Raw genomic sequence first — 72,089 nt, 5'->3', positions numbered from 1 at the left:
TTGTGGCCTAATGTGTGTGTTGTCAGCAGTGCTTGACTGTGTCACTGAGGCTCTGCTAACCAGAACCTCAGTGCTTATGCTCTCTCTGCTCTTAAATTTGTCACTATAGGCTAGTGACGTCATTTACCAATTTCAATTGGCACACTGGATCCCCCTTATAAGTCCCTAGTATATGGTACCCAGGTACCCAGGGCAATGGGGTTCCAGGAGACTCTTATGAGCTGCAACATTTCTTTTGCCCCCATTTTCACTGCACTTAAGTAACTTATAAGACACCTATAGGTCTAATCTTGACTTGCTGAAGGTTAGGTGCAAAGTTACTAAGTGTGATGGCACCCTTGCACTAGCAAAGGTGCCTCCACATAGTTCAGGGCCATTTCCCGGGACTTTGTGAGTGCGGGGATGCCATTACATGCGTGCACTACATATAGGTCAATACCTATACTCAGCTTCACAATGGTAACTCCGAGTATGGCCATGTAAGGTGTCTAAGATCATGGAATTGTCCCCCTAATCCAAATTTGGTATTGGGGAGCCAATTTCATGCATCCTGGGGGCTCCACTATGGACCCCCAGTACTGCCAAGCCAGCACTCTGAGACTTGCACCGCAGCTACAGCTGCTGCCACCCCACAAACAGTGTTCTGCCCTTCTGGGATCTGAGCAGCTCAGTCCCAGGAAGGCAGAACAAAGCATTTCCTTTGGGAGCAGGGTGTTACACCCTCTCCTTTTTTAAATAGGTGTTACAGGCTGGGGAGGGATAGCCTCCCCCAGCCGCTGGAAATGATTTGAAGGGCACAGATGTTGCCCTCCTTGCATAAGCCAGTCTACATCAGTTCAGGGACCCCTTGTCCCCTGCTCTGGCACGAAACTGGACAAAGGAAAGGGGAGTGACCACTCCCCAGTCCATCACCACCATAGGGGTAGTGCCCAGAGCTCCTCCAGTGTGTCCAGACTTCAGCCATCTTGCTTTGCAAAGTGTGGGGGCACTCTGGAGGGCTCTGAGTGGCCAGTGCCAGCAGGTGACGTCAGAGACCCCTCCTGATAGGTCCTTACCTGATAAGGTAGCCAATCCCCCTCTCAGGGCTATTTAGGGTCTCTCCTGTGGGTTCGCTTCAGATTCTACTTACAGGTTTCCAGCAGGAATCCTCTGCAACTACTACTTTATCCTCTGACCTCGGATCCACCACAGACTGCTCCAGAAACCGCTGTAACAGCAACAAAGTATCCACAAGGGATACTTTTCTTCTGCAACTTCAGCTCCAGCCAGCAACTGCAACAGTTTCTAAAAAGAACCAATTTCTTGAGTTTTTGGAGCTGTTTTTTGGGGTTTTCTTTCAATGCTTTTTAAACAAACTACAATGATAAAAGATGAATTGGAAAAAGGCAGAGGAATTGTGCAAACAGTCTTTTAAAAAAACAATAAAATAACATTTGTGGTTGATGATTGCCTGCACAAATGCTGGCATGGACTGTTCTCCCACACTAATAATTTTATTGCATACTGTGCAATAAAATGCAATTTTCAGCATCTTGGGTACCATCACAGGTAGGTTAGCAGCTATGGCAGAAGGAACCTGGTCTTTGGGAGCAAGTTGAGCTGGAGCAGTCCATGTTGATGCATGTGGTGCATCCCTTTGGATCTCCGCTCTTATCAGTTGTTGAGGTGGATTAAACGCAGGTGTTTAAACATGCTGCTCATCCCATGCGGGTATTTTTTGTTGACCCTCTGGAAAGTTCTTTATTACAAAGGTTACTACCATCTTTTTTACTCCAGATGGTATGGAGAAAGTTTCATACAATGGGTTATTTTTTGTGGCTGTTCTTCACAAGAAAAAAAGAAAGAGTTCCACCTGAGCTGCAGAGATTTCAAGACTAAGGAGATACACCCGAAGCTGAAGAAATGAGAAGGAACTTTCTGTATTACAGATTGGCAGGTGTTCCATCCAACCAAATGCATTTGTTGCTGTGTCCATGTGATTTGCAGGTCTGTCGCAGTGGTGCCACAATGCCACAGTGAATCAAAAAAATATGTATTACTACAACCTTGTAAGCTTGAATTACTAAGTGGAATATAAGTTTCAATGTTATTTTACTAAATCACTTACCTCAAACATCAATTTAATAATGTCCATTTATGTTTTTAAATGTTGTTAACTATCACACTGGATCTGTTGTTCCCCGGTGGAACCCATAAAATGATGTATGCATGGGCTGGGCTTGCGGCAGATCCATGAATGCCAAAAACAACATAAAAGAAATAAAGTTATGTATTTTAATATCTTTATAAAGTTTTTTTTTTATGTAAAACTTTAGTAGATTAAAATCACTTGAAAAACCTAAGGTTAAAATAATATTATAGTTAGGCTTGCTTAATAAATTTATGTTTTTTTGTTAAAAAAAAGAAATCACTGATAAAACCAAAGGTTACAGGGATATGATACCTGGAAAAGACAATTTAAAAACAGTAGAAATTCACAGAAAAAAAACAAAATATTACATGGATTTTATAGTTATGTTCAGATTTTACACACAAAAATTCATAGAAATTCAGCAGTTTTAGTTACTTAAGCTAACTATAAGTTACACTCCCTGCAATGCACAGCTTATGACCTGAGGCTCATTGTTAATTTGAACTAGGCTACAAGTGAAGTGCAGGGTATAGGGTCAATGTTGCACATTACACATGCTAACTACACCTAAGGGATTTGTATCTGTGACGATTCTTTATAATATTCTGAGCTGTGTTTTAAAAAAAAAATTAAATAATATTTTATTACCATAAGTAAAGCCAAGTTCCTGCCGGGGGAGGTTATCCGCAGACAGCAACTCCAAATGGCCTTTGGCCATGCACAGCAAGCGGTTGGCAACAGGCTAGGCCCTTTGGGCAACCCACCTGGAGGCAGTGCCATTTCTTACTACTAATGTGGATGGAGCGGGGCCAAAAGGACGGAGCTTGTAGGTGAATCGGTGCCTTTGAACACTCGGCTGCAATTAAAAGGGAGAACCATGGACTCTGCTCTCAGACCAGGAGACAACAAGAAAGAACCCACTCAGCTTGGACAGTCACTACAGAAGAGATTGCACACCAATAAATCAATGATGCATTCACCTCCATGAAGGACTTAAGGGGCCAGATGTATCAAACATTTTTGCATTCGCAAACGGAGCGAATCACAGAAATTGGCCGTTTGCGAATGCAAAAACTTGTTTTGCGATGTATGAAAGGCATTCACAGGCCAAAAACAAGGAATCACAAAAATTGTGTTTTTATGCGAAGCGTCATGGTTTTGCAATTTGCGACATGAAAAACCAAATCGCTATTTGCATCCCGCAAATTGCGAGCCCGAAATAGCGAATCGCAAATACAGAATCGGTATTTCTTGTTACAAATTGCAATACGCAGAATGTGACACGCAAAAGCATGTCGCAATGCGATGCATCAAAAAATCACAAATTGCGAATATTTGCAGAATAGCCTTTTGCACATGCAATTTACCACGGATTGAAAGCAGGTGGTAACCAGGTGCAAACTATATAAAGAGGCCCAGAATGCCTCAGCCTCTTATCCACAATGGCTGCACTCTACGTCATGGTGAGGAGAACGAGGATCTTGACAGGTGTGAGGAGAGGGAGGAGGAGAGAGGAGCGCATTTTCAGAGTGCGCATTACCCTTTTTGACCAGACTGAGGAGGACATTTTTGATAAGTACAGGTTGAGCTCAGCCATGAAACTTGACCTGATAGCTGAGCTACAACCCATACTGCAGCGCACAACACACAGGACCAATAGCATACCCACCCATGTGCAGGTATTATGCTCCCTGCACCTACTTGCCTCAGGGAGCTATCAAGGGGTCATAGCAGCAGATGGAGGGGTATCACAGTGCCCTCTCTAGATTTTTAAATGCATTTCTAAATGCCATGCTGAGCAGGATACACCAGTACATAAGATTCCCCCACACCCCACAGGAAATACAGCAGACAAAAATCGATTTCTACCAGATATCACAGTTCCCCCATGTCCTAGGTGCCATAGATGGGACACATGTTGCAATCTGTCCACCATCGACCACAGAGTATGTGTACCGCAACCGTAAATACCAACATTCAATGAACATACAGGTGATATGGAATGCCTTCTACATCATAACTGATCTCGTGTCCAGGTACCCAGGGAGCACACATGATTTGTACATCTTTCGCCACAGCGGGATTCACACAAGACTGCTAGCTGGGGAATTTGGTGAAGGATATCTACTAGGTAATTTCCAGCGTTACAATGTTGCATTGATGGCAGTGTGACGTCAGATGGCACAGCTACTCATTATACCCTCTGTTCCTTCCAGGAGACAGTACCTACGCAGTGCGCACCTACATGATGACGCCCTACCAAAATCCTGCAACACCAGCAGAGCGGAGATACAATTCAGCACACAGGGCAACCCGCAATGTGGTGGAGCACACCTTTGGCCTGCTGAATCGTCGCTTCCGGTGCATCCACAAAAGTGGAGGGGCACTACAGTACAGCCCGGACACGACCTGTAGAATAGTGGCCACATGTGCGATCTTGCACAATATAGCTACCACCAGGGGCATACCTGTGGAAATATCGAAGCCAGACTCAGATGAGGATGATGATCCCATACCACCCCTACAGCCAGTAGACAGGACCAGTGCAGCAGAGGGCAGGCAAAGGCGTGCTGACATCACGCACAACCATTTCAGATGTAAGTAATGACAACACCACCTCACTGACATGTATTCCGGTAGTTAGCACCTTTATTACCTTGACTTCAGGTAACATAAGTGTCACTAGGACAAAGCAATACACATGAGGCAGACATGAGCCATTAACAGTGTCACACTATTATCATCATAGTTTTACTGTATTGCTACATGTGAAGGTTGTCCCCTGTAGCCCTCAATGTCACTTCTTACAACCACGCATTCCACTTGAGTGCGCAGTGGCCTTGCCAGCACCTCTTGAATCAGGCTCACAGGCAGTACTGTGCCTGGCATTGCGATGCCTAGGATCCATCACAGGGACTGCAAGACTGCTGAGGCTAGATGACTCCTCAGTATCCCCAACACCTAGTTTGCTGGGAGTAGCACTGTGTGCTGTCAGCATAGCATCCAGAACATTGGTTATTTGCACCAATCCCTGGGCAACGTCCTGACTGCTATGTGCTGCCTCCACATGTGCGGCCACAGGATGCCGTGATATCAGGGCAGTTGATGTAGCAAGACGATTTACAGATCTGCAAAGGCCATTGAACATTCCCATGAATTGCCGTTCATGCCTGCGGTGGCTAACACACTCATTCCTGATCTCAGTACAGAGTTCCTTAATGGCAGTTGTTAGTTCCTTGGTGTTATCTGCTGCTGTTTGCTGTCCCTCATGCAGCTTGCAGATGTTTGCATTCAGAAACTCAAACTGCTTGTGCAGTCCCCCATATTGGCATTGTGTGATGGCACCTGCCTGTGCATTGCCCTCATGTTTTTGCATTGCAGGCGCTGCACTTTGAGCATGGACGTTTCAAGGCCACCAAGAATGATGGGCCCTCACCTTCATCTGTGTGCTGTGTGCTTGCGGGGAGTTGAGTGACGCTGGGGCAGGGACTTCTGCCCTCCTGTGAATCTAGCTTCTGGGGGTGGTGTGTGGCCTTCATCCGGCATTTCATCGGAGTCCAGGTTCAACTCTTGGAGAGGTAACACCCTTGCCCTGCGTCTGATTGGTGCTATACACAATGACTCGCTGGTGTTTGAGTCGGACAGAGGCTGTGTTTCTGCATCCCCCACGTTGGCACATTCTGCTGCTGCTGGGTCTGAGCCATCTGCAATGACAATGTGCAGCATGTCATTTATGTATGTTTCACCAAATGCGGCACAATGGTAATAAATGTACACTTACATCGTATCACTATGAACTGTGTGTTTAATTGGTATCTATGTGCTATTTTCAGCTCAGGGTTGTGGACTACCACTCCCATAAGGCATTGTTGTGCCACATGTAAGATGTGGAGTGGACTACTTATCACAATGATTTGCACTAATTGCTATTTCCTAAGGGGCATTTGTACATGCACATATGAGGATCCACATCATTATTGGACTTACCTTTGCTGGTGCTGGGTGTGCCGGAAGTGTCAATGTCAGTGACCCCACTGACAGCTTCTGGAAGCAGTGTGGACTCCACCAGGTCTTCCATGGGGGTGGAGGGCGTCTGGTCCACCTCCTGTGCTCCTTGCCTCCTTTAGCCTGCTGGACACCCTCTCCTTGGCACGGGAACGCAGGTCGTACCACCTCTTGCGTATCTCTTCCACTGAGCACTAACAGTTAAGTTAAGCTTGACTGCTCAGTGCCAAGCTACCAGAGGGTGGGTACAGGATAATTTGGATTGTGTGTGACTTATCCTGACTAGGTTTGTGGCCCCTATTTGGACAAGGGTCACCTAGGGACCACAAACCTGTTTTTCTTTTGCCATGTAAAATAAATTTGATTTGAAGGCAGCTGTGATCAAGGCATTTTCTTTTTTGTTAAAAGGAACGGTGTGTGTATATATATATACATCCAGGGCACCCAGTGTGTTGGGTGTTGAAGGATGCTGGGGGAACTTTAATGCCCCTGCAGTCTCTGCTGTCTCCCCGCCTCCAGGGTGAGCAGGCATTGCTCTGCACGCAAGGAGCAGCAAATAATTATGCTCATAGTGTGTGGGAGTAATTTCTTCATCTGTTTTACATGACAGCATGCAGGGGAAACAGATAATTAGTCCTCTCCCAGCGGGCGGCAGCAGTTTTCCTGGGAGTGGACTTGCTGTTTGATCCTGCTTGCGGGATCTGTCAAAGCTTACACCAAGCGAACACAAACATCTATGTTCAAGGGTTGCTACTTCGGGACTTAGGGAGCCGGCCCTGGGGGTAGTGGTTCCCAGGTCATTATGGGCTCAAGGAGGGAGACCCCATGGCACCCTCCTTTCTATGTGCATGGGCTGGCCCAGGGGAGGTGGGGGTCGTCTGGGCCAAAAATAGCCCATAAGAGGAGGGCCACACAACCCCCCTCCTCTTAAGTTAACTCTGGTCTGGACCATGGGAGGTGGCTGTCCCTGGGCCTGTAAATGGCCTGGGGAGGGGTGCTGTATGGCGCCCTCCTCCCTTATTTATCATTCGCCATAAAAGGCCCGGGAGGGGGATCTGCTCCGCCCCCTCCCCTTTGATAGATTGGCCTTGCCCGGGGAGTCAAAATCAGACATAGGTAGAGGTGCCTCGTGTACCCCCATCCTCATGTTATAATTGTTTTTTGCCTCGGGGACCTGGCCCACCCAGGGGTTAAACTATAAACAAGCCTGGGCGACGCCTGTTGTTGTTTAAAACATTTTTGCTGAGATTCACAGATCCTCCACAATTTTTGCCAGAAATGTTTTTTTTATATATATATATACACACACCGTTCCTTTTAACAAAAAAGAAAATGCCTTGATCACAGCTGCCTTCAAATCAAATTTATTTCACATGGCAAAAGGAAAACATCCCCCCGAAGCATTTTGGGCACCATTGTTCCCTTGTTCACGGGCATTACATTGTCATACTTTCATTTTTATTTATTTACATGCATAAACAGCATAAAAGCTAACAACATAAATGACGGGCCTCAAATGCTATTTTCTATATATCGACTCCTGCGGCCATCTTTAAATATGTTTTTAAGCACATTTTTAATATAGGTTACAATTATTTGTTTTATTTCTAAATTATTTTCTTAGATTTTCTACATTTCACAGCTTCATATCAAGATTCTTTCACATACTGAAAGTTATAAACAATCTACCTCAATTGCACAAAATAACATAATTTATAATATATTATATTTCAGTTTCTTTACTTTTTCATTCCCAGTGGGTGTAGATTTGTATATTCATTATCTTTACATCCTAAATTCATAATATCTATTTCACAAACAAATCTCCTAAATACATTTTTTCAAAACATCTTCGACATATATAATGTAGTCAATATTCCCTTTCTGACCTTCAAAAACCCAGGTGGGCTTTTCTCATTAGATGAAAGTATTGAGGCAATCCCTGACCCTGTTCTAAATTTAATACAAATGGGAACTGATATAGAAGAACGATGCCCTAGTGGTTTTAGACTGAAATCAACCTTCTCTCCCCCAGTCATTTGTGATGCTAATAATATTTTTGAGAAAGGTGTGATTGAAGAAATGAAAAAATTAAGATATGAGAAAAGTCTAATTTTGACAATTCGAAAATGAAACATAGTGAAGCGATTAAATCTTTACACAATAATAAGGCTATCATAATAAAAAAATCTGATAAGGGTGGAAATGTAATGGTATTATCTAGAGACAAGTATATAAAAGAAGGATTGAGACAATTACAGGATGAGAGTAACTTTGATTAAAAGTAGAGAGGAAATATTGGAGGCAAAAAGAAATGTGTTTGAAAAACTTGATGGGTGGGGAGATATGGGACTTATTGAATGGTAGGAATATCAATTCCTTAAGGTTGAATTCCCCAGAACAAAATAAAGGTTACTGGTTCGTAATAGTTAGGTTCAAATTCTACACACACAAAAGCATAGAAATTCAACAGTTATAGTTATACTTATCTGCAGAAACTATAACTCATGTCCTAAGTTTACTATAACTTATGCCCCCGCCATTCATAGTTTTCTCATCATTAAAGATGTCATTACTGATGTAATGTCATGCACTCACCTGGTTCCAACCGCAAGGATGACATTGGAGCGGATGCTTGGCCCCCACTCCCAAGTCTAGAAGAAGTCTGGTCTAGGGATGGTACTCCTAGTAACCAACAACTTCTCGAAGGGGGAAGAGGCAAAATAATAAACAAGAACCTAATATTGGTTCTGCTCCGCGAATATGCTACTCTGCTTAACATGGTTGTCACTTTGTGACCTTCTGATTAAATCGAAGATGGGGTTTGCAAGTCAGCACTTGTGGTTTTCATGAAAGCACAATGCACTGGATACAACAAGAAGAAGCAATTACCATCACTGCATGAAGTTGATAAACAGTATACAATACAATACTTTTGATTTCCTTACACTTATAGGTTTTTTTAAATAATCATAACACAGGAGCAGCTGAATCAGAAGGAATCTTCTGAAACTCTTGAAGAAGCACCTGAGGAACTAAGTACAGTCAAGCCACTCCATGGAACCCACAGAACGTATGACCTGATTACGACCTAGCGGATGTGATACTCTGTCACAAATGTGACGGATATTTCGTCCGCCGTATTACAAGCTCCATTAAATCCTATGGAACCTGTATTACAGCGAGCAGGATATCCGTCACATTTGTGATGGAGTATCCCTTCTGCCAAGGTCGTAATGAGGCCCACAGTTTGGAGTTACTCACACTCCGAATCAGCACTCTATACATAGTTTGGAAACAGAGACTTTCGCAAGGAAATAGAAAACCAGGTTACACTGGGCACATGGGCTGGAAGTTAAACAACTATCAAGGTATGTTTCAGACAAGGTTACTCTTGGAATTGGATTATATTCAGAATTGCATGAACTCGAAACAAGACTTGACTGGACACAAGGTTGGGATACCAGCTTTCCCAAGGTTGTGCACTACACAAAGCTCAGGACTCGAGTATGTACATTCACATTAAACAGAATTATTCTTGATACAGATGGGGGAACAGACAAAATAATAAACAAGAACTTGGTACTAGTATGTACATTCACATGAAACAGAAGTGTTCTTGATACAGACGGGGGAACTGACAAAATAACAAACAAGAACTTGGTACTAGTTCTGCTCCGCAACGATCCTACCCTGCTTAACAAGGTCATCAATTCTTGATCTTCTGATCAAAGCACAATGTACTGGAAACAACAAGAAGAAGCAATTAACATCAGTGCATGAATTTGCTAAACAGTTTACAGTACAATGCTTTCGATTTTCTTGAACGTACAGGTTTTTCAAATAATCAAAACACTGGAGCAGATGAATCAGACACTCTGGAAGAATCTTCTGGAATTGTCACAGAAGAACCAGAGATGCTAGGTAGAGTTATGTCACTCCACAGAACCCTCAGAAGATAGATTGGAGATACTGGTATTCTCAAATCACCACTCAGTACATAATTTGGAAATAGTGACTTTCACAAGAAAATAAAAACCAGTTTGCTCTGGGCACATAGGTTGGAAGTTAAACAACTCTCAAAGTATGTTTGAGACCAGGTTACTCTCAGAACTGGATTAAATTCAGAACTACATGAACTTGAAAATAAGGCTTAATGGGACACAAGGTTGGGACATCAGCTTTCCCACAATTATGCTCTTCACATAGGTCAGGGCTTGATTATGTACATTCATATGAAATAGAATTGTTCTTGACACAAGGTAGGCGTTATCAACACTCCCAGTATTACACTCTGTACTTTGACTTATATTTGAAAACATAAGAATATAAGTAACAAGATTACTTCATGACATTTGGTTGGAATCACTGATATTTTCAAGGTTGTGTTGGGATAATAGATTGAAGTAGAGACACTCTCCCAAGGCAATCTAGAAACATGGTTACTGTGGATACACAGGTTGGAGTCATCAGCACTTCCAAGATATACTAGAAAACACGATAAAACTCAGTTCAATGTCTTAGTCGTAAACACTCCCAAGGTATTCCAGAAAACATGATTGCATTCAGTACATAAGTTAGAGGTACAGGTCGATTCAGGAGACAGTCTCAAGTCCATGGGCAACAAGCTTGGAAAACCAAGATTTGGAGAAAGAGTCCAAAGTCAGAAGCAAGGAGATAACAGACAGGCCTGCAATGACTATTTAAGATTAGTGGGCACTAACCAGGTGGCACAAGTACTTAATCTTGAAGTACCTTACAGGATTTTCAAAGACAGCAGGCAGGTTGTTGCTAGAAGTTAGGGAAGAGATGGAATGGTAGCTCTTGGAGGAGATACACTAAGGGGTCTAGGGAATCAGGATCTCAGATCCATTGGAAAGGACCTGGAAGACTGGAACGTCCTGTGGTTTCCAGAAGACTTGGCAGATGGTGCAGAAACAAGGTTGTGCATGAACAAAGCAAGGAAGTTCTGGGCGACTCAGGAGGTGTGTGCAGGGACAAAGCTTGCGGTGAGCTGGAGCACAGGAGTTCCAGGTAACTTGGGAGGTTAGTGTAGGGAAGCTGCTTGCGCAAGAATTGATGGAGGCTCACGTGGGTCTGGATACAGGTACGAGGCCAAGCCCCAAAGCAAGTTCAGAGGGGTTATTTATACAGGAAGCCAAGAGTGTTCAGGAGGGGCATGTGTCTTACGTGGAAGATTCCAAAAGAACCTGGGAAGAGTCACGTGTTACATGCAAACGGGCATGGCTTAACAGGCAGCAGGTGCATACAGTAATTGACAATAACAAGTACAATGGAACCCAAGTGCATGGTGGAATAGCCTAATGGGTTACAGTGGAAGTATCTTAAAAAGCAAAAACAACAAGTGATGGACGGAATGCTGAACATTGTCAAGCACTCACCCCCAGTCATAGATCTGGGTTTAATCCATCGTTCTTTTGCTCACCATGCCACCCCAGTTTGGACCCAGCCATATGCAAATCAGTCTTGACCCTGTTCCTCATGGGAACAGTCCAGACCGAACTGCCAAGCCAGGTCCTCACTGGACCGGAAACAAGCATCCTGGGACCGGTTTCGGGGTTTCACCCCTCATCAGCCAGGCTAGCTTGAACCCAGTGGCATGGGAAGCACGGGACCCACGTCTGGGCATACCCTTCCCACTTAGGGCGACAAAGCAAAAACAACAAGTGATGGACGGAATGCTGAACATTGTCAAGCACTCACCCCCAGTCATAGATCTGGGTTTAATCCATCGTTCTTTTGCTCACCATGCCACCCCAGTTTGGACCCAGCCATATGCAAATCCGTCTTGACCATGTTCCTCATGGGAACAGTCCAGACCGAACTGCCAAGCCAGGTCCTCACTGGACCGGAAACAAACATCCTGGGACCGGTTTCGGGGTTTCACCCCTCATCAGCCAGGCTAGCTTGAATCCAGTGGCATTGGAAGCATGGTCCAAACTGGAATGGCATGGGCAGCAAAAAAACGATGGCTTAAACCCAGATCTGTGACTGGGGGTGAATGTTTGACAATGTTCAGCATTCCGTCCATCACTTGTTGTTTTTGCATTTGTCGCCCTAAGTGGGAAGGGTATGCCCAGACGTGGGTCCCGTGCTTCCCATGCCACTGGATTCAAGCTAGCCTGGCTGATGAGGGGTGAAACCCCGAAACCGGTCCCAGGATGCTTATTTCCAGTCCAGGGAAGACCTGGCCTAGCAGTTCGGGCTGGACTGTTCCCATGGGGAACAGGGTCAAGACTGATTTGCATATGGCTGGGTCCAAACTGGAATGGCATGGGCAGCAAAAAAACGATGGCTTAAACCCAGATCTGTGACTGGGGGTGAATGTTTGACAATGTTCAGCATTCCGTCCATCACTTGTTGTTTTTGCATTTGTCGCCCTAAGTGGGAAGGGTATGCCCAGACGTGGGTCCCGTGCTTCCCATGCCACTGGATTCAAGCTAGCCTGGCTGATGAGGGGTGAAACCCCGAAACTGGTCCCAGGATGCTTGTTTCCAGTCCAGGGAAGACCTGGCCTAGCAGTTCGGGCTGGACTGTTCCCATGGGGAACAGGGTCAAGACTGATTTGCATATGGCTGGGTCCAAACTGGAATGGCATGGGCAGCAAAAAAACGATGGCTTAAACCCAGATCTGTGACTGGGGGTGAATGTTTGACAATGTTCAGCATTCCGTCCATCACTTGTTGTTTTTGCATTTGTCGCCCTAAGTGGGAAGGGTATGCCCAGACGTGGGTCCCGTGCTTCCCATGCCACTGGATTCAAGCTAGCCTGGCTGATGAGGGGTGAAACCCCGAAACCGGTCCCAGGATGCTTGTTTCCAGTCCAGGGAAGACCTGGCCTAGCAGTTCGGGCTGGACTGTTCCCATGGGGAACAGGGTCAAGACTGATTTGCATATGGCTGGGTCCAAACTGGAATGGCATGGGCAGCAAAAAAACGATGGCTTAAACCCAGATCTGTGACTGGGGGTGAATGTTTGACAATGTTCAGCATTCCGTCCATCACTTGTTGTTTTTCCATTTGTCGCCCTAAGTGGGAAGGGTATGCCCAGACGTGGGTCCCGTGCTTCCCATGCCACTGGATTCAAGCTAGCCTGGCTGATGAGGGGTGAAACCCCGAAACCGGTCCCAGGATGCTTGTTTCCAGTCCAGGGAAGACCTGGCCTAGCAGTTCGGGCTGGACTGTTCCCATAGGGAACAGGGTCAAGACTGATTTGCATATGGCTGGGTCCAAACTGGAATGGCATGGGCAGCAAAAAAACGATGGCTTAAACCCAGATCTGTGACTGGGGGTGAATGTTTGACAATGTTCAGCATTCCGTCCATCACTTGTTGTTTTTGCAGTATCTTAAAAAGACATGTATTATATGCATTTGCAAACCTGATGAAATTTGCACAGTAACACAAATAGGCGGAGAAATGGTTCAGACCTATCAGGAGGGGTGGTCATGAAGCTTTCGAGATGGAAAGGCACCACAGTGGAAGGAATGACTTTAGACCAGCGAATAATACCCATCATGCATAAGGCACAAGATTGAGTCATTACATGTAATATGTGGGGTGAGCAGCAGTGCATGGCGAAAGCATGAGTTAAAAGTTACCTTAGGGAATGAGTCATAGTTTCTTGAGATAAGTATACCTATAACAGTTGAATTTCTATAGCTTTGTGCATGTAAAATCTTAACTGTTCTGTATCCTTTATTTTTTTCTGCGAATTTCTAAGGCTTTTTTAACTCTATTTCCTAATGATAACGTCCCTGTAACCTTTGAATTTTACAGTGAATTTCCTGGGTTTTTACAATGTTAAGTAATATTTAATTACACTATGTTAATCCAATTCCTGCCTGTGGCCAACTCCTCCATAGGCACCTAACCCAGCTCTGGGTCAGCCGCAGTCACCTACCCCCAGGCCTTGCATGGCCTTCACCTGTGCTCAGTGGAGGGTCAGCTGCAGGGCCTGGCCTGCCACTAGGCCCTGTTGCTCACCCCCAAATTGCAGGCAACCCAGGAAGGGGGCACACAACCCCCATTTGTGGCCAATTACAGCCCTAGTGTCCCCAACCCCCGGGGCCCACCCAATTAGGGCAAGGGAAGGAGTGCTGCATAGCCTCCTTCCCTGGGCCTATTTTTGCCCTGGGGTCCCCATCCCCTGGGGCTCAGCCAATCCCCTGGGGCTCAGCCAAAAGGAGGGGGCTGTACAGACCCCCTTCCCAGCTGATTTCCACCCCGGGGACCCCAGCTCCAAGGGACCCCAGCCCCCGGTGCCCAGCCACTTTATCCTGCATGCCCTGGCCACATCCAGGACACCCAGTGTGTTGGGTGTTGAAGGATGCTGGGGGAACTTTAATGCCCCGCAGTCTCTGCTGTCTCCCCACCTCCAAGGTGAGCAGGCATTGCTCTGCACGCAAGGAGAAGCAAATAATTATGCTCATTGTGTGTGGGAGAAATTTCTTCATCTGTTTTACTGCCTGCATGACAGCATGCAGGGGAAACAGATGAATAGTCCTCTCCCAGCGGGTGGCAGCAGTTTTCCTGGGAGTGGACTTGCTGTTTGATCCTGCTTGCGGGATCTGTCAAAGCTTACACCAAGCGAACACAAACATCTATGTTCGAGGGATGCTACTTCGGGACTTAGGGAGACGGCCCTGGGGGTAGTGGTTCCCAGGTCATTATGGGCTCAAGGAGGGAGACCCCATGGCACCCTCCTTTCTATGTGCATGGGCTGGCCCGGGGGAGGTGGCGGTCACCTGGGCCAAAAATAGCCCATAAGAGGAGGGCCACACAACCCCCCTCCTCTTAAATTAACTCTGGTCTGTGTGGCCGCCTCCTCCCTTATTTATCATTCGCCATAAAAGGCCCAGTAGGGGGATTTGCTCCGCCCCCTTCCCTTTGATAGATTGGCCTTGCCCGGGGAAACAAAATCATACATAGGGAGAGGTGCCTCGTGTACCCCCATCCTCATGTTATAATTGTTTTTTGCCTCGGGGACCTGGCCCACCCAGGGGTTAAACTATAAACAAGCCTGGGCAACGCCTGTTGTTGTTTAAAACATTTTTGCTGAGATTCACAGATCCTCCACAATTTTTGCCAGAAATGTTTTAAAAAAATGCTTTTTGGTCCCGGCAGGATCCTTTGGGTACCACACCACCAGGCCTAAGGGGTCAAAATGGATGCCAACCCTTCCTAATGAAAGAATTGGCAGCCAATCAGGTCGCAGCAAGAAATCTGTCAGAATCACGAAGGATCCACATCCCTAGATATACCAATTTATTTTTCCTTAAATATTTCAAAAACTACTGAATGGATTTACACTAACTCACAAAAAGAAATATTTGTGCACCAAGATCTACCTTTCTGCCAAATTTAGTGTGATTCCATTCAGTGGTTCAGGCTGTAGTCGTGTTCAAAATCCACATGGAAAATTGCATTGGGAAAATGCTTTTTCAGACCCCCGCCTTTTCTTGGCCCCCTCTTGACCGATCACCCCAAAACTTTCAAGACAGCAGCTGAAGTAATTAGCAGACAAGTTTTGAAAATTTTGTAAAGATTCATCAAATGGCGTGTAGGAGGCTGGACTGGCTTGTAGTGAGTACCAAGGGGTACTTACACCTTGCACCAGGCCCAGTTATCCCTTATTAGTGTATAGGGTGTCTAGCAGCATAGGCTGATAGATAATGGTAGCTTAGCAGAGCAGCTTAGGCTGAACTAGGAGACGAGTGAAGCTCCTACAGTACCACTAATGTCACTTGCACAATATCATAAGAAAACACAATACACAGTTATACTAAAAATAAAGGTACTTTATTTTTATGACAATATGCCAAAAGTATCTCAGTGAGTACCCTCAGTATGAGGATAGCAAATATACACAAGATATATGTACACAATACCAAAAGTATGCAGTATAGTCTTAGAAAACAGTGCAAACAATGAATAGTTACAATAGGATGCAATGGGAGCACATAGGGATAGGGGCAACACAAACCATATACTCCAAAAGTGGAATGCGAACCACGAGTGGACCCCAAACCTATGTGACCTTGTAGAGGGTCGCTGGGACTATTAGAAAATAGTGAGGGTTAGAAAAATAGCCCACCCCAAGACCCTGAAAAGTGAGTGCAAAGTGCACTAAAGTTCCCCAAAGGACAAAGAAGTCGTGATAGGGGAATTCTGCAGGAAAGACACACACCAGCAATGCAACAATGATGGATTTCCAGTCGAGGGTACCTGTGGAACAAGGGGACCAAGTCCAAAAGTCACAAGCAAGTCGGAGATGGGCAGATGCCCAGGAAATGCCAGCTGTGGGTGCAAAGAAGCTTCTACTGGACAGAAGAAGCTGAGGATTCTGCAGGAACGACAAGGGCTAGAGACGTCCCCTTTGGAGGATGGATCCCCCACGCCGTGGAGAGTCGTGCAGAAGTATTTTCCCGCCGAAAGGATGCCAACAAGCCTTGCTAGCTGCAAGTCGTGTGGTTAGCGTTTTTGGATGCTACTGTGGCCCAGAAAGGACCAGGATGTCTCCAATTGCGTCTGGGGACAGAGGGGGCGTCGATCAAGACAAGGAGCCATCTCAGAAGCAGGCAGCACCCGCAGAAGTGCCGGAACAGGCACTTCAAAGAAGAGTGAAACGGTGCTCACCCGAAGTTGCACAAAGGAGTCCCATGTCGCCGGAGACCAACTTAGAAAGTCGTGCAATGCAGGTTAGAGTGCCGTGGACCCAGGCTTGGGTGTGCACAAAGGATTTCCGCCGGAAGTGCACGGAAGCCGGAGTAGCTGCAAAAGACGTGGTTCCCAGCAATGCAGTCTGGCGTGGGGAGGCAAGGACTTACCTCCACCAAACTTGGACTGAAGAGTCACTGGACTGTGGGAGTCACTTGGACAGAGTTGCTGGAATCAAGGGACCTCGCTCGTCGTGCTGAGAGGAGACCCAGTGTACCGGTAATGCAGTTCTTTGGTGCCTGCGGTTGCAGGGGGAAGATTCCGTCGACCCACGGGAGATTTCTTCGGAGCTTCTAGTGCAGAGAGGAGGCAGACTACCCCCACAGCATGCACCACCAGGAAAACAGTCGAGAAGGCGGCAGGATCAGCGTTACAGAGTTGCAGTAGTCGTCTTAGCTACTTTGTTGCAGTTTTGCAGGCTTCCAGCGCGGTTTATCAGTCGATTCCTTGGCAGAAGGTGAAGAGAGAGATGCAGAGGAACTCATATGAGCTCTTGCATTCGTTATCTCAAGAATCCCCAGAGACAGAGACCCTAAATAGCCAGAAAAGAGGGTTTGGCTACCTAGGAGAGAGGATAGGCTAGCAACACCTGAAGGAGCCTATCAGAAGGAGTCTCTGACATCACCTGGTGGCACTGGCCACTCAGAGCAGTCCAGTGTGCCAGCAGCACCTCTGTTTCCAAGATGGCAGAGGTCTGGAGCACACTGGAGGAGCTCTGGACACCTCCCAGGGGAGGTGCAGGTCAGGGGAGTGGTCACTCCCCTTTCCTTTGTCCAGTTTCGCGCCAGAGCAGGGCTAAGGGGTCCCTGAACCGGTGAAGACTGGCTTATGCAGAAATGGGCACCAAATGTGCCCATGAAAGCATTTCCAGAGGCTGGGGGAGGCTACTCCTTTCCTGCCTTAACACCATTTTCCAAAGGGAGAGGGTGTAACACCCTCTCTCAGAGGAAGTCCTTTGTTCTGCCATCCTGGGACAAGCCTGGCTGGACCCCAGGAGGGCAGAAACCTGTCTGAGGGGTTGGCAGCAGCAGCAGCTGCAGTGAAACCCCTGAAAAGGCAGTTTGGCAGTACCAGGGTCTGTGCTACAGACCACTGGGATCATGGGATTGTGCCAACTATGCCAGGATGGCATAGAGGGGGCAATTCCATGATCATAGACATGTTACATGGCCATATTCGGAGTTACCATTGTGAAGCTACATATAGGTAGTGACCTATATGTAGTGCACGCGTGTAATGGTGTCCCCGCACTCACAAAGTCCGGGGAATTGGCCCTGAACAATGTGGGGGCACCTTGGCTAGTGCCAGGGTGCCCTCACACTAAGTAACTTTGCACCTAACCTTTACCAGGTAAAGGTTAGACATATAGGTGACTTATAAGTTACTTAAGTGCAGTGTAAAATGGCTGTGAAATAACGTGGACGTTATTTCACTCAGGCTGCAGTGGCAGGCCTGTGTAAGAATTGTCAGAGCTCCCTATGGGTGGCAAAAGAAATGCTGCAGCCCATAGGGATCTCCTGGAACCCCAATACCCTGGGTACCTCAGTACCATATACTAGGGAATTATAGGGTGTTCCAGTAAGCCAATGTAAATTGGTAAAATTGGTCACTAGCCTGTTAGTGACAATTTGAAAGAAATGAGAGAGCATAACCACTGAGGTTCTGGATAGCAGAGCCTCAGTGAGACAGTTAGTCACTACACAGGTAACACATTCAGGCACACTTATGAGCACTGGGGCCCTGGCTGGCAGGGTCCCAGTGACACATACAACTAAAACAACATATATACAGTTAAAAATGGGGGTAACATGCCAGGCAAGATGGTACTTTCCTACACAACCCTCCCTCCCCCCAAACGAAGGACAATAAGACTAGCCATGACCTGATGAGTCTTCATTGTCTAAGTGGAAATATCTGGAGAGTCCATCTGCATTGGAGTGGCTACTCCCAGGTCTATGTTCCACTGTATAGTCCATTCCCTGTAAGGATATGGACCACCTCAACAATTTTGGATTTTCACCTTTCATTTGTTTTAGCCAAAGTAGAGGTTTGTGGTCTGACCTGTTTTAGGTCCTGAGCTCGCCCCCCACGACCGCAGCACCAACCTGCTGCCTCCTGCCTCTGTCCCACGACCACGCTGCCGTTTGCGTGTTCGAGGCCCTCCTCCAACCGCAGGCATCCTCCTGCGCCTCATCCCTGGTGGCTAGTGGGCTCACTTGACCCGTGTGCCGCTTCCGCCATCCCGTAAGTTGTTTTTCGTTTTTTCTGCGCCTCGCCGCCGGCGCTTCTGCCCCCTTTGTGCCCCCCTGATTGCTGTCTCCCCGATCGTGTATTGTGCCAGTATTGTATTTCTTATTGTGTGGTTTTTCTTATTGTGACTGCCTTTAGTTTTGCTTGTTTTCTGTGTTTTTTGCCCCTTGTGCGCTCCCCGATCCCTGCCGCTGCCTCCCTGCGGCCCCGCCCCCCTCGCGCCCCCATTTGCCGCTCCCTCCCGCCTCCCAGCTGCTCCTCCCTCCCCCCTCCCTTCTTAATGGCTGGCGCTGCACGTCCGCGCAGCGGGCGTGCCGCTGGCGCGCCGGAGGCGCGCCAGAGGCAAGCCCGTCTGCGCCCGTCTGCGCCCGTCTGCGCCCGTCCGCACCTGGACCGCGCCCAGCGCCACCCCCCCTGGTCCTCGCGCCCCCCGCGTCCGCTACTCAGCCAACGAACTCCCCGCTTTCAACACCGGCTCCTCCACGGAGTGCTTCCTGGCGTCCCCGAAGCACACTAAAGGACCTTTTTCCTGCCGCTCCTGCAACTTCTCCTGCATCAGAACGACAAAACCAACAATAGAATCACTCAACCCCAACCACCTGAACTGCATCCTCATCAACACCCGCTTCGCACGAAAACACGCCATCGAGCTCTGGGATTTGCTCGACTCCACTGCACCCGACGTGGCCTTCCTGACCGAAACCTGGTGGAACGACTCCTCGGCTCCAGACATCGCCATCGCCATACCGGACGGTTACAAAATCACCAGAAGAGACCGAACCAACGGAATCGGCGGCGGAATAGCCATCGCTCACAAAGCTTCCCTCAAAATCCACACCCACACTGACGACACCCTCAAGACAGCCGAACACCTCCACTTCCAGATCCACACAGACCCCAACACGACCCTCAGAGGAACCCTCATATACCGCCCTCCAGGACCAAGAGCCCCCTTCAGTGACACCATCGCCGACCTCGCAAGCACCCACGCCCTCGCTTCCCCGGATTACATCCTCCTGGGAGACCTAAACTACCATATGGAAAATATCAACGACGTCAACACCGCAGCACTGACCTCCAACCTCCTCAACCTCGGACTCCGCCAGCTGGTCAACACTCCCACCCACATCGCTGGACACACCCTCGACCCCCTCTTCACCTCAAGCAACCACATCTCATTCAGCCACACCTCCGAACTCTACTGGACCGACCATCACTGCGTCCATTTCTCCTATAAGAAAATTACCGAGCAGCACCGCATCCATCTACCCCCCTACCGCCGCTGGGGCAAAGTCACCCAAGACCAACTGACCAGCACCCTCGTAAAAAAAACCTCCACCCGACGCGACCGACCCGAGCACAGCCGCCATCAACCTCCATCAATGGATCCTCGACTGCGCCAACACCTTAGCCCCACTCAAGAAGCCCACCGCCAACCAAGGAAAGAAAAAAACAGCCTGGTTCACAGACGAACTAACCACCTCCAAAAGCCGTTGTCAGAAGCTCAAAAAGAAATGGATCCTAGAACGCACGCCCGACAACCTCGCCTCCCTCAAAGACGCAAACCGTGAACACCACCAACGGATCCGCGTCGCCAAGCGCGCCCACTTCACCGAACGCATCAACAACAACGCCCACGACTGCAAAGAACTCTTCGGTATCGTGAAAGAACTCTCAAATCCAAAAGCCAACGCCAACGACATCCCGCCCTCCCAGAAACTCTGCGACGACCTCTCCACCTTCTTCCACCAGAAAATCGCTACCATCCACAACAGCTTCAACACCGGCCCACCGCCAGATCCCCCCCCCCGACGTCTCCAACCGCGACTGCCGCCTCACCGCCTGGACCCACGTGGACGACGCAGAAACCATGGCAACCATGAACACCATCCACTCAGGCTCCCCCACGGACCCATGCCCTCATCATGTTTTCAACACAGCCAACGCCACCATCGCCCCCAAACTCCGCAAGATCATCAACCTCTCCTTCACTTCCGCCACCTTCCCGGACAGCTGGAAACACGCTGAAATCCAACCCCTCCTCAAGAAACCCAAGGCCGACCCCAACGATCTCAAAAACTTCCGCCCGATCTCTCTCCTCCCTTTTCCAGCAAAAGTCATCGAGAAGATCATCAACACACAACTCACCCACTTCCTCGAAGACAACTCCATCCTGGACCCCTCACAATCCGGATTCAGACGAAACCACAGCACGGAGACTGCTCTCCTCGCCACCACAGATGACATCAGACATCAAATGGACAACGGCGAAACCTCGGCCCTCATCCTTCTCGACCTATCAGCCGCTTTTGACACAGTCTGCCACCGCACCCTACTGACCCGCCTCCAGGAAGCCGGCATCCAAGACAAAGCCCTCCACTGGATCTCATCCTTTCTCTCCGACAGAACTCAGAGAGTCCGACTCTCCCCCTTTCGCTCCAAAGCCACCAACCTCATCTGCGGCGTCCCCCAAGGATCCTCCCTCAGCCCTACTTTGTTCAATGTCTACATGGCCCCCCTCGCAAAACTGGCCCGCCAGCATCACCTCAGCATCATCTCCTACGCTGACGACACCCAGCTCGTCCTCTCCCTGACCAAAGACCCACTCACCGCCAAAACAAACCTCCATGAAGGACTAAAATCCATCGCCGAATGGATGAACAACAGTCGCCTGAAACTCAACTCCGACAAGACGGAAATCCTCATCCTCGGGCGCTCTCCTTCGGCCTGGAACGACTCATGGTGGCCCGCCGACCTCGGACCCCCACCCACCCCTGCCAGCCATGCAAGAAACCTCGGCTTCATCCTGGACTCTGCACTCACCATGTCCAAACAGGTCAGCACCGTCTCCTCCTCCTGTTTCAACACCCTCCGCATGCTCCGCAGAATCTTCAAGTGGATTCCAACAGAGACCAGAAAGATGGTGACCCGAGCACTCGTCAGCAGCAGACTTGACTACGGCAACGCACTCTACACAGGCATCCCAACCAAAGACATCAAACGACTCCAGCGTATCCAAAATGCCTCCGCCCGACTGATCCTCGACATACCCCGCCGATGTCACATCTCCCCTCACCTGAGGGAACTCCACTGGCTCCCGGTGGAGAAGAGGATCACCTTTAAACTCCTCACCCACGCTCACAAGGCACTTCACAACGCCGGACCCTCCTACCTCAACTCCAGACTCAATTTCTACGCTCCCACACGTCAACTTCGATCCGCCAACCTCGCCCTCGCCGTCGTCCCCCGAATCCAGCGCAAGACCTGCGGCGGCAGATCCTTCTCCTTCCTCGACGCCAATTCCTGGAACTCTCTCCCCACATCTCTACGCCAGACCCAGGACCTCCTCACCTTCAGGAGACTCCTCAAAACCTGGCTCTTCGACCGCTAACTGCAGCACACCTCCACCCCCCCCCCCCCTTCCCCCCAGCACCTCGAAACCCTGACGGGTACATAGCGCGCTTTATAAATATCGTGATTGATTGATTGATTGATTGATTGTGGTCTGTCTGAACAATGAAGTGGGTGCCAAACAGGTATGGCCTCAACTTCTTCAGTGCCCAGACCACAGCAAAGGCCTCCCTCTCTATGGCAGACCAACGCTTTTCTCTAGGGGTCAACCTCCTACTAATAAAAGCAACAGGTTGATCCTGGCCCTCAGAATTAAGTTGTGATAGGACTGCCCCTACTCCTAGTTCAGATGCATCAGTTTGGACATAGAATTTTTTTGAGTAACAAGGGCTTTTCAGGACAGGTGCAGAGCACATGGCCTGCTTCAGCTCCTCAAAAGCTTTCTGACAGTTTGCTATCCATAATACCTTTTTAGGCATTTTCTTGGATGTGAGGTCATTAAGAGGGGCTGCAATGGAGCCATAGTTCTTAATGAACCTCCTGTAATACCCAGTGAGGCCTAGGAAGGCTCTCACCTGAGTCTGAGTGGTAGGGGGAACCCAATCGATAATTGTTTGGATTTTCCCCTGTAGTGGTGCAATCTGATCCCCACCAACAAGGTGTCCCAGATAAACCACCTTACCCTGCCCTATCTGGCACTTTGAAGCCTTGATAGTGAGGCCTGCCTTTTGCAGGGCCTCCAAAACTTTCCATAGGTGGACCAGGTGATCATCCCAGCTGGAGCTAAAGACAGCTATATCGTCCAAATATGCTGCACTGAAAGCTTCCAGCCCTTGCAGGACTGTGTTCACCAACCTCTGAAAAGTGGCAGGTGCATTTTTCAATCCAAAAGGCATTACTGTGAACTGGTAATGGCCTCCAATGGTTGAAAATGCAGTTTTAGGTTTAGCATCTTCTGATAATTTGATCTGCCAATACCCTGCAGTCAAATCAAAAGTGCTTAGATACTTGGCAGATGCCAGTGTATCTAGGAGCTCATCTGCCCTGGGTATAGGGTGAGCATCAGCTTTGGTTACCTGGTTGAGACCTCTGTTGTCTACACAAAACCACATTTCCTTATTTCCATCTTTGGAATGGGGTTTTGGTACAAGTACCACAGGAGAAGCCCATGGACTTTCAGAGTGCTCAACCACTCCCAGTTCTAACATTTTCTGCACCTCTTGCTTTATGCAGTCTCTGACATGGTCAGGCTGCCTATAGATCTTACTTTTGACAGGCAATCTGTCTCCAGTATCTATAGTGTGCTCACACCAAGAAGTGGTACCTGGCACAGTAGAGAAGAGTTCAGAAAACTGACCCAGGAGATTTATGCAATGGTCTTTCTGCTCAGCAGTAAGACAATCAGCCAAAACTACACCTTCCACTAGAGCATCTTGTTCTGTGGAAGAGAAGAGATCAGGAAGAGGATCACTGTCTTCTTCCTGTCCCTCATCAGTTGCCGTGAGCAGGGTGAGATCAGCCCTGTCATAGTAGGGTTTCAGGCGATTGACATGGATCACCCTAAGGGGACTCCTGGCAGTGCCTAAGTCAACTAAATAGGTGACTTCACCCTTTTTCTCAACAATTGTGTGGGGTCCACTCCATTTATCTTGGAGTGCTCTTGGGGCCACAGGCTCCAAGACCCACACTTTCTGCCCTGGTTTGTACTGAACCAAAACAGCCTTCTGGTCATGCCATTGCTTTTGGAGCTCTTGGCTGGCCTGAAGGTTTTTACTGGCCTTTTTCATATACTCAGCCATCCTTGATCTGAGGCCAAGTACATAATCCACAATATCTTGTTTTGGAGCTTTTAAAGGTTGTTCCCAACCCTCCTTGACAAGTGTTAGTGGACCCCTAACAGGGTGACCAAAGAGGAGTTCAAAGGGGCTGAAGCCCACTCCTTTCTGGGGTACCTCCCTGTAGGCAAAAAGGAGGCATGGTAACAGGATATCCCATCTCCTGCGGGGTTTTTCAGGGAGACCCATAATCATGCCTTTGAGAGTTTTGTTAAATCTCTCCACCAGTCCATTTGTTTGTGGATGATAGGGTGTAGTGAACTTGTAAGTCACACCACACTCCTTCCACATGGCCTTTAAGTAAGCAGACATGAAATTGCTTCCCCTGTCTGATACTACTTCCTTTGGGAAGCCCACCCTGGAAAATATCCCCGAGGGCCTATGCCACTGCAGGAGCTGTAGTGGTCCTTAAAGGAATTGCCTCAGGATATCTTGTGGCTTGGTCCACTACCACCAAGATAAACCTATTGCCTGAAGCAGTAGGAGGGTCAAGGGGGCCAACTATGCCAACCCCTACCCTTTCAAAGGGAACCCCAACCACAGGCAGTGGAATAAGGGGGGCCTTTGGGGTGCCACCTGTCTTGCCACTGGCTTGACAGGTTTCACAGGACTTACAAAACTCTTTTCTGTCCTCAGACATTCTAGGCCAATGAAACAAGGGAACAAGTCTGTCCCAAGTTTTCATTTGTCCCAGATGTCCAGCTAGGGGAATGTTGTGAGCAAGAGTTAGGAGGAACTTTCTGTACTCCTGAGGAATCACTAATCTCCTGGCAGCTCCAGGTTTAGGATCCCTTGCCTCAGTGTACAAGAGGTTGTCCTCCCAGTAAACTCTGTGAGAGTCACTGACATCCCCATAAGCCTGTTTGACAGCTTGCTGTCTTAGACCCTCTAGTGTGGGACAGGTTTGCTGTGCCACACTCAGCTCCTCCCTGGCAGGCCCCCCTTCATCCAAAAGATCAGCAGTGTCTGCTTCCAGCTCCTCTGGTGTAGGTTCTGCACAGGGTGGAAATTCTTCTTCCTCAGAAGTAGAATCCACTGTAGAGGGAGGGATAGTAGGAAGTGGTTTACTTCTACTAGCCCTAGCTTTAGGGAGCACTTGGTCCATTGTTCCAGGATCCAAGTTTCCCTGTCCTTTTTGCTTTTTGGCCTGAGCCCTGGTTAAAGCAAAAATATGCCCTGGGATGCCCAGCATTGCTGCATGGGCCTCCAACTCCACATCTGACCAAGCTGATGTCTCCAAATCATTTCCTAGTAGACAGTCTACAGGTAAATCTGAGGCTACCACAACTTTCTTTGGACCAGTAACCACCCCCCCCCAGTTGAGATTTACAACAGCCATGGGGTGGCTAAGTGTGTTGTTGTGAGCATCGGTTACTTGGTACTGGTGACCAAGTAGGTGTTGTTCAGGGTGGACCAGTTTCTCTATCACTATTGTGACACTGGCACCTGTGTCCCTGCAGGCCTGAACCTCAACACCATTTATTAGGGGTAGTTGCTTGTACTTATCCATGTTAAGGGGACAAGCAACCAAGGTGGCTAAATCAATAGCCCCCTCAGAGACTAACACAGCCTCTGTGGTCTCCCTAATCAGACCAACCCCAACTAAGTTACCAATAGTGAGCCCAGCTACTTCCTTGGATTGGCTATTAGTAGGTTTGCTCCCACCACCACTGCTATTAGTAGGGACACTAGGTGTAGCAGTAGGGGTTGTAGTGGTAGGAGGCTTGGTGCTTTTCTTTGGACAACTGGGATCTGTTGTCCAATGGCCTTTTATTTTACATAAATAGCACCATGGTTTCTTTTCTTTGTTTTGATTAGAAGAGGATTTGGGCCCACCACCCCCACCAGAGTGTTTTTGTGGGCCTGATGAAGACTCATTTTTAGATTTGTCCCCACCCTTGTCAGAAGACTTACCATCCTTCTTCTTGTTGCCATCTTTGTCACCCCCTGTATGAACTTTTCTGTTCACCCTTGTTCTGACCCATTTGTCTGCCTTCTTTCCCAATTCTTGGGGAGAGGTCAGATCAGAGTCCACCAAGTACTGGTGCAACAAATCAGACACACAATTATTAAGAATATGCTCTCTTAGGATCAAGTTATACATCCTTTCAAAATCAGTAACTTTACTGCCATGTAACCACCCCTCCAAGGCCTTCACTGAATGGTCAATGAAATCAACCCAGTCTTGTGAAACCTCCTTTTTGGTATCTCTGAACTTTATCCTGTATTGTTCAGTGGTTAAGCCATAACCATCCAGGAGTGCATTCTTAAGAACTTTGTAATCATTGGCTTCATTTTCTTTCACAGTAAGGAGCCTATCCCTACCTTTTCCACTAAATGATAGCCATAGGATAGCAGCCCACTGCCTTTGAGGGACATCCTGGACAGCACAGGCCCTCTCAAGTGCAGCAAACCACGTGTTAATGTCATCCCCCTCCTTATAAGGGGGAACTATCTTGTGCAGATTCCTAGAATCATGCTCTTTTGCAGGATGACTATTGGGAATACTGCTGCTGCCACCATGGGTTTCTAAACCCAGTTTCTGTCTCTCCTTCTCTACTTCTATGGCCTGTCTATCCAAATCCAGCTGTTGCTTCTTGAGCTTCAGTCTGGTTTGTTCCACTCTCAATCTATTGAGCTCCCTTTCTAACAATCTGTCATCAGGGTGTGTGGGAGGGACATTTCTAGACACAGAAGTATGGTGAGAATGGACAGAAGGAGACCTGTCCCTTACAGAAGGCACCCTAACAGCTTGGCTAACAGAAACATCAGTTCTACTGTGGTGAGAAGCAATGCTCTTGCTATGATGTGAGATAACACTATTTGTATGGTGTACCTCCACATCAGTACCAACTATGCTAGACTGTCTAGTAATGGGCAGGCTGGGAAGTTTCTTTCCTGAATCTTTTCCTGGGGGAGTCCCTGGATCAGATTGGGAACCATTAGCTACTTTTTCAACAGATGTGGCCACTTTGGCCTTATCTTGTTCTCTAAGCATGTTAAGTAACAATTCCAAAGAAGGATTCTTACCTACACTCAAACCTCTTTCTATACAGAGACTCCTTGCTCCTTTCCAGCTAAGGTGGTCATATGCAAGTTTGGACAGGTCAACATTTTGGCCTGTGCCAGACATTTTTAGAAAGAGTTAAAGTGATAGAAAAAGATAAAAAAAAATTCAGAACTTTTAGAAAGACAGAAAAAAACACTTTTTAAACTTTTTAAGAACTTTTACAAAGTTTAGATGTACTTTTCAGCACTTAGAAAAGAGTGAAAAGAGGAAATGCAAAACTTTTTAGTTATGTGTACATACACTGAACTTGTTTTGTATATTTTTCTCTTATGAAAAGTACAATGACAAGAGTGGTAAGTAGTCTCAAAGCACTTATCCCACCGCTGCACAACCAATGTAGGAGGCTGGACTGGCTTGTAGTGAGTACCAAGGGGTACTTACACCTTGCACCAGGCCCAGTTATCCCTTATTAGTGTATAGGGTGTCTAGCAGCATAGGCTGATAGATAATGGTAGCTTAGCAGAGCAGCTTAGGCTGAACTAGGAGACGAGTGAAGCTCCTATAGTACCACTAATGTCACTTGCACAATATCATAAGAAAACACAATACACAGTTATACTAAAAATAAAGGTACTTTATTTTTATGACAATATGCCAAAAGTATCTCAGTGAGTACCCTCAGTATGAGGATAGCAAATATACACAAGATATATGTACACAATACCAAAAATATGCAGTATAGTCTTAGAAAACAGTGCAAACAATGTATAGTTACAATAGGATGCAATGGGAGCACATAGGGATAGGGGCAACACAAACCATATACTCCAAAAGTGGAATGCGAACCACGAGTGGACCCCAAACCTATGTGACCTTGTAGAGGGTCGCTGGGACTATTAGAAAATAGTGAGGGTTAGAAAAATAGCCCACCCCAAGACCCTGAAAAGTGAGTGCAAAGTGCACTAAAGTTCCCCAAAGGACAAAGAAGTTGTGATAGGGGAATTCTGCAGGAAAGACACACACCAGCAATGCAACAACAATGGATTTCCAGTCGAGGGTACCTGTGGAACAAGGGGACCAAGTCCAAAAGTCACAAGCAAGTCGGAGATGGGCAGATGCCCAGGAAATGCCAGCTGTGGGTGCAAAGAAGCTTCTACTGGACAGAAGAAGCTGAGGATTCTGCAGGAACGACAAGGGCTAGAGACTTCCCCTTTGGAGGATGGATCCCCCACGCTGTGAGAGTCGTGCAGAAGTGTTTTCCCGCCAAAAGGACGCCAACAAGCTTTGCTAGCTGCAAGTCGTGCGGTTAGCATTTTTGGATGCTGCTGTGGCCCAGGAAGGACCAGGATGTCGCCAATTGCGTCTGAGGACAGAGGGGGCATCGAGCAAGACAAGGAGCCCTCTCAGAAGCAGGCAGCACCCTCAGAAGTTCCAGAACAGGCACTACGAAGAAGAGTGAAACAGTGCTCACCGGAAGTTGCACAAAGGAGTCCCACGTCGCCGGAGACCAACTTAGAAAGTCGTGCAATGCAGGTTAGAGTGCTGTGGACCCAGGCTTGGCTGTGCACAAAGGATTACCGCCGGAAGTGCACGGAAGCCGGAGTAGCTGCAAAAGACGCGGTTCCCAGCAATGCAGTCTGGCTTGGGGAGGCAAGGACTTACCTACACCAAACTTGGACTGAAGAGTCACTGGACTGTGGGAGTCACTTGGACAGAGTTGCTGGAATCAAGGGACCTCGCTCGTCGTGCTGAGAGGAGACCCAGAGTACCGGTAATGCAGTTCTTTGGTGCCTGCGGTTGCAGGGGGAAGATTCCGTCGACCCACAGGAGATTTCTTCGGAGCTTCTAGTGCAGAGAGGAGGCAGACTACCCCCACAGCATGCACCACCAGGAAAACAGTCGAGAAGGCTGCAGGATCAGCGTTACAGAGTTGCAGTAGTCGTCTTAGCTACTTTGTTGCAGTTTTGCAGGCTTCCAGCGCGGTCATCAGTCGATTCCTTGGCAGAAGGTGAAGAGAGAGATGCAGAGGAACTCGGATGAGCTCTTGCATTCGTTATCTCAAGAATCCCCAGAGACAGAGACCCTAAATAGCCAGAAAAGAGGGTTTGGCTACCTAGGAGAGAGGATAGGCTAGCAACACCTGAAGGAGCCTATCAGAAGGTGTCTCTGACATCACCTGGTGGCACTGGCCACTCAGAACAGCCCAGTGTGCCAGCAGCACCTCTGTTTCCAAGATGGCAGAGGTCTGGAGCACACTGGAGGAGCTCTGGACACCTCCCAGGGGAGGTGCAGGTCAGGGGAGTGGTCACTCCCCTTTCCTTTGTCCAGTTTCGTGCCAGAGCAGGGCTAAGGGGTCCCTGAACCGGTGAAGACTGGATTATGCAGAAATGGGCACCAAATGTGCCCATGAAAGCATTTCCAGAGGCTGGGGGAGGCTACTCCCCCCCTGCCTTCACACCATTTTCCAAAGGGAGAGGGTGTAACACCCTTTCTCAGAGGAAGTCCTTTGTTCTGCCATCCTGGGACAAGCCTGGCTGGACCTCAGGAGGGCAGAAACCTGTCTGAGGGGTTGGCAGCAGCAGCTGCAGTGAAATCCCTGAAAAGGCAGTTTGGCAGTACCAGGGTCTGTGCTACAGACCACTGGGATCATGGGATTGTGCCAACTATGCCAGGATGGCATAGAGGGGGCAATTCCATGATCATAGACATGTTACATGGCCATATTCGGAGTTACCATTGTGAAGCTACATATAGGTAGTGGCCTATATGTAGTGTACGCGTGTAATGGTGTCCCCGCACTCACAAAGTCCGGGGAATTGGCCCTGAACAATGTGGGGGCACCTTGGCTAGTCCCAGGGTGCCCTCACACTAAGTAACATTGCACCTAACCTTTACCAGGTAAAGGTTAGACATATAGGTGACTTATAAGTTACTTAAGTGCAGTGTAAAATGGCTGTGAAATAACGTGGACGTTATTTCACTCAGGCTGCAGTGGCAGGCCTGTGTAAGAATTGTCAGAGCTCCCTATGGGTGGCAAAAGAAATGCTGCAGCCCATAGGGATCTCCTGGAACCCCAATACCCTGGGTACCTCAGTACCATATACTAGGGAATTATAAGGGTGTTCCAGTAAGCCAATGTAAATTGGTAAAATTGGTCACTAGCCTGTTAGTGACAATTTGAAAGAAATGAGAGAGCATAACCACTGAGGTTCTGGATAGCAGAGCCTCAGTGAGACAGTTAGTCACTACACAGGTAACACATTCAGGTACACTTATGAGCACTGGGGCCCTGGCTGGCAGGGTCCCAGTGACACATACAACTAAAACAACATATATACAGTGAAAAATGGGGGTAACATGCCAGGCAATATGGTACTTTCCTACATGGCGCCAAAGTTATTAGTAAAACAAAAAAAAAGCTTAATCTATGGGAATTAGGTCCTAACTATAACTACCTAATTGTATATATAAAAGATATATAAAACACAGTGATGGTGGACATATTGCATAGTTGTAGTTATGTTAACTTTTCCATTGGAAATGCATTTTTTGTTTTGCTTACAACTTTCTTTGACACAATTTGACGAATCTTAACAAAAGTTTTTTTATTTTTTTAACGAAAAGTGCCTTTTTTGCCGAGTTTGTGCATGGGAAATTTTGGAGTGATCTGTGAAGCGGGGCCATGAAAAACGATGGGTCACAAAAAACACAAAATCCCCTTGTGTTTTTATATTGACTTCCATAGGCGCCCTGCTGAATGGAATTACACTAGATTTGGCAGGAAGCTAGATCTTGCCTGCAGATTGTGCTTTTTGTGATTTGTCGTAAGTCTTTTCAACCCTCCCCTGGGTCACAGTAGTTTTCATATCCGCACTAGACTGGGCAGGGAAATGTGTTTGCTCCTGTTAGGCTGGAGCATTTTTTAAATCTCCTGCCTAACAGGACCAAACACTAAGCAGACTTCTAGCCGGTGGGAGATTTAAAAATGCTCCCTCCAGCTGGGAGGATACTGTATTCTATTTCCTTGCATGTGTTGATGTAGAGGGAAAACTGAACACATATTGCTCCCACCAGGAGGAAGCAGCGTAAATAGCTGCTCCCTGTGGGCTGAGCAATGCCGACTCCCACTCCATACGGGCGGCTGCTAAGACCATGGGGCCCTGGGGCCCCCCTGTGGCCCCTAACATGCACTAGGTGGGAGCCCTGGGTGGGCACTGGGGCACCTACCCGTTTATAATGCATGCTCCAGGAGATAGGGTGCCTGAGGTAAAAATAGGATTAGGAGGGGGGCACCCTCCCCATTTAAAAATCAGCTAGCCCCAGGGGATGAAGTCCCTGAGACCTAAAAAGGGTCAGAGGGATGGGGTGTGTGGCCTGCTCCCCTCTTAAAAGAAAGTCCAGCCCTGGGGAATGGGGTCCCTGGGGCCTAATAAGACTCAGGAGTAGAGCCGTGGAGTCCCTTCCTCTGTTATATTGTATTTGGCCCTGGGAAATGGTGCCCCAGGGCCCATTAGGGCTTGCAGAAGAGGATTGCACCCCTCCACCCCCTTAGATTTTGACCCCAGGGTATGATTTTCCTGGGGCCTAAGAAGGCTTGTGAATGGGGCAGCATGATGCCTATTAAGGCTAGCGAGGTGGCCTGTTTAATTGTATTTGGCCCCAGGGGATAGGGTCTCTGGAGCCTTTTAAGGCTCATGGAGAGGGTCTACAGGACCACCTCCCCTTCATATATATGTTTTGACCCTGCAGGTTGGGGTCCTCAAGCCCGAAGGTCAACCCTAGACTGAACACATGAGAGGCAGTGCCCGGCATGGGGAGGCAGCCTGCTGAGGGTTTGGCCTAAGGGTCTGGCAGCAAGTCAAGCCAGGTGGCCAACCCACCTTTACGGACAGCCAAAGGGTAGGTGTTGGCTGCACCTCTGAGTGGATTTGTCCTGCTCCCAACTACTTGCAGTGCATGGTGAAATACCTTGTGTGGCGGGTTTTGGCTTTACATATGGTAATAAAATATTTCTTTATGATAAAAAAAACCCTTGAAATCCACTGAGAAAAACAAATGCTAAAGTAATGTTAGAGCTTTGTTTGATAAAAATATGTTTTTATGTTTTTTAAAAACCTTAGAAATTCACTGACAAAAACAAAGGTTAAAGTGGCATTACAGTTAGGAGAATATGTAATTGAGAGCATTGACGTTTTGAACTAAAAAAAAAAAAAAAAAAAATTCATCAGTTAGCAGAAATAAATATAACCGTGCTCACCGGCCATGCACTGCTTGTGAACTCACATATTACATCACTCACGGCATGTTCTATTACATCATTTATGACATCACTGATAACATCTCAAATGTCAACATTGAAGACTCACAGATGCATCACTGGTCGAGGGGGTGCTACAGAACCTGTGCTACCCTTTATCCACTGCACTGCTTTACTGTAGCTGTAGTGTGAGAAAACAGGGCTGATTGCAGAGGCCCCCTGACTTTTTGCCACCATTTTTCACTTTTGCTGGTGTTTTCCTGACTCTAATGGTACTCTGGGTACTGCTAACCAGTCCCAGGGTCTGTGTCTGGGTGAAATCATTAGGCAAATTAAGCTAATTATAATTGGCTAAGTCAACCTACCTGTAAGTCCCTAGTATATGGTAGGGCATGTAGGGTTAGGGACCCCAGCATAGGTGGTGCCCCCATAGGTGCACTGCTGAGGTGCCCAGTGTAATTTTAAAGGCAGGCCTGCCTTGCTGGCTGCTTTTAAATTAAAGTTACATACAAATTAGACTTTGGAATTAAAAGTAGTTCCAAAGTCTTAAATTACCTTATTTTTACATATAAGTCACCCCTAAGGTGTTCCCTATGTGCCCCTAGGGCTGGGTGCTGTGTAACTATAAGCAGGGACCTTATAAAAATAGTTGTATAAGCCCTGGTGAAGTAAAACAGCCAAATTCGTTTTTCCCTCATTGTAGTGAATGGCATTCATAGGCTAGATTAGGGAGATTTTATTTTAATTTTAAAAGTCCCCTTAAGTAACAGATACCACAAGTTTGGTATCAAAGTAATTGTTATAATAAATCCCACAACTTCCAGTTGTGTGATTTAATATAACCTGTTCAGGTAAGGAGTTTTAAACTTTACCTGAAAAGTTGCCAACTTCAGCCCTGCAGTGTTTTTGCTGCTTTGCTCTGATTGGCCAGCCTCTGGCAGCCATGCCAGGTTGCCTGGATGAGGTGTGAAGTGACCTGGCTCAACACAAAGAGATGTGCCTGGGGGAGGAGATTTCCACTCAGCAGATGGGGAAGCAGGAAGGGCAGGGCTACCAAACTGGTCTTCAAAGGCAGGGAAGGACATTTGGAGCAACCCAACAACACCCTCACATCCTGCAAACCCAGACAATTAGATGCCCCTTGATTAGATTAGGAGAGTGGTGTGTTTGGGATTTTTAGACCACACCAGTCCGTGGGCTCAGCCAGATGTAACCTCCAAAAAACACTTTCAGCCATGATGGATTTTTGAGGAATGTTGCTCCCTGGGATTGATTTTTGCCACAATACCCGGGAAGTGATCTTCACAAGGGGAAGGGCCCTGCCCCTATTTGGAAAACCAGGACCCCCCTGTTTTTCACCCAGGAGCAAGGATAAAACTGGCAGACCTGCACCCACACCTCAGATCCCTATCAGATTCCAACAAGGAAGAACTACAGAAGAAGAAGGACTGCCCTGCTGGACCCCTGACCTGCACCTGGACACTGCCATCTGGAGGACTGCACCAGCTGCACACTTGGGCTTCACCACAAGAAGGACTTTGCCTGGCTTCAACTGGTTCCAGGAGGGACTCCCTGTTTGCTACAGGTGAAAACTTGCTAACCAGACTCCCCTGTACCAACTCCTGAAGAAACCAGCCAGCTGACCGCCCAGTGGCCAAAAAGGAGTTTGCACCAGGTGCATTCTGAGAGTTATAGTCTGCACCCTCAAGGAGAATCTCAGAGCTTCTGGAACCTTGGGGTGAGCTGTGGACCTCAAAAGACCCTTAAAGGAACATCTAGAAGAAGATCCAGAAGTTTGGAGAAGTTTGGAGAACTTTTTGAAAAAAGCTCCATAAAGGGACCGACCGTCCGTGGCATCTCTAGTCGGCTTGCCTCAACTGCGACCTGGCCTGACTTGCAGTTTCTCCCCGGTGAAGAAAATCTCCGAAAAAGTGACTAAGTCCGAACGTAGGAAGTTGACCAGGGCCTCCCAGGCAGTGTATCCGGAAAGGGCTCCAAGAACATCAGATCAAAATCCAGGTTTGCCGCGATCGAAGTATTTTCACCTCGAAAAAAATGACTAAGTCTGAAGGTAAAAATCTCCACCAAGGGCTCCCGCGACGTGTATCCGAGGAAGAGTTCCAGGAGGTCAGATTGGACTGGCGACTTGGTCCCGCTGAAGAAAATCTCCAGAAAAATGACTAAGTCCTAAGGTAAACTTTTGACCGAGGCCTTCCGCGGGCTGTAGCTGAGCCGGGATCCATCGCGGTCGGCCTGAAACTTTGACTTTGCCCCGGTCGAGGTGAGACCATATGACCAGATTGGCGCTTTTTGTTTCTATGCGCTAGAAAGCATTAATTCTTTTAAAATCCATATCTCCAGTTCCCCTTATCTGATTTGATTTGTTTTGGTGTCATTTTAAAGATAAGAATATAATCTATTTTTAGAATATTGGTATTGGATTTTTATTGTGTTTTGTGTTTTACTTATTTACTGTTTTGTGATTTTTAAATGCTTTACACATATGTCTCATAAGTTAAGCCTTGTCGCTCGTTGCCAAGCTACGAAGGGTTGAGCTGGGTTTAATTTATTGAGACCTAACTGGACCTAAGTGGAGGTTAGTGGACTATTGCTAAGTGTAGGTACTTACCTGCCCTTACCAATAACCCATTGTCCAACATGTAGGCAGTGCAGTTGTAAAAAAAACAAACGCTCTGACTTCATGTCTGCACAGAATGGCCCTGTGTATGCCATATACTATTACTATTCGAACTGCATAGAGCTATTTATAATAACGTTGACACATTTGCACAGTCATATTCTCACACTGAGTCACACAAATGAAGGACTACTTACTTTGTAAAGCACTAAAGTATGGGCGTGTTCCAATGGAACAGCTTCCACTGGTATATTGATTTAAAGTGAGCTAAATCGGGGATGTGAGTCATATGCTCCTGACGTCATCATTTGCGTAATGTCCCAGATTTAGGAGTTCAATGAAGGTGCGCGAAAGGCCACCAAACCAAAGAGATCAGGAAGTATTTTTTTCTATAATCCTGTGCATTTATCCTGTGCTGTTTGCCCTGTTTGAAAAACGAAGGTGCTGGCAGTTTTATTGAGAGCATTACCAATCCACTTTCTGAAGTACAAATGAGTTTGGCAATTTATTTGCGTTGTTGGCGAGGTATTTTCTAATCATTGAAAATCTCTCTGAGTAAACTATTTCTTCCGTTTTCAGTATGCAACATCATTCCTGTGAATACATTCTTCCAGTGCTTCTTTTGTAATAGAATCCGTGCTTAATTTTTAAATAAAAATGTGCCGTACCCAAGGCTCTCATCTGAAACATGCTGATGCTGCAGTTAAATAGGCGAGCACAGAATGCAGAGGCAGGGTGACCCTGAAGCCATCTCGGCCCGCTTAAATTCATTTACAGCCACTTCTTTCTCCATTGGCTCACTCTTGCAGCTTTCTGCTTCCTCCATTTGTGACGCTGTTACGTGTTTCTCTTTCTCTGTCTTTCCCATGTATCTTTTGCTCGTAGCAAATGCTTGAGGCAGAAAAATAAGTGCCGGGCCTCAAAAATAAGTGCCGGTGGCCCGCACCGGAAACCGCCGGCTCAAATTAAGCACTGAATAGAATGTCCTCAAACATCAACCGACCTCATGGCTCCAATATCAGACGCTCCCTGGCCCTTTCTGACACTTTTAGGTTCCTGCTGTCCCTCTTTACGACAGCGTGTCAGTCTTTCTCTTCCTACTTCTTTCCCATTCGTGTGGTTGTCCAGCTCTTCCTCTCAGTCAAAGTCTGATGATGAAAAATAAGTGCTAGTCCCCAACAATGAGTCCCGGTGGACCCCAGGGTTACTACATTCTTCTTAAATATAAATTAGTATATCTCCCGTAGCATAAAAAGAGAAACTGTGTCGTATTTTCCTGCAATTCACATCTATTTTCCAGGAGCAAATCGCACTAGGAGTATGAGGAAAGTGCACTCGAGCCCATGGTTCCTGGGAAGAGGGAAAACACCTGCAAACTTTACAATCTGTTGCTATTCTCTCCACCCTGTTAAGGATTTAGGAAACAGCCAGACATACCCATGATAGGGCAGAAGTAAATCTATTTCGGACAGAGAAGGGAAACGTAACACACCAAAACTGGAAGTGTGCATAGGAAAAGTCATCTCCAGTTTTGGTGTGATACAAATGGGGACACCTTTTTACCCCATAGAGAAAGGAACAAGTAGAAAAACGTAGGGCACTGCACGATGACATTCACCAGGAACAATGTATGTGCAGAAATTCCTCCACTCAAGCGAAAAGGGGTATTCATAAACTATTTTCTGGGCTTTTACGTAAATAAAAACCAGTTTTTCTAAGGCTTAGAGCAATCCATATAGACTAAGCAATCATTTCATAACAATACATAGTTCATAACATTGTTAATTTTAAATAACTTGCAACGAGAATCCAATAAAATTGTAATAAGACAAAGTCTCTCTAGTCTTCCAGCAGAGAGCAATGAGCACCCAAAGAAGCCAAACCTTAACAATGTTACACAACAACTGTCAGGTCCTCTCACAGTGCTCCACAAAAATGACACATGCAACTTGCTTGTGATAAACACTGCCATCTCCCCGGATGTAGCAAGCTTGTGAATCAATCTTATGCATATCAATTTCTTCTCAGAACCAGTAGGAAGAGGACGAGGAAAAGGGAGCCAGAACCATCATAAAAAGTTGTGGTAACAGAAGTTGAGAGGATGGGTGGAAAGATGAGAGGAAAGGAGTAGAGCGTTCAGGGGATAGGTGGATGTCAGAGAGGCAGAATCAGAAAGAGAGGCTAAGGTGCTTGTAGAGATTTGAGAGATGAAGAGGATATAATGCAAGGGTAAAACGAATATTACAGGGAGCCGAACCAGCAAGAGTAGGTAATATGTGAGGAATAGATAAGGTGAAAGTAAAGCATGGTGGTGAGAGGTGGATAAAAGTGGGGAGAATCAGCAAAAAAGTGAGAGTCTGGAGAAGAGGTAAAAATGTCATTGATCCAGGGTGTGTTGCTAAGTCCAGTGAGCCTTCTGCATTGTAAAAAATGTAAACAAATTGTTTTTGTTTTGAGAGGGATGTCATGCTTCACAAAGGGTTGTGCTTTTGAACCATCCTCAATGTGTCTGCTGAATGTCAGCCTTCTCTCCATGTATTCTATTACTACCCTCTTGCCCTTTCTATTAAATCTCACTTCCAGTGGGATTGGTTCTTCCACATGTCCTGTCCAGAGATCTAGAGCTCATAGCTACTGCCCTGAACTCCTTTTGCAATATCTTGCTTGCCTCGTGATACGGTCTGACAAATGTAAAAACTAAAACAACTGTGGTTGTTTCTCTGCTCAAAAACCCTTCAGCAGGCTCAAAACTTCTCTGCATCTTCTGACATCTCTTTGCTACGATTTTCTTGATTGTTATAAGGAAATGCCTCCTTGGCATGGTTACCCCCTGACTTTTTGCCTTTGCTGATGCCAAGTTATGATTTGAAAGTGTGCTGGGACCCTGCTAACCAGGCCCCAGCACCAGTGTCCTTTCACCAAACTGTACCTTTGTCTACACAAATGGCACAACCCTGGCACCCAGGTAAGTCCCTTGTAACTGGTACCCCTGGTACCAAGGGCCCTGATGCCAGGGAAGGTCTCTAAGGGCTGCAGCATGTCTTATGACACCCTAGGGGCCCCTCACTCAGCACATACACACTGCTTGCCAGCTTGTGTGTGCTGGTGGGGAGAAAATGACTATGTCGACATGGCACTCCCCTCAGAGTGCCATGCCAACCTCACACTGCCTGTGGCATAGGTAAGTCACCCCTCTAGCAGGCCTTACAGCCCTAAGGCAGGGTGCACTATACCCCAGGTGAGGGCATATGTGCATGAGCACTATGCCCCTACAGTGTCTAAGCAACACCTTAGACATTGTAAGTGCAGGGTAGCCATAAGAGTATATGGTCTGGCAGTCTGTCAAACACGAACTCCACGGCACTATAATGGCTACACTGAAAACTGGGAAGTTTGGTATCAAACTTCTCAACACAATAAATGCACACTGATACCAGTGTGCACTTTATTGTAAAAATACACCAAGAGGGCATCTTAGAGATGTCCCCTGAAAACATACACGACTTCCAGTGTGGGCTGACTAGTTTTTGCCAGCCTGCCACACACCAGACATGTTGCTGGCCACATGGGGAAAGTGCCTTTGTCACTCTGTGGCCAGGAACAAAGCCTGTACTGGGTGGAGGTGCTTCTCACCTCCCTCTGCAGGAACTGTAACACCTGGCGGTGAGCCTCAAAGGCTCAGCCCCTTTGTTACAGCGCCACAGGGCATCCCAGCCAGTGGAGATGCCCGACCCTCCGACCACAAGGAGGAATCACCCCCCAGTCAGGACAGCCCCTAAGGTGTCCTGAGCTGAGGTGACTCTTACTTTTAGAAATCCTTGATCTTGTAGAAGGAGGATTCCCCCAATAGGATTAGGGATGTGCCCCCCTCCCCACAGGGAGGAGGCACAAAGAGGGTATAGCCACCCTCAGGGCCAGTAGTCATTGGCTACTGCCCTCCCAGACCTAAACACACCCCTAAATTGAGTATTTAGGGGCTCCCAGAACCAAGGAAGATAGATTCCTGCAACCTAAAGAAGAAGAAGGACTGCTGACCTGAAGCCCTGCAGTGAAGACGGAGACGACAACTGATTTGGCCCCAGCCCCACCGGCCTGTCTCCCTACTTCAAAGAAAACTGCAACAGCAACGCATCCAACAGGGTCCAGCGACCTCTGAAGCCTCAGAGGACTACCCTGCATCTAAAGGACCAAGAAACTCCTGAGAACAGCGGCCCTGTTCAAGAAACTGCAACTCATTACAACAAAAAAGCAACTTTTAAAGACCACACCGCCGGAAGCGTGAGACTTTCCACTCTGTACCCAAGGCCTCCGGCTCAACCTGCGGAAAACTAACACTACAGGGAGGACTCCCCGACGACTGCGAGCCCGTGAGTAGCCAGAGTTGACCCCCCTGAGCCACCACAGCGACGCCTGCAGAGGAAATCCAGAGGTTCCCCCTGAACGCGACTGCCTGCTTCAAGGAACCTGACGCCTGGAAACCACACTGCCCTCACATCCCCCAGGACCTGAAGGAACCGAACTCTATTGCAGGAGTGACCCCCAGGTGACCCTCCGCCTAGCCCAGGTGGTGGCTACCCCGAGGAGGCCCCCCCTGTGCCTGCCTGCATCGTTGAAGAGACCCCCAGGTCTCCCTATTGATTCCTATGAGAAACCTGACGCCTGTTTGCACTCTGCACCCGGCCTCCCTCCCCTGTGCCGCTGAGGGTGTAACTTCTGTGCCTGCGTGTGGGTCCCCCCGGTGCCCTACAAAACCCCCCTGGTCTGCCCTCCGAAGACGCAGGTACTTACCTGCTGGCAGACTGGAACCGGGGCACCCCTATTTCCATTGAAGCCTATGTGTTTTGGGAACCACTTTGACCTCTGCACCTGACCAGCCCTGAGCTGCTGGTGTGGTAACTTTGGGGTTGCCTTGAACCCCCAACGGTGGGCTACCTTGGACCCAACTTTGAACCCTATAAGTATTTTACTTACCTGTGAACTTAACATTTACTTACCTCCACCAGGAACGGTTGATTTTTGCACTATGTCCACTTTTAAAATAGCTTGTTGCCATTTTTGTCAAAACTGTACATGCTATTGTGATTATTCAAAGTTCCTAGAATACCTGAGTGAAATACCTTTCATTTAAAGTATTGTTTGTAAATCTTGAACCTGTGGTTATCAAAATAAACTAAGAAAATATATTTGTTTATATAAAAACCTATTGGCCTGGAATTTGTCTTTGAGTGTGTGTTCCTCATTTATTGCCTGTGTGTGTACAACAAATGCTTAACACTACCCTCTGATAAGCCTACTGCTCGACCACACTACCATAAAATAGAGCAATAGAATTATCTCTTATTGCCACTTGTCCCACAATATTTTTCTGTAAAAGGGAAAAAAAGAGAAATATATTGTGAGACATTTTCTTTGGATCAGGGTCGATGGTTGATAATTTCTGTTGAGCATACCATTGTTTATCATTGTTGTTTCAGAACTGACTATTTCATTTAATTTGGATAAGAGTTATTCTTGTTAGAAACTTGTTTCTCCAAAGAGGTGGTAACAGTGAGCAGTCAAAGATTACTTAAGGAGATGATAAAGGTATTGACACTCAAACACAGTCTATTTTATTAATCATACCAGATTAGCACCTTATTCTTTCAGCCTAGCTAAGTCTTTTGAAACAGACTCATTTAGACAAATAAATATCCAACTAATATTTTACAATATCTCAGTGTATGCAAAGTGTCCTGCAAAGTGATAACAGATAGTAGTCCACCCTGAAAAACATAAATGCTGTGAGGCCCAAGGAAGTGTATAGATTCAGGTAGAAAAGGTAGAAAATCCACAGTTGACTGATGGGCCGATGGGCGTGTGGCTTGGTGAATTTTTGTTTTTATTAATGTGGATAAACTGGGCTCCTTGACTGGGCTGGCTTGGCCGCTGGTGCTCAACCTAAACGGATGCTGCCGCCTTAAGGCTGGGGTGCACAGAGTTAGGCTGACTGTGCATGCAACACCAGCTGGCTCATTGCCATGTGCAGAACATGGTCCAGCCTTTGTTGCTTCTGCCTGCCAATATATTAGCCACAGCACCTTTGTATGACATTTGTGCTGTCACCTCTTCTAAAATGTTGGAATCTGTGCCTTCTTTTGTTGACTGCAGATCTTGCAGGTCACTCACCTGATCTACCATGTACCCTTTGTTTTAATCCCCCATGCCTGCTGAAAACTAAATGCCTCATCTTCAAGTGACTCTCCAGCCCTCCCTTTTTGCTAGTGAAGTTGAAGTCCCACTGTATAGATCTGGGACAATCTGGCTTGAAATTTTAATCATGCCCTATTCTAGAAGCAGTTACTGAACATCATAGTAATCACATCAGTTTTGGAGAGATCTAGGTCTAGCCTTTTCAGCCATATAAGAGAGCTTTAACATATATAAACTTATTTTATTAGGAGTATTATTGATATGTTTAGTCATTGTAGTGGTTTCAACCCTAGCTAAGTAGTTTCTTGCAAAGCTGCTTCAACAATGCCAAGAAATTAATGTTCAATTGATGTCATATCCTGTGATGTCACACTTTAGAGGAGCCTGACAGGTTCCTATTTTCCCCGGGCTCACAAACCCTAGAACCAGCCCTCCCGATACAAACATACAAATCAGTCAAAAGCAAACGTTAAAAGATTTTGATGGACTCAGAATTGAGAGATGATAATCATTTGCATGGGCCAAATCTACACACTTTTTGTGAAAAGGAAGGAGTTGACAACCTTTTAACTAATTGTTATTGCTCCTGTTGTCAATGTAGAGTGATAACAGAAGCTTAAACACAGTCCCCACCAAAATGGATCTTTCTTATTGCACAAATAATGTGAATTCTAGCTTGTGAGGTCTTAATGTTAGGTTTGTCAGTGCACTGAAAAGTTTGATAAAGGCAAGGAGCCCTTAGTCTTTTAAATGTTGGCCAATAGTTGGAAAACATGTAATATCTATTGAATTTGCTCAGTGTTTGTTACTAGATTTCACATAAGCCTAAAAGAAAATGCTATCTACTGCTGCATCCCACCTGTTTGCTCACTCCTGGGTTAGGACTTTATCCTTAGATTACTGCTGCTCTGATAGGAGTGGCCTTCTAGAAATATTGTGCTTAAAGTGCCTTAAGGCCCTTGCAGCATGGAACGCTATCTATTGCCGCATCTCACCTGTTTTCTAGCTCATGGGGTGGCACATCATCCCCAGGATACAGCTGTGCTGAGAGGAGGGACCTTCCAGAGATGTCATGCTTAAAGCACCTTAAGCCGCCCTCCAACGGCGCGGGGCACTATCTACTGCCGCATCTCACCTGTTTGCTCACTCCTGGGGTGGGACTTCATTGCCCAGTACATCGCTGTTCGGAGAGGAGGGACTTTCCAGAGACATCACGCTTAAGGTGCCTTAAGCCCCCCTCGGCACAGGACGCTATCTACTGCCGCATCTAACTTGTTTGTTCACTCCCCCAGGATACCGTTGCCCTGAAAGAAGGACCTTGCAGAGATATTGCACTTAAAGCACCTTAAGCCCCCCAGAGCACAGGGGGTGCACAGGATGTGCCAGAGCGCATGCTCAGGCCGAGACCAGGCCTGTCTGTGCCCATCTGCAGCTGGCCAAGTCTAGTCTGGGACACCCCTCTTGGTTTTAGGTTTTCTGAACACAGGACATATTGGTGAGTGAATCCTTCTCTTTCTGTGAAGTGAAGCACTAGTGGGGGAAGCCAAGGGGTCATCATCTGAGTCCCTTGTACACTTAGCAACATTCTGGGTTGAGAGAGATTCTCATTGGGGACAATCTTCCCTCTACGTAGTGGTATACTAGTGGCTTTCAGCCTCTAGGTTGAAAAGAAAAAGCTTCTGGGGGCTAAGGTGTCTGCAGGGCCTCAGAGGGAACCTCTCAGCACAACCCTATGCTCTTTCGTGGCCAGAGAAGTTAGGGTGGTCCCTAAAGAAATTGATTTGGCTGAGAGAAGGGTCTCTTGTGAGCTCCGTGGCCAGAAACGCACCTCTGCCTTATTCCCTGAAGCTAACTTGGTCTCAAGTGGGAAGACTGCTTCTGTAGAAGGCCTGATGGCAAGTGTTGGACCCGCTTTTGAGGACCAGGATGATTCCCAGCCAGGGCCTGAGCCAAACTGTTTCATCAATTTGTCCTCAAGCACAGAAAGACCTCCACCAAACAGGAGGCACCAATCTAAAAGTCCTTGTATTAAGTGGAACAAAGGAAAAATAAGCAAGGGAGTAATAAACCCTGGTAACAACAACAAGTCCTTAACTGAATCCTCTTATGTGCTCACCTCAGTCTCCAACAATAGTGGGCATAAAAACACTTTGGATAATCTCCTGCAGCAATTCAAGGTCTTCATTGTGATAGTCCTGTGAAAGAAAAGTTGAATTCTTCGGAATCTATGGTCTCCAAGTTGGTGTCCAGGATGGGGGATTGTCAAGTACCCAGGCTCAGCCCAGCATGTAAGGTATCTACCTTTGGTGCTTCCAGGGAGGCAGATAATTGCCTGTAAACAGGGACTGCCACTTTGCCGGGCTCATTCAATCCAGTGGTTTCTGTTGATTCATCCAGGCAGATCCCTCCTGCACCTCGAGAGGGTAACTCCAGGATGTTGCAGAATGGAAAAAATTGTGTGGTGGAATGTAATAAAAGCTCTCAACATGCCTCAGAGAGAGCTGGGTGTGGGGTTGACCAATCTACTGGCACCTTTTCATGACTCAGTCTCCCCCCAGAGTGTTGCCCCTACTTCGCAGTCTTAACAAATGTACCACCCCTATTGACGTAAGTGAGGGAATCTATGACACAATTTAAAAACAAGGTTTGCTTTTCATTGGGCAAGAATGCTGACTTTCTCCCCGCACAATATAAGGACATTCTATTTGGTGGGACAGTCAGCTAAGCAGCCGGCGTGGGACTGTGTCATAATGAACTGACGGTATCCCTGGCTGGCACACCACCTGATTTTCTTCTTGTAGACAGCATGGTTCAATGTCAATTGTGATCAATCTGGTACCTCCGTGGCTCTTTTGTAAGTATTTACAACCACCAGGGAAGTTGGTTACCCATCAACAACCACTAATGGGAAGGGTAGATATTGAATGGGCGCACATCAGGACCAACCACAGATTTTCAGTGCTATCAGCCTAGAGGATAATGACTGAATGCACCTACTGATAACTCTTCACTGGCCTATGGAACCATGTCCACCCTAGCAAGTGTGTGTGGGGAGGGTTGTTGATTGCCCTTTTTTAGATTCTCGTACTAGTGTGGAATATTTGCTGCAGCTCGTCTGCTAGAACATTGCAGGGTATGAAACCAACTACAGGATGGGGATTGGATGGAGCATATCTCCCAGATTGAAAGTGTGATGATGAAGGAGACCTGGTCCCAGGGGATGTTGAATGGGATGGGCATCTCAGCTTTTCTGTTCGTGCTGTATGAGATCCTGGTCACAGAGCTGTGGGGGGGGGGGCTGGTTACTCTTATCCACATTGCTAAGATATATCAGTCCATTCCGAATTGAATGCAACCATTTAGGATTTCTGATTGTGCTGGTCATCCTCTCGAATAGGTTTATTTTTTTTTAAGTTAACTTTTATAACCCAGTATAAATTGGGAATTGGGCTATCAAATCCATGCTCTGTTTTTCGCCCTGTCAAATTTGAAATGGAGAATGGAAGCTATTTAAAATGACTTGTGTGTTACTGTAGCAGGGGACTTTAATGTGAAAATTGGTGTAAACTCCTGGAGGCCCTTCTCTGTTTTGATTAATGCAATTCAGCTGGTGGGCAATCCCTCTAGACAGCCACTCACCTTTGAGGGATGGCCTCAGGTATAGTAATAGATTATATTTTTGTGCCTAGAATGCTGAGCCAGCTTGTCTTCAGGGGTGGGGTAAAGGAGAAGGAGCATAGCGACCTTAACCCTATTGAAATAGTATTTGATCTGCTGGATCCTAGATGTCCCCATGTAGCTTTGGGACCAAGAGGTATGGAGATCAGGTATAAAGGGTTCAGGCTTGCTGGCGACAGGCAAACATTCCACTTATCCTCTAAGCCTTGGTGAAATGTAAGTTTAGCCTGATCACTGACGTTTTGACGTCAGCTAATTCATTCCCCCCACTGAGATTATGGTTGCTATGGATAAACTGAATAGTTCAGCTAGGGGCCTAATGAATGGCACCCACAGACCAGTGTAGAATCATTTTCCTGGGTGGTTTGATAACATATGCAGAGCCGCTAACAAAAGTTGCTAAAGGAGCTCAACAGTAAGCCCAGCTATGGAAAAAGGCTAAAAAAAGCCAGACTAGATTATAAACTAGCTATTAAAAACAGGAAACTGGAGGCTAAGAAAGAGTTATGGGAGAACCTTATTCATGCCAGACTAAAAACACTATCAGGTTCTGGAATATTGTAAATAAAAGGAGATTCACAACTGCGTAAATAGAGGGGCTGGGGTCTAATATACCAACTAAACATTGGTATGATCACTTCAGTCTAATTTATTCTTGTGGGTAGACCCCAGGGGATGTTGGGCTATTGCCTGATTCCCACCCCCATTTGGAAATTAGGTCTTGTCTAGATGAAGTGATAGCTGCTGTCCAAGAAAGTCTGTAAAAACAGACACCTGGCCCCAATGAGATACTGATTACCTTTATAAAGAAAATGTTTATCTGTGGGCCCTATTATCACTAACTTCCTAAATGCTGCTGCAATACATGGCATAGCCCCCTCTTAGCGAATGACAAATATAGTTCCCGTTTATTAAAAAAGGTAATAGAACTGACCCCAAATGTTATAGGCCTATCTCTTTGCTGGACTCAATGGTGAAAATCTTGGGGCGCATCCTGCAGAGAATATAGAGCTGGGCCCAGGATAATGCCTTTATGGGCCAAGTACTGTATGGGTTTTGAGAAGGCATGGAGACACAGGTGCTGTGTTTAAGCTTGCACTTTTTAATTGGGAAATACACAATTGCCAAGAAAGGAACCGTATACTCTGAATTCATGGATCTTAGTGGTGCTTTTGATAGGGTTAATTACACAAAACTCACATTATAGTGAAATTTTTACAGGTGCTCCATGATGGAATTAGAGCCTCAGTCAGGTTTGACACAGAGTGGGGTGCACTGAATTTGTAAATCTTTTTAGGGGTGTCCGTCAGGAACGTTTCCTAGCTCCCATTTTATTCTTTTTATATATCAATGGTTTGTACTCTTTTTTTAAGTTGCCCAGTGTAAAGACATACCAGTTTTAAATGGCAATGCTTCTGCTGTATGCCAATGATGCACTATTATTTTCTCGAATTTCACATGGCTTACAGGGAGCTGTTGATGCCTTTGTCAGATACATGGATGACCGTACTTACAAGTTAGCATATCTAACACCCACTATATGGTGTGTGGAAAACCCCAGAGTAAACCAGGTCCTGTGGCTATCAGAGGACAGTTAATTAACCATGTTAGTGAGTTCTCTTACCTGGGAGTAACCTTTGACGACAGAGGAAATTAGTTACCATGCATTTCTAAGCAATGTGCCTGTTTTAACGCCGCAGTGGGAACTGTTTTTGAACTCTCATTTAGAGTTGGCAACAAGCAAATTTTGCCCCTGATGGGGGTGTATAAACTAAAATATCTACCAATTGTAACCTTTGGGGCTCCCATTTGGGGATACAGGAACAGCTTTTCTCTACAGCAGGAGGAAAATCAGTTCTGTAGGAATGTGCTCAGAATTGGTCTAATAGCCCATGCTTTGTATTAAATGAGGAACTGGGCTTAGATTATGTAGACAATCATATAAAGCTTGCCCCCCAGCTTCTTTGGATTTCAATATGAAGGAACAAGCATGCAGTCCTCAATAGGGAAATTATCTCTGACTGTCTGTACTGTGACCTGGGTATGAAAATACCCTTGCTGAATTATATTAGAAACATGGCCAACAGCCTGGGTCGACCAAAACTATTCTTTTCTCCACAGCTATTGAATAAAAGGGAGGTGGGCTGGGTCAAGAAGGAGTTTAAGATATTTGCTGTGGCTACATGAGAAACAAGAGAATTAGGGAAACTGCCTGCGTGGGATTTTGTTATGGTTAAGACATGACAGGGCCCTACCTCTCTCAGATTAACAATGTATGGGAGAGGTCGCTCGTAACTAGATTTTGGATGGGCTCCATCAGGTGTAATCTTTGTTTCCCATTGGGCCAGTTTGATCCAAAAAGTATCTTTCTGTGCCCTTGTGATGATACTTCCCCTCAGACTCTGCTGCATTTTACTTTGTTATGTAAATTTTACAAACCCTTTAGGCAAAGATTTGTAGTACCTATTTAAAAAAAGCAAGGGATTTTAGAGTGCAGGCCAGCCTTTTATTTTCTTTGCATGGCAGCAGATGTTACAGTGTGTCTTGTGGTGGGAGCTTTTCTAAAAAAGCAAAATGTTGGCTTAATTCTGTGAATTTTAAATGTTTTATGTATTTATGACTCTGTTTGTAGCTATTTACTGTAATTTGATTGCATTTTTTACATAATGCTTCCATGTTACTTTTAGAATCTTTTGTGAACTCCAAGTAATTTTAATTCTGCTGAGCATCTGCTTGACTGATCCATGATGGCTCCATTATGCTTGCAAAAGTGCACCTGAAAACAAGTAGATTAGTGGTACAGATGGGAAAGTCACTAGTGATTTTGGAGGCATGGATTTGGACCATGGCAGACCAGGAGACAGCTGGAGAGACAATGGTGAAAACACTGTACACTTGGGCCGAGCCTCAATAGCCATCTTTGTGCTAGTTTATGCAGGAGGTCCAATGAAAGCATCAGATTAGAGTGGAGGTGGCGGATGAAGCCAAGCCAGACAACAGTTGAGGGGATGTGGCCTATAAATGCAGAAGTCACCCAATCACCAATAGACTGTATGGAGTGTGGCCAAGTACTCGCCCAAGGGCCCCATGTTAAGCAGGGGGAAACGACAATATGACTAAGAACATATAATCCATTAGTGAAAGAGTTGGCACTACTGTGAAGAACATCTAATCCCTGGAGTCTGTCCTTGAAGACACTCCAACACTCGAAACTGGAAGAGGAGATTAAGGGCCTGATTCTGACCTTGGTGGTCTTTTCGCAAGACCGCCGAGTTACCGCCGCGGTAAAGACCGCCGACCGCGGCGGTATGCCGCTGCGCGTATTCCGACCGCTGGGAGCGTTCCGCCGGAATACCGCCAGCAGCCACACTGGCGGTCGGCGGGAAAGTGGAGACTGGTCAACCTCCACCGCCACGCCAGCAGAACACCGCCCCCAGAATTACGACCCACATTTCTGTGTGGCGGTCTTCTGTTGGCGGTCTTCTGTTGGCGGTCACGTCCCTATGGCTCCCGTCGCCTCCCGGAGGACCAACGCACAAGGTAAGTTGATCGTCCGTGAGGGGAGGGGGTGGGGGGTGTTGTGTGATGTGTGCGTGCATGGGGGTGTGTAGAGGGGGTGTGTGAGTGCGTGCATGCGGGCGGGGGGTGCTGCTGTGCCTTTGGGCAATGTGTGTAGTTCGGCGGGTGCGCATGTCGGCATGTATGTGTGCGGGTATGTGCCCCCGTTGTGTATGTGTGTGTGTAGGGGGTGTGCATATGTGCATGTTGGGGGAGCGTGCATGTCGGGGTGTGTGTATGTGCATGTCGGGGTGGGGGGGGCAGGGGGTTCGTACCACCTCTGGGGGGTGGCAGGGGGGTGGAGGGTGTGGGGGGAGGACTCGTGGGGGGCAGTGGGGGGTGGGGGAGACCCCTATCAGTGCCAGGGAAGGAATTCCCTGGCCCCGATAGTGCCTACCGCCATGGTTCGCATGGCGGTTCCCGACCGCCAAAAACCGCGGCGGTAAGCAGGGTCATGATACGGTTGGCGGTCTTGGGTCGACGGCCGGGCCGGAGTGTGCGAACTCCAGCCCGTCGGTCATGACCGCCGTGGCGGTCGGAGTGGGGAAGTGGCGGTCGATCGCGGCGGTGACCGCCGCGGTCAGAATGCCATTTTTTGGACCGCCGGTCTGTTCGCGGTCCGACCGCCGCCTCTCCGCCGACCGCCAAGGTAAGAATCAGGCCCTAAGCATTTATTCAGTAAATGTGATGGTTTGAAACATAATTTGAGCAGTGACAATGTCAGGGGAGGAATGTGATGGAAACAGTAGAAATGTGGAAGTAGGGAAGGAACTACTGTGCTCACCTGTTTCGGGGTGATCGATGGATAGATGACAATCATTGTATCAACACTGTGTGTGTCCATAGTGTGGGTGTTCTAAGGATATCACATGGAGATTGCACTAGAGACATGATACCAAATCTCATCCTCATCAATAAAAGACTTAGGGCCTCATTATGATTTTGATGGTCCCACTGTGGGACTACCAAAATCGCCGGGAGGACGCCATGGCAGTGACGTCCCCCCTGAGCGTATTACAATGTTCCAGCTGGGCTGACTGGTGGGAACATTGCAATAAGTGGTTCCCATGGGCTGCCCTGTGGGAACAGTGCTACCATATTGGTCTCAGCTCCCTAAAGGGAGCCGAGGCCAATATTCCAGCACTCCAGCACCTTTGGAATGTGCACTGTGTGCAAAGCAGATAGTGCGCCTCTGACGGTGTTGGGCAGGGGGGTCCCTACACTACCCATGCCATGGGCAGTGTAGGGCCCACCCTGTGGCCCCCAGCACTGGCTTTCCACCAGCCTTTCCATGGCAGGGTCTCCTCCATGGAAAGGCTGTCAGAAAGCTGAATTGTAATCAGCCAGGCAGGGCTGAATTCAGCGTCGCCCTGGCTGAATACAAGTCAGGCCACCTTCACCACATCAGAAGCCTTGTTCCTGGTGGGGACTGTGGTCTTTAGGCAGGGCCGCTCGGCAGTGTTGTAATGTGGCAGTCGGAACGCCTGGAGTACGGTGGTTCAACCATCACTGCAAGTGTGACGGTTCTCAGATTGCTCCACTCATAATGAGGGCCCAAATACTGAGAGACACAGCTATGAAGTCAGAATTCATTTATTTCAAAACTGTTTACCAAATGCCTTAAACAAACACAGAGCTTTAAATCTCAGTTGCAAACAAAGTTAAAAGACATATTACATATGGGTTGGACATATGCGTTTGTCTTATGGTTTCACTTGGACTCAATATCCCAATTTTTTTTTTTTTTTCCGTGGAGGATCTAGCGATTTTGGTACTGATAGAACAATCTAATCAGGAGTTTTTTGGCTTGAACAAAGAAAGTGCTATCAGACATCAGTCAGCCTGTTGAGACACTGTGTAAGAAATGTTACTTGCACAGTGATATTCAATTGTATTGCAACTGAGCTTTCAGATGTGCTGTGCGCTTGATTTGGTGAGCGGTGTGGGGTGAGAAGAGTGGCCAAATGTGGGTGATATTTCACTGCTACTCTTGCATCTCTCTTCTATTTCCAAGGTTTGTTCAGGGCTCTCAATATTATAATAATGTTTGAATTCAGATGTATTTTCTTGTGGAGGAATTAAAATAAGGTGAGGAATTGGGTGGGTCATATCTTAGCCACATCAGAAGGTGTACTGCACAATCAATTTGCAAGGTAAGTCGAGGAAAAGGAGGGGGGAGGGCTTAAGAAAAGTGAGGGATTCAAGGTATATTATTATCTCAAGGTGCACCAATTGTTTTTTTATTTGTGGCCAACTCGTGATATAATTTAAAACACCTTACAAACTACTGGCACAGTATAGATGAGGCCACATGTTTAAGCCCTAAAAAAGAGTTCTATGTGTGTCTGGGGCTGTGGTCAGGACCAAAGAATGCCCGTATAGTATACCTGTTAGTACTATGGATTTTGTCCCTCTATGTTGAGTGTTAAAGCATGGTGTACTAGTGATAAGAAGAAAGAAAAATACACAAAATCAAATGGTCATGCATAGTAAATAGTTAGAAATTCTTCCCAGCTGGATCACCCATAAGAAAGGAGAAGCTCCTTATCTCTTGGATGGGAGGGGTGAGAGACCCACAAACTTTATTAGGTGTTAATGTATTTGGTCCCCTGCATGTGAAACGTTTGTGTTTGCTGCTTCCTGACCTCCTGAAGATTCTCAGTTTCTAGGTTTATTCCAACAAATAGAAACACCTGATGGGCATTTGAATGAACTGGGTTTGATTTACAAAGTTCATGTTCAGTTCAAAGGAGAGACAGAGCAAACTATCCCACTGATTTACTGGACTCAATTGACTGATTCTTATCATATAATACTTGCAGTAGAAGGCTAGTCCCGACAAAATACAATCAATCCTCCTCTTGGTAAGTATGTTATGATGGGAGGTTTTCCTTCTTTAATGCCCCAGCAGCTTAAGGACCAGTATGCCATGAGGGAGTAAATACAAATGGCCACAATGCTATTCAAGAATCAGATGGTCCCAACAAAAACACAATTCCACATTATGGTGTTGCTGCTTGATAACCAAGAAGAAGGTATGAGGCATCAATAGAATGTTGGATGGAGGTTACTATGATTTAAGGGGTGAGAAATAGTTGGGGAATGAAAGGAAGAGAGGCAGGACGCTGTTCATTGCTGTACTGTAATATGCAGAGTTGGCAATAAAGAAGTATATTTACTACTTCGAAAAGCTTCATCATTACACAGTGCGAGAACCAGCATGCAAAATTGATTTTTACTACATTTGGAGTTTCAAGTGCCTTGAATTACAAAAGAAGAATTTGAATGAGCAGGAGAACTGATGAACAATGGAGGATTCGTTCTAGTGATTTTGAGCGTGGAGAGGCTGAGATTAGCAAATGTGCTGAAATCACCTGAGGGAGAAGCTCAGTTACCGTTGGTGCACAGCATAATCTTAAAGGTTGCTGCGGGTAAGCAGAACGTTCAGCTGCATAAATTCCACTCAGCAGATCCATCGGATGAGGCTCAGGACGGCGCAACAAGGTAGTGAAGAGGAGACGCGGATGTCTGATGTGAGACGTTGGAGGCACCATCTTAGAAAGGGCAGGCACGCATTGTAAGTACATTACCTAAGGATGCATTTATCTACAACGATACGCACACGGTTTCATTGTGATCACCATTGAAGTAAAGTGAATTCATCTATGATGATACGCACACCGCTTCATTGAAACTTTAATTGAAGTATAGTGCGTAGATGATAAGCACATTGTTTCATTGCGATTACCATTGAAGTGAAGTGCGTTCATCTATGGTGATACACACCCCTCTTCATTGTAACTGCTATTGAAGTATCGTGCATATGTTAGTGGTGATGCGAAGACCTTGGGGGCTTACGCTTTGAGATATGCAAATCATTGCACACTTTGAGTACAAAGGTGTATATGTGCACCCCCAACGGTGATACACACAACATTTTGATTGATACAAAGTCAAGTGATTTATCAGATATGTGTTTATTAACAGTATTGTGCACATCTTAAGAAATGAAACTTTCAGTCAGCTCAGAGAGCCTTTAAAAAAAAAAAAGTAACATTCTTAAGGGACGTTGGACTAATTTGCATATATCGGATAGTGAGGCTAACAGGTAGAAATGTGTGCCGCACAAACCTTCACTTTAACACCACTTATTCCATTTTTGTCAGAACCAGAGAAAATACAAATGACATGGCAAGAATGGAGAGACTGTTGTTGCAATTATATGGCAACACTATACAATTTTACATTAACGTCAGAAACGGAAAAGGGTATTTTATTGCATTTATTGGGACCAGAGGGCATAATGCAGAATAATCAGATGGAAAAAAAGCCAGAAATGCTGAAGAGATGGATGTATATAATAATGCATTGCAGGATTTAGAAAATTACTATTCACCGACAGTATGCATATCAATTGATACGTATACATGTTTCATAGGAACAAGAACAAAAATAAACTATTGATGACTTTGTATCTGCTCTAAAGAAGGTAGCAATTTCGTGCAGATTTGGTACCCTACAATAGGAGGTAATCAGAAATCAAGTCATAATGCATGTTAACAAGAAAAACATTCAGGAAAGGTTATGGGTGTGTGGAGATGCAACTTTAAAACAATTGGTGGCAATAGTAAGGAAGGCAGAAATCTCAAATAGTTGTGCCAAAGCAGCATTACAAGAAAGCAGAAGGGAACTGTGTGCTATTAGTGGGAAAAACAATGGTAACATCTTTAAGGAAGGTTCACAGAAAGAGATTTTTTCACAAAAAAAAAGAAGTGTACACAAAAGAGGCAACTTGGAGTGAATTTAGTTGATGTAAATGTGTAAGTCATTAACGTTTGGCAAACAGTAAGATTTGTAAAGCTATGAATCAAAGGTGTTCTAATTGTGGTTTAATAGGGCACTTTGTGTGCAATTGTAGAAAAAGAGAATCAAGAAAAGGGTAAAATGTGTGTCAGAATCACAAAAGGAGTCTAATACGGAGGAAGATTTTTCAGAAAGGGAGGATTGTACTTTAATTGTGTAGGATGAAGTGTTGGAGGATAGAACAGAGTCAAAATGTAGGCCAAGATGTGAGGTCTTAATTGCAGGCATTCCAGTGATTTTGGTAGCGGACCCGGGATCATCCTACACAATTATTAACTTCGCAATGTGGAGGGAGAAGTTTGTGTATTACATAGGAAGTGAGCTAAAAAAATCAGATATCAATCCTGAAAGTTTTACAGAAGAAAGCATACCATTGTGGGTCACAGAAAAGTCACAGTCAAGTTTAAAAGCAGACAAGCATATGGGAAAATGTACAATGCGGTGAAACGGACCATGAGTTTTGGGGTGGAGGTATAAAAGAGGTTAGATATTATTCTAAATCCCAAAAGTAAGGAACAAGAGTTAATCCTGAATGAGGAGGGCAGTGTAGGAGAGAAACTACGTACAAAATATCATTAGGTATTTTCATGAAGGATAGGTAGATTAAAAGGATTCAAGCATAAGATTTTGTTAAAGGAGGGGGCAGTTCCGGTAAATTACAAAGTAAGGAATGTACCATTTGTAGTGAGAAGTGAAATGGAAGAGGAATTATTAAGGTTAAGGTTGGAGCAGAAGTTATTATTCGAAAGAATAGAATCATCTGAATGGATGTGTCCAGTGGTAGTTGCAAGGAAAAGTAATGGCAAAATCATATTATGTGATGACCTGAGAGGGGGAAACCGGCAGATACTAATTGAGAAATGCCAATGATCAAAAATTAATGAATTTCTGTCCAAAACGAAGAGCATGAAATGGTTTTCAATGGCAGATCTCTTTTCAGCCTACCACCAAGTAGCATTACATGAACAAAGTAGGAAAATCACAGCTTTTATAACTCCATATGGATGTTTTCAGTATGTAAGCATGCCGTTTGGGCTGGCATCCACATCTTCCATTTTTTAAAGGCTCATGAGTGAAATGTTATGAGACATTAAAGGGGTTCTGTACTTCCAGGATAATGTTTTAATAATGGGAAAGAACAAGAGAGAGTATAATGAAAGGTTAAGAAAAGTAATGAAAGTAATGAAAATGAAAGGACTTACTGCGGAACATCCAAAGTGCAAATTTGCAAGGAACTAAGGCCCTCATTACAACCCTGGGGGTCGGTGGTAAAGCAGCGGTAATATCGCCAACAGTCCGGCGGTAACAAAAATGGAATTATGACCACGGCGGAAACCGCTCAGACAGCCACTTTAACACACCGACCGCCACAGCGGAATCAACAAGCACCATGGCGGTAACCACCAACAACCAGGTGGAAGACAGTGCCGCCGACTCTATCATGACCGGCCTATCCACCACCTTTTCTGGGGCGGTACCAACAACGTCAAAACCCTGGCAGAAACAGATCCAGAAGTCAAAGTACTCACCTGTGAAGACTCTGGGAACAACCACGACGCCATGGATCCCGAGCTGTACATATTCCCCATGCTCGTCTACCTTCTGCTGCATTATGAACATCAATGCCGATGAAGACGACCATGATGAGTACTGCCGCCTAGCACACAAGGGAGGGGGAGGAAGAAGAGAGCGACACACACACGCAACACCCCCACCCCCAACACCATACACATAACCAGATGCAGTAACATTACATATTCACCCCGTGCCCCTCAGGAATAATGCAAGGACAAAATGAATTGAATAAAGTTAGTGTAATATGATAAAATACTATGAATAAGTGCATCAAAATACAAACATGTGTCCCTACATATTTACAAATGTAGGGACACTCCCCAGTTCTCAATGTCCGTGGGCCACAGGGCCACAACACATAGGCCAAGGCCCCACCACACTCCTGCAACAACACGGAGAGAACACTGCCGGGGCATCAGGTTGAAAATACACAGGCACCTCAGAGGGATGTGGAATGGGGGGCTACCTCAGCCGGAAGATGGTATAACGCCACTGGTCCTGGAGTGGGCAACATGCCCTGTGCTCTGTCCTGGGGACTGCAAGGCCACAGTCTCGCAATTGGATCGTTTTCCCACTGCTTGGTCCTGGGGAGTGCAAGGCCACAGTCTCTCAAGTGGGTGGTTGGCCCACTGCTTGGTCCTGGGGAGAGCAAGGCCACAGTGCCTCTAGTGGGTGACTACTTCCACCCGTTCTGGAGGGGACATTGTGCCCAGTGTGCTTCATCCTGGGAAGGATAGGGTGAGTGGAGGGCTTCTTCCACTGGTTCTGGATGGGGATTTGTGCCGAGTGTGCTTCATCCTGAGAAGGATGGGGTGAGTGAATGGCTTCTTCCACTGGTTCTGGAGGGGGCTTTGTGCCCAGTGTGCTTCATCCTGGGAAGGATGGGGTGAGTTGATGGCTTCTTCCACTGGTTCTGGAGGGGGCTTCGTGGCCTGTGATGCAGATCTTGGGGAGTGCAAGGTCACAGTCTCTCAACTGGGTGTCAGACCCACAGGATTTGCAGGGCCCAGGCCGCACAATAGCCCATGGATGCATGACTACACACTGCCTGCTGGTGGTGACGGCTGCACAGTGGTGGCAGTGGCCTGATTTTGGGTGCAGGTGCATGGTCTGGATGCTGTTGTGAGGGGGATGGCTGTTGAGTGTCTGAGTGCTTTCGTTTGGGTACTTTGCAAGGAGGTGGCACAGACACAGTGGGAGTGGACACAGGGGACATGTGCATAGATGTGAAGTGGTGACTGTCATTGAGGCGCGTGTACTGATAGGCGTAATGGTGGTTGTGGATGAGGATGTTAGTGCATGCAGGTGTGAATGTAGACCCAACTGGGGGGAGGTAGACGAGGAGGAGGGGGGACACAGTGAAGGCAGTGGATGTTGGTATGTCTGCATCTGGATAGTGTTTGTGTGAGTGCCTGTCGGATGATGTGTGGTGCTTGTGGTTGCCTGAATAACTCCTATGTTTTTTCCTGTGTGCATGCTGGTCTGCCTGTGTGCTTGAGATAGGTTGAGGTTGAGGGTAATGGGACTGGGTAGAGGAAGTTAGAGGGGGTCTAGAAACAGGGAAAATGTCTGCTATCAGGGAGAAGGACAAAGCCTAGATTGAGCTCTGTTGGGCCGCCATGCCAGAGTGAATGACCACCAGGAAGGCATTTGTCTGTTGCAAATGGGCTGCCAGCCCCTGGATGGCATTCACAATGGTTGGCTGCCCAATAGAGATGGATCACAGGAGGTCAATAGCCTCCTCACTCAGGGCAGCAGGGCCTGAGGTGCCTGGGACAAAGGAGATGCCCACCCTCCTGGGTGAGCGGGCACGGAAAACACGTGAGGGCTGCTGGGACGGCAGTGCTGGTACAGAGGTGGCGGCTGTACCTGTAGTTGGGGTAGGCACAGAGGTGGATTCGGCCTCCTGGGCCATGTGGGATGCAGCTCTCCTGTCACCGGTGCCTCTGCTCCGTCGCCAGAAGATGCTAATGCACATAAGGACATGGTGACAAAACAAAAAGAGGGGAGAGAGACAAAGGATACACTTGGTCAGTGGCTGCAACAACACCACTGTTGGCGTACAAGACACACACAGGGAACAGCCCTATGCACTAGGCAATGCACTAACAGTTACAATGCTATTCACCAGCCCATGGACAGGAACGCCTAACGCCAATTGCAGCATACCTGAGACCCACAGACCCTGACCAGTAGTGGATGCCTACTAGCTTGGTTGGGGGAAGTTTACATCAGACCCTGCCCAATATGGGACTTACACTGCAATGTCCGCCCTTGCCTAGGGGCACCCACAGGCCCACATCCCCCACCCGGATGCCACCCCACCATGCGCAAGTAGTATATTGGGACACTGTACTCACCCCCTTGTGGCTGCTGTGATGCCCCCAAGTGCCCATCCAGCTCCAGATAGGCCACCACCAGTATACGGGCCATCAGGGGGGTTAGGGTTCGACGGGCACCCCTTCCTAATTGGGAGGCCATCCCCAGCTAGGCCTCCGCCGTCTTCCATGCCCAGCGTCTCAGGTTCTCCCACTGTTTGCGACAGTGGGTGCTCTGCCTGCCGTAGACCCCCAGGGTCCACACATCCTTGGCAATGGCACGCCATATACCATTTTTCTGATGGGCACTGACCTGCAGAGAAATACACTTAGTAAAAGGTATCAGTCAGACCATCCTGCCTGTTACACTCATGGACCACCATAGCCCTCACATCCCCTTATGCACAGACATGGCCTACCATACATGCAGCACGCTGCCCAAGGCCCTTCCACCCCCCTCCCACACAAGGCCTTCATACACACCACTCCACGCATTCATGCCCCATGCATTGTGCTCACAGTGTACTCACCTGTTGGTCGGGAGGCCCATACAGCATTCAGTACTGGGATAGGACCCCATCCACCAGTCTCTCCAACTCCGCCACAGTGAAAGCAGGGGCTCTTTCCCCAGTGACATGAGCCATGGTCGGTTCCAGACACAGGTCACAGCAGCACTCGCAGTGTAGGTCCTCTCCCATTGAAGGTCAGGTAGCAAGTGAGTGAACAGACAGAAAATGGCGGTCACATCCGCGGCGGTGCGTACATTCAACCGCCGGCGTACATCACCATTCTCCACTGTAACCCATAGGGCACAATGGTAACCAATGAGGAGTTTGACGGCGGTTCTCAACTGCCTCCCGCAACTGTGCACAACGTCAGCAGAATTACCTTATTTCCACATGCCCCTCCATACAGGACAGGCGGATGCCATTTCAGGGGGGGGGGCAGGCCATGGCACCTCACTGCGTCATAGTACACATAAGCACCATTTGGGCCTATCCAACAATATACTGTAATAGTCACAACATGCAATGAAGTGTAGTGTTTGGAAATATGGCATACTGACCAGCTGCTCACTGTTTTGCCCCCTTGATTGCAACTGCTGCAGATGAATAGGAGATGGAGACATCCCCCCATGTACAGGACCCTGATGGACTTGGCAACAATGGAGGACAGGCACATTATCCTCACCTATAGACTGGACAGGGCCACAGCCACAGTCACAGAGCTGTGTGCCCAATTTGGAGCCTGACCTGATATCTGCTATCTGTCAGCCCACCGGGATCCCCCCTCTTGTGCAAGTCCTATCTGTGCTCCATTTCCTGGCAACTGCCTCCTTCCAAGTGACAGTGGGCTTGGCAGCAGGAATGTCACAGCCATTGTTCTCAATATTGCTGATCAGAGTGTTGTCTGCACTGATTAAACACATGCGCAGCTACATCATATTCCCCCAGGTGGAGGATTTGGCCACAGTGAAAGCTGATTTCTATGCAATGGGACATATCCCCAACATCAGTGGGGCTATTGATGGTGCACATATTGCATTTGTCCCCCCCGGTGAAATTAACAGATGTTCAGAAATTGAAGACGGCTTTCACTCAATGAATGTGCATAGAGTGTGCCTGGCAGACCAGTACATCTCCCATGTCAGTGCTAAGTATCCTGGGTCTGTGCATGATGCCTTTATCCTGAGGAATAGCAGCATCCCATATGTGATGGCTCAACTCCGGAGGCACCGGGTGTGGCTAATTCGTGAGCCCTGGTTTCCACCCAGTGGATGTTGGTGTATGGGTATGGTGTGCGCCCTAAGGGTTAGTGTGTGTCTAACAGTTGTCCCTCGATATCTGCAGGTGACTCTGGTTACCACAACCTCTCATGGCTACTGACCCCTGTGCGGTATGCCAGGACAAGGGCAGAGGAACGTTACAATGAGGCACATGGGTGAACACGAATAATCATAGAGAGGACATTCGGCCTCCTGAAGGCCAGGTTTCAAAGCCTTCATCTAACAGGTAGTTCCTTGTATTACTAACCAAGAAGGTCTGCCAGATCATCGCAGCATGCTGTTTGTTGCACAACCTTGCCTTACGTCCCCAGGTGCCTTTTCTGCAGGAGGGTGAGGCTGGAGATGGGCCTGTGGCAGTAGTGGACCCTGTGGACAGTGAAGTTGAGGTGGCAGAGGATGAGGATGAAGACAATAGAAGTGCATTAATTAGACAATACTTCGAATGACACACAGGTAAGACAGTGTAACTTTTAATTGACAGGTTTGTGTTTGACATTGTCACTGGCAGGCTGATTTTCCAACTTCTATGGCCGCTTACTGTACCCTTTGGCTTCACTATTTGCAGATATTTGTGCCACACTATCGCTCCTGGTGTGTTGACTGCAGCCAACTACTGTTCATTCCTATGTATACATTACTGTACAGTTGTATTGCATTGTGAACGCTTGTTAAACAAATACATAGTTCAATCATTTGACAGACTTCATACTTGTATTTTTTAAAATAGTGTTTATTTAAGTGCTAATAAATAGAGGGGATTTTGCAATGGGCAGGGTTGATGGTGGAGGAAAGTCCAGGATAGAGTCCAGTCTATGTGGATCACAGGTGCATTGTCCAAGGGGGCATAGGAAGGGGAGCAATGGCAGTTCATGGTGGACAGGGTGACAGGGTGGGACACAAGGGTGACAAACAGGAGAGTGTTATTTCCTGGCAGAGGTCTTGGGAATAGTCTCTGCCTTCTGCCTGGATCGCAGGGAACGTTTGCGGGGTGGTTCTCTTTCTGCAGGGGGTGGGGTGCTGATGGCCTGTTGGTCCTGTGGCGGGGCCTCCAGTCCACTAAAGGCAGTGGAGGTGGAGGGTTGTTCCTCAGTTTGGCTAGTGGTAGGGGCCCGGTGGTGTGTCACTGCCTCCCTCGTAGTGCTGGCCATGTCTGCCAGCACCCCTTCAATGGTGACCAGGGTGGTGTTGATGTCCTTCAAGTCCTCCCTGATCCCCACTTACTGTCCTTCCTGCAGCCGCTGGTTCACCTGCATTTTTTTCCAGTATCTGGCCCATAGTCTCCTGGGAATGGTGGTATGCTCCCACGATCTGGGTGAGTGCCTCCTGGAGGGTCGGTTCCCTGGGCCTGTCCTCCCCCTGTCGCACAGCAGTCCTCCCAGCATCCCTGCTGTCCTGTGCCTCTGTCCCCTGAAATGAGTGCCCATTGCCACTGACCCCAGGTCCCTGTTCGTCCTGTGTTTGTGGGGTGGCCTGGGGTGCCTGTAGTGGTGGACACACTGCTGATTGACGTGTCCTGGGGACAGAGCTATGGGCCCACTGAGTGGGTACTGTGCTGGTGTTTCCTGAGAGGGGAGGCTCTGTGGTGGTATGGGACTGTGCCTGGGTAACTGCCTGTCCGGAGATCCCCGATGGACCAGGTTGGTCATCCAGATCCAGGCGTCTAGAGCTGCTGTCATCACTGTGGGCCTCTTCTGGTGGGGGACTGGATGTTGCCTGCTCCTCCTCTCCGGTGACGTTGGCTAGGGGACCTTTGGGGATGTAAATGCAGTGTTAATGTTTCTGCGTGTGACATCTTGTGCATGGGTGTGTGCCCTCCATGGCTGTTATTGCCCTGGCAGCTTTGCCTTGTGTGAGTAGTTATTTTGTGGGCTTGCTGTTTCCCTCTAGTGGGCATGCTTTAGTGATGGGTGTCCATGCAGGTCTGTGATGGGGGTCCATGCATTGGTGTTGCATGCAGGGCTTGGTATTGGCAGGAGTGGGTTGTGATGGTGAGGTGTGTGGGAGGTGGTGGAGTGATGGTAGTGAGGGTAAGGATGAGGGTATATGATGGCATGCAGGTAGGGGGGGTGATAGTTATAGAGATATGACTTACCAGAGTCCAGTCCTTCTGCTACTCCTGCCAGGCCCTCAGGATGCATGATTGCCAAGACTTGCTCCTCCCATGTTGTTAGTTGTGGGGGGAGGAGGTGGGGGTCCACCGCCAGTCCTCTGTACAGCTATTTGGTGTCTTGATGCCACGGAACGCACCTTCCCCTGGAGGTCGTTCCACCTCTTCCTAATGTCATCCCTTGATCTGGGGTGCTATCCCACGGCATTGACCCTGTCCATGATTCTCTACCATAGCTTCATCATCCTAGCAATGGATGTCTACTGCACCTGTGATCCGAATAGCTGTAGCTCTACCCGGATGCTTTCCTCCACCATGACCCTTAGCTCCTCCTCTGAGAATCTGGGGTGTTGTTATGGTGCCATGGGTGTAGTGTGAGTGGTGTGGGTGAGGGTGTGTGGGGTGATGTGTTGGGGTGTGTGATGTAAGGTGCGTGGATGGTGTGTAGGTGATGGTGGTGTGTGGCTGTGGTCTTGTCTGTGGTCTTGCTATCTCTATTGTGGCACTTGTTTGTAATCGTAAAGGGCTGTGGGTAATGTGGGTGTGTGTTTTATGGAGGTGTGGGTGTGTGTAGGGGTGTCAGGTGTGTGTTATTTGAATTGTCCAATGTAGTGTGGTTTTGCATGTGTGTGCGCATTTTGAGCGCAGCGGTATGTACAGTCAATGGTTTACCGCCAATGTTGTGGGTGTAGTTCTGTTGGCGTAACGGTGTGGGTTTGGATATCACCAGTTTATCACTGACCTTTGGGCTGGTGGACTTGTGTGTGTGGCTGTATAGTGAGGGATTACTATGTGTGTGTCATGATATGGGTAGCGGTAATCCACTCGGCGCGGTATGTTAGCGACAGTCAGCATGGCGGTTAGCGGTACTTACTGCCAATGTCATAATGAGGGCCTAAGTAACATATTTGGGGCATGTTATTGGTGTGGATGGTATACCACCTAAAAAATTATTGGTAAAAGCAATTAAAGAAGCCCCTGCATAAATATGCAGGGCCACTCCTATTAAAGGGATTGACCCAACATTGAGGAGTATTTTGATGGTGGATGCTAGCAAAAAAGGTTTAGGTGCAGTTTTAACACAAAGAGATGGAGAGGAAGTGGTGATTAGATTTGCATCTAGAAGCTTGACAACTACTGAAGAGGTGTATTCAATAATTGAGAGAGAAAAACACTAGCATGTGTCTGGGGTATTGAGCTTTTTAGATCATTTGTTTGGGGAAAGGAATTTGATGTAAGAACAGATCACAAGCCCTTAGTTAAGCTGCTTACAACAGAAAGGGTTTTAAAGGTGTCCACAAGAATTGCAAGGCTATCAATGAGACTACAAGATTATAATTACAAAATTCAGTATATCCTGGGAATACACAATAAAGTTTTAGATTGTTTAAGACAGTTGCCATTGCCAATTAATGATGTACCAACAAATGCGTGGGATTAATTCCAAATAGCTTATTTGGCTGAGGAGGAGGTACATTCAATTGGAAAGGATGAATGGAAAAAAGACTATGAGGCTGATGCAGTACCATATAGAGTGAAACAATGTATTCAGGGGGGCGGAAAGATTGCCAGGAGGAACTGAAAGGTTTTTGGGAGATACGGAATGAGTTGAATATAGATTATGAATTTGTTAAAAGAGGTGATCGAGTAGTACCACCTCAAAGTATGAGAAATAAAGTTTTGAACGTTTGTCATGGAGGACAGTTTGGAATAGTGAGCATAAAAAGGAGAGTGAAGGCATTATATTGGTGGACAGGAATGGATTTAGAAATAGAAAGAATACTAAGGATTTGTGGACAATGTATGAACCCTGAGAAGAGTTTGCAAACTTTGAGACCAGTGTTGAAACCAGTGGAATGTCCCAAAATGGTTTGGAAGATGTTAGCTATTGATTTTCTAGGCCATGTACAAACTTTGACAGGTGAAAGTAAGTAAGTATATTCTAGTCGTAATGGATTATGTCAGCAAGTGGGTGGAAATAGATATTGTGAGAAAAGCAGATGCAGTGTGGTCACATTTCTGGATGGAATCTTTTTGAGAGAAGGATTACCTAAGAAACGTGTGAGTGATAATGGCTCTCAGTTTATGTCTTCTATGGTAGAGAAGTATTTAAAGAGGAATGGAATTAAGCATTTTAACTTTAACACATCTGTAAACCATTCCGAAGGTAAGGGGCTGTAGAAAGATTCAATAGAGTTATCAAAGGAAATATTCAAATAGCGAGTAGAAATGTAAAAAATTGGAAATTCAGTTACAGAAAATGTTGTGGACATATCGCTTGACACCATCTCTAACCGGATACAGTCCCCTTGTATTAATGCGTAGTAGAGAACCATTTATGAAAGATAATGTTGGATGGATGGATGGTATGAGGAAAGTGGAGTGATCAGAAGGTATAGTGAGAGAAAACATAATGAAAGCACAGAGTATTTACATGGATTATTATGATAAAAGTAGGGAACAAAGGAGGAAAAGTTGAAAGTAGGTGATTGGGTGAAAGTAAAATAAGTAGGAAAGGTATCGAAAGAACAAAGCATGTATTTTAAGCCCCTGAGAGTTGTAGAATGCTTGAAGAATTCTGCAAAATTGAGTGACAATAGTCTATGGGACTTTGTTTCAGGAGCAAGTGAACTATTGTCAGATGATTTGAGTGTGGTTTCTTATCAATGACATATAAAAATACAATCAATGAACAAGACAAACTAATCAGATTATTTGCTAATGCAGGTTAAAATCCGAATGTCAGCAAGTCGAAAATATGCTGCCTGAATGTGATCCTCCTGAAATATGAGTTATCCAGTGAAGGAAGGTAACTCGCCCCAGAGGTCCTAAAGGATTGCAGAATGTTAAAGCCTACTAACGCCCTTAAGAAATTTGAAGCAAGAAGAAGATTTCTGAATGTTGGATAAAAGTATCTAGCACATTACGCTGAGTGAGAAAGACCGTTATACTAGTTGATTATCCCAACATTTAAAGGGAAAGACAAAAAAGATACACACTCAAATCATTAAAGATTTTCAAAAATAAATGATTGCAGCTTCACATTTGCAAACATGAAGCAGCCGGGACAATCTAGTGAATATATGGCTTTATGAGAGAACTGATCAATGTTTCACATATTGAAGGTTGTCTACTGAAAAAAGAGATAGGATGTGGTACGCAGTTAGGAAATTCATTTTAACATTATTCTTGTTGACTTTTTTGTTAAAATCACATTAGATTTATTTGAATACGAAGGACTTCCATAGTACACTAGAAACATCTCCAGTTATAAACAGACTGAATTATATAATGAAGGTAACACAGCTTATTCAAATGAAATTGAAGGTGTCCAGACAAAAGATAGTTGAAATATTTAAAGTGATACGAAACAGTTCACATCAGTGACATTCTCAGAAATACACTTGTTTTTAAAAGGCTACAGAGATTTATTGACTGTGAGCAAGCAATCTAGTGTTGTGGTTATAGTGTCATCCTCCATTGCAAGGAGCAGTTACCTTACTTTGTTGACCAAACACTAATAAGGTCTCATTTGCAAACTTTGCCACATTAGCTACCATAGATGTATTATTATTGAAACAGGGCAATTAATGTTACTAGGATTGCATACATACCACAACACAAATAGCACAACTGTTACAAGCAGCCTACCATCCAGCTTTTATTGAAAGATTATAACTGGTGATGAATGTATATAAGGTACCAGTGCAGAGGCGGGGCTAGTCACGTGGACCAGATGCTGAGGGCAAATGTTAAATAACTGAATCGCGACTTCTGATCTGATGACAAAATAAGGGATGTGTAGCGAATTGTGACTGCGAGCTAGCCAACAATCACTCTGATCTGCATATTATCTCCTTAGTTGATTATTATAATCATTATTATACAAATAAATTGTAGACAAATACTGCATAATAAATAATCATATAATTGTAAAACACCATTCATTTAGTGTGACCATGGATTTGAAAGCACAATGACGGGCCTCCATATTATCATCACTTGTAGATAAGGGATCAGAGATTCTGACAGATTGATCTGACTCCTAATACTCCCTATACTCCCAATATCACACAGCAGCACTCACCGGACAGAAAGTGAGTGACAATTACCAGTTCTTCTTTTCTTATAAAAGGGAATATCTATTTTTGAGTTTAAGGGGACTCAAAGAATGCAGCACACATAGAAAGTGAAAAGGGTACACACAGAATGCAGCACACATAGAAAGAGGAAAACGCCTCCCAGGATGGTTTTGTGTGGGAAGGTGCCCCTTCATTCACACAAAAACAATCCTGCATATGATGCAGACACCTTTGCACTATGGGGCAGATGTACTTGCGTTGGCTCTAGGCTGGCAAAATGGAGCCATCGAAGTGTGAAAGGACAGGAATTTGCTGTAGTCCATAGATACTGCACATTCCTGCCTTTTCCCTTTGATGCAGGACAGTGCAGCAAGGTAGCTTGCTGCACTGCACTGCCCTGCTTCAAAGCCCATAAATATTGGAGTGTAAACTTACTACAAAAGTGTAAGATATTTGTCTCCACCCCTCCATTAAAACAACTGGCTTACTCTTTTGTGGGCGGATGACGTCCCTCTCTAAACTTCTCCCTGACTCTCCCTAAACCTCACAGACTCTTTTCTATGCTATGTTATGTCAATTTGTATAGTGTACTAATCGCCTTTGAGGATCTCCAAGTGCTTCAGCAGGTGTGTAGGTATGTGATTCCCATAGAGTTATTTGAAGAGCAAGGTCTTCAGCTTCTTGCAGAACTCCACAAGGGAGTAGAGGGATCTGATGTATTGTGGAAGGTTGGTCCATGTTTTGTGTGTGATGTAGAAGAACAAGCAACCTCATGCTCCACTTTTGTAAATGCAGGGTGTGAGCTTTGTATGTGTGTGTGAGGAGTTTAAATTGGCTGTTTGTGAATGGGGAGCAAATGGAGGTTGAGTATGAGTCTTGGAGATTGGCATTGATTGAGTTGTCAAGTCTGCTTGTGGTGAGTGCTTAGGTGACTTGCATCTGGTGTTCTGTGGCATCCACTTGGAGATCTTTTGTAGCATATACTTAGGATGTGAAAGCAGACAGTGCACACTGCATTGACTTGTGCCGTCATGTTGAGCTTGTCGTACAAAATGATCCCCAGATTTCTGACGTGGTCAGTGGGTGTTGGTCCTAGCTCTGTTGACAACCAGCTGGCGTTCCACGGGGAGGTCCTGTTTCCAAAGACCAGTGCTTTGGTCTTTTGGGAGATGAGCTTCAAGCAGTTTGCTTTCATCCATTCTACTACCATGGTTATGCAATTGGTGAAGTTGACTCTGGTGGTGGTTGTCTTGTCTGTCAGAAAGAGGATGAGTTAGGAGTCATTAATGTAGGAGATGAGGGTGAAGCCGTGGGATCAAATGATGTTGGTAAGCGGAATCATGCCGACATTGAGCAGGGTAGGCTGAGAGATGATTCCTAGGGGACTCCACAAATCAGGCTCTTGGTCTCTGTGTCAGTCTGACTTTTTGGGTTCTTCTCCTGAGGAAGCATCAGATGCATTTGAGTGCAGGTCCTTGGGTGTTAAGCACGTGGAGTCTTTTGATAAGTGTGTTGTAGGAGACCATGTCAAAAGCCATGGAGAGGTCGAGCAGGATGAGGGCCGCTGTTTCTCCTTGGTCCAGGATGATCCAGATGTTGTCAGTGGCTGCGATGAGTGTTGTTTTGGTGCTGTGTTTTTTTTAAAATCATGATTGAATGTTGTCCAGTAGCTGGTTTTGTTCAAGATGGATTATGAGTTGCTTATTGATGGCCTTCTCTATCACTTTGGCTGGATAGGGGACCAGGAAGATAGGACGGAGGTTGCTCAGCTGGCTTACGGCTTCTTGAAGAGGGAATTGACCTCTGCATGCCTCTAGTCTTCCAGGAAAGTTTTGGATGTGATTGAACTGTTAAGGATGTGTGAGAGGGTGATACTGATGGGTGATGCCCCAAGGTTGTAGACGTGGTGGGGGCATAGGTCTGTTGGGGCCCCTGAGTGGACAGTCTGCATGGCAGTCACTGTATCTTCTCTGTTGAGAATTTTCCATTCAGTCAGATGGCCGTCTTGGTTGGTGATGGGCAGGTTTGCAATACAATTGCTGCAGTCTGGTTGGTGTGCGAAGCTGTGTATGTATGTGATTTTCAGGCGGAACTTCTTTATAATTGAGATGATCCTCTTGCAGCTGTTGGAGCCCCCTTTAATGTGTTCAGCTAGTGTTCTTTTCTTTGTGTCTCTTGGTTGCTGGTGGTAGAGTCTGAGTGCAGCCTTGTAGGTGGTTTTGTCGGTAGTTTTGTGGCATGCTCTCAATTTTCTTTCTATCTGTTTGCAATTTTGTTTGGAATCTCGAAGGTCCTTTGAGAATCTGCCACCTGTTTGCTGGTTCTTCTTTGCTTGTTGAGTTTGATGGGAACGAGGGTATCTGCATCTGATGATCAAGTTGTTGAAGTTTGTGATGTCTGCAGACACCATTAAGAAGGTCCTAGGAGGAGAGAGCAGCTTACAGGGTTGCAGAGGCATGGGAAGAGGAGGCGGGAAGACGTGGCAGGAAGAGAAGAGCAGGTAAGGAGTGGGAGGCAAGAAAAGGTGCAGGAATGGGGCGGGGAGATGCAGGAAGCACAAAGGATGGGGCACAAGGCCTGAAAGGAATGAAAAGGACACCACAAAAGGAGTGGAACGGTTTAAAAGGCACACACGGTGAAAGCAAGCAGAAAATATGGGTGAAAAGATTGACAAAACAAGTGAAAAGAGCATAGAGGCAGAAGGGGAGAGAGAGGAAGCAGGCAGAAACATGGGTGAAAGGTTGACAAAAATGAGTGAAAAGAGCACAAAGGCACAAAGAGTTGAAAAAGAAAGCAAGCTTACAAGCAGCGGTAAAACCAAAAGTGTCTGGCTTTTATCAGATAGTACTTATTATGTAATTTGTGTAATGTCCACATTACTCTTTCTCGTACACATACACACCATTGTCAAATATGCATTTCTTTAACACCCACAGATCAACACTTGAGAACATTGTGGTGGTGGTGGTAGCAGGCAGTGGTAATGTTAGTTATAGTGATGATGGAGGTAGCAGTGGCTGTGATAGCAACAATCATAATAGTGGTGGTTACACTGATGATGGTTATTGTATTACTATCAGTAGTTATAGTTGTGAAGATGGTGGGTGTGATGATGAGGAGAGTAGTTGTGATAGTAGTGGTAGCACTGATGGTAAGGTTAGCTTCAATGGAAATAAAGAAGGTGATAGTGGTAATCATGACAATGGTAGTAGTTGTGATGGCGGTAGTAGTGATAGTGAGGATAGGACTAATGGTTATTGTTGGACCTGGCCCTTTTTTCAGGGTTATCCCCAAACCTTTTGCCTTCTTCCTCCTATTTATTTTGATCTGTTTGTGTTGGCTTCAGGACTCTCTGCACTTTACCACTGGTAACCAGTGCTAAAGTGCAAATGCTCTCTGTCTACATTGCATTGCTGATTGGTTTTTCCATGATTAGCAAATTTGATTTGCTAGTAAGTCCCTAGTATAGTGCACCATGTGTGCCCAGGGCCTGTAACTCAAATGCTACTAGTGCCTGCAGCACTGATTGTGCCACTCACATGAGTAGCCCTGGAAACATGTCTCAGACCTGCCACTGCAGTGTCTGTGTGGGTAGTTTTAAACTGTCATTTAGACCTGGCAAGTGCACCCACTTGCCAGGCCCAAACCTTCCCTTTTACTACATGTAAGTCACCTCTAAAGTAGGACCAAGGGAGCCCCATGGGCAGGGTGCAGTGTATTTAAACCTTAGGACATGCACTGCTGTGTTTTACATGTCATGATGGTTTTCACTATTGCACAGCCTCTCTTCCATAGGGTAACATGGGGATTGCCTTGAAATATCTATTATTTGTAATTTCCCATTGGGAGCAGAAAGATGCAAGTTGGCGTCCTATGGCTCGCATAAGAATTCAATTATAGATTTGTGAAGTGATGAACCCTTGGCTGCCGGAGAAGCAATGTTTGGCATTGACTTAACAATTGTGCAACCTGTTGTTCTTTAATTTGGATGCCATACAGACATGCTAAAGAAATTTGTGGAGGAACCACTAGTGATAACCGAATGGTATTTAGCATTTTTAATGGAAGTATTTAAGGAAGGCTACAATAGCAGATTGATACTTGCCTTAAACAAATTTGCTTATTGATGCTACCTACAAAAGTATTCTGTCCTGATGATGACCCATTGTTGATTGGATTCTATAGGTTCGGCCGAAACGTCAACATATTTTTGATGTGGACTGTTTTTAGAAATGATTAGTGGCTTCCAGACACCTGGATTGAAGGGGTCATTTTGAACTACTTGTGCTTTTAGCCACACCTTTGTACATATTGTATATAATACTGGTGCACTTTAATCACTTTCACGGTGCCATTACTTTAGGAGCACCTTAACGTAATGAATTTTGATTTAGAACCAGTGTTGAACTATAAATTGAATAAACCGTATAAAGTACATAACAATCTTATCAAGGCGAAACATTTCTAGAATCATTGCAGTGAAAGTTAAGAGCTACATTTCCCCATTTGGGGACCAATTGTTTGCTATATATTTACGTACCCAGGTCCGAGGGTTGCTGGGTTTGCCTCTTTTTTTCTAATTGCAGTGCCTGTTGGGGCAGTTTTAAGTGCCAATTCGACCTGGAAAGTGCATTCACTTGCCAGGCCCAAACCCTTTTACTACATGTAAGTTACCTCTAAAGTAGGCCTAAGTCAGCCCTACGGGCACGGTGCAGTGTATATAAAAGGTAGGACATGTGCTGGTATGTTTTACTTTTCCTGATATTGAAACACTGCTAAAAATGTTTTTCACTATTGCATGGCCTATTTCTCCCATAGGTTAACATGGGGATTTCCTTGAAATTTCTTTTCAGTGTAATTTCCCATTGGGAGCAGATGGCGATATGGAGTTTGGGGTCTCTGAACTCACAATTTAAAAATACATCTTTTGTGAAGTTGGTTTTTAGATCATAAGTTTGGAAATGCTGCCTTTAGAAAGTTGGCATTTTCTTCCTTAACCATTCTGTGCCTCTGCCTATCTGCTGGAATACATGTTTGGGTCAGGATGACAGGTGGGATGTTTGTGCATTCACTCTAGACAGTCACACAAAGAGAAGTGAGGTGTTCCCTGCATATCCTGATGGACCATCACTGAGGTGATAGGTCTTCCTGTGCTAGAGTGGTGGAAGGAGCTGACACTTCTACCTGAATAGGGTAGTGCCATTTCTCACACAAAGCAGGCTTCAGCCCCTTGGAGTGTGTCTGGGGCCAGGGCAGGAAAGACAGAGTCTTGTACACTACAAAGACTTTTCTTTGAATTTTGCCTACTTCAAAGACAGAAATGAGTATAAATATTGGGCCTCGGAGACCACAACTCCAGAACACTTCTGGACTGAGGACATTCTGCCAGGAAGAAGAGCTGGATGTTGTAGAAGGGACTGACACTCTGTCTGTTACTTTGCTGGCCTGCTGCTTGCTGCTTCTATCCAGGGAGTGAAAGGACTGGAATTTGCTTTCTACATCCTGCTTTCCAAACTTCTCCAAGGTCTTGAACTGAGGATGTCTCCTGTTAATAATTCTCAGCGACATCTGAGACTTCATCTACCAGTGCCTGGGCTCTTCTGCTGAGAGTCCTGACTTTTCAAAGTGCCAAATCCAGTCCCTGGGCCCTTGGAAGAGGAAACTGGTGTCCTGTGGAAGAAAATCCATGCATCGGAGCACCACAGCTGAAAAATGATGCACCGCCTGTCTTGAGGCTGAAGAAATCGATGCAGTGCCTATCTTGCGATGGAAGTATCGATGCAGTGCCTGTAGGATCGATGCAGCACCTGCTTTGCTGCAGCTCTACCAACACAGCGTGTCTAGATTTTCCACGCATTGTCCCTGGCTGTCACTTTCTCGTTGACCCCGCAGCAAGGAACCAAGGCTGCGAGACCGGAAACCGATGCATCGTCTCTCCTGTGAGGAGAGAACCGATGCATCACCTCCGATTACGGTAAGGAACTGACGCATCACCTCCCCTGCTAGTAAGGAATCGATGCATCATCTCTCCTGTGAGGAGTAAATCGATGTGTCACGTCTCCTGCCAAGAAGGAATCGACTGGTAACCTCCCCTGCGCAGTAAGGAACCAATGCATTGCTTTACTTTTCTCATGCATCACCTCCTTTGTTGCTTCCATCATCTTTGTTTTTGATGCATGCCAGTTACTGCGTGTCAGAAGGATACAACCATTGATTCCTGTAGATTGAGACTCTAATAAACTTTTTAAACGTTTCTTTACTTGTGTATGTTAGATTTCTGTTCTTTTGGTCTTATTTTACTCAGATAAATATTGGCTATTTTTCTAAATTGGCGTGGAGTACTTTTGTGGTGTTGTCACTGTGTTACTGTGTGTGTGTGTGTGTGTGTGTGTGAGTGTGTACAAATACTTTACACTTTGCCTCTGAGATACGCCTGACTGCTTGTGCCAAGCTACCAAGGCGGTGAGCAGGGATTATCTGAGCTCCTTTACACTGACTAAAGTGGTCCTGCTTGAACAGGGTACAAACCACTGTCAACTAGAGACCCCATTTCCAACAGGAGTATAGTGGTAATGCAGGCATTGGTGGTGATGTTGGTGATGTATTACTGTGCATATAATAGTGAAGTTGGTTATTGTGGTCATGAGTGTGGTAGAGTTAGTACTGGTGAGTGTGAGGATTGTGGTGGTGATGGCAGTGATGGAGGTGCTATAGTGCAG

This window comes from Pleurodeles waltl, chromosome 8, assembly GCF_031143425.1.
Source record: "Pleurodeles waltl isolate 20211129_DDA chromosome 8, aPleWal1.hap1.20221129, whole genome shotgun sequence".
Taxonomy (NCBI): Eukaryota; Metazoa; Chordata; class Amphibia; order Caudata; family Salamandridae; genus Pleurodeles; species Pleurodeles waltl.
This window is presented reverse-complemented; position numbering follows the sequence as displayed.